The sequence below is a fragment of the Engystomops pustulosus genome, chromosome 1 (assembly GCF_040894005.1).
Source record: "Engystomops pustulosus chromosome 1, aEngPut4.maternal, whole genome shotgun sequence".
In the NCBI taxonomy this organism is placed as follows: domain Eukaryota; kingdom Metazoa; phylum Chordata; class Amphibia; order Anura; family Leptodactylidae; genus Engystomops; species Engystomops pustulosus.
The window spans coordinates 289,520,344-289,592,432 of NC_092411.1; the positions used below are offsets into that span (position 1 = coordinate 289,520,344).

Below are 72,089 nucleotides of genomic sequence, written 5' to 3' on the forward strand. Positions count from 1 at the left end.
GGATCAAGATATGCTGATGGCTCAGGAAAGTTCCACACCGGTTTTGCTGTCACCTCTGAAACTGTCCTTAAAACAGAAGCATTATTCCCACACTTTTCAGCACAAGAGGCTGAACTAATAGCTTTAGAAGCGGCCTGTATGATGGCAAAAGGAAAAACTGCTAACATAAGGACTGATTCCAGATACGCTTTTGGCATCGGCCATGACTTTGGGATGATCTGGAGAAACAGGATTTATTACAGCTCAAGGAACACCTGTGAAGCATGCAAAACGCATGTCGGCACTGGAACTGCCCACCAAGGTAGTGGTGATTAAGGTGAAGGCACATGGTAAACTCAACAATAGCGATGCCAGAGGAAACCATCTGGCGGACCAGGCAGGTTCAGCACAGCAAGATGCATGTCCCACGATGGTGGTCACAAGAGCCCGAGCAAATAAACTTGTAAAGACAAAAAATCAAGATATAGAGGAGACCACAGAAGACCCTTGGAAGCCAGGGATAAGTAACAGGCTAATGGAAGAACAACTCGGTGCTCCAGCTGAGGAGAAGAAGCAATGGAAATAACAAGGTGCTAAAAAGGACCAATGGATCTGGAAGATAAGAAATCGGTTATGCAGTCATAACATGGGCACATGGGGCCACCCACAGAGGAAACAAGCTTATGCATTCATCCAAAGAATTTACCATGCACCAGGGATTAAGTCTGCCATTACTACATCCAATCAGGCCTGCGCAGTGTGTGCCACCTGCAACCCTGCCCCCACGGTGAAGGTACCCATGCAACACCTTGCAAAGCCAGAATATCTATTTCAAAGGATCCAAGTGGATCATATCCAGTTGCCCAAAGCAGGAAAATATGAATATGTACTCTGCATGGCCTGAAGCATATCGAGTGGCCAAGCTGACATCAATAACCACAGCAAAGAAATTGATCACAGAAACAGTTTGTAGGTTCGGAATACCACAAGTCATAGAGTCTGACCAGGGCCCTGCCTTTTCTTCCCAGATATTCAAAGAACTGTGGAACATGTTGGGAGTACATTTAGGCCTAAATACGCCATATCACCCACAAAGTTCAGGAAAAGTGGAGAGGATGAATGGTACACTCAAGAACAAATTGCTCAAAATGACTCGGGACAGTTCCCTTCCCTGGCCAGAATTACTCCCTATTGTTCTCCTGGTCCTCCTGGTGATAAGTAAACAAGAACTGTCTGAAAGTAACAATAAAACTGTACAGTATGTAATTGAATTATCCAGGGAATTAACTAATCTGCATGCTGCAGTTGCTTCTCTTCCAGAGTATTCAGTGGATACGGTTCACAGTTTCAAGCCGGGTGACCGAGTATATGTGAAAAAGCACATCAGGAAAGGCTGCCTCCAACCCAGATTTGTAGGGCCTCACACGCTGGTCCTAGTTACACCTACAGCTGTGAAACTTGAAGGGAAATCTACTTTGATACACGCTTCACACTGCAAAGGGAAACAGGATGAAGCTCTATATCATTTTCTGTTTAAATTGCCTAATAATTACAGATAATTGTCAAATTACAACTTTTTGCGACATCATAGATTGTCAAGGGACGGAGGGGAGCAGAAATTACCAAGAGTACCGGGCCAGGGGCAGTGGACGATTTTATGTCTGTGTGACCCGTCCTGGAAATGAGAATTGCGGCTCATGGTCAGCTGCAGGGTGGAACACTGGGAAAGAATAGGGATACCAGTCTCAGGAAGGGCGGGACAGAAAAAACAAACAAGGCAGATCCCTCCTTGACAGGATGACCTTGGATGTAGGGTATATGATAGAGGCAGGATGTAAGCAACCGGGCAATTGTTATCCCTTATACCTAAGCATTAAAAACCCCTCACCGGGAGAAATAGGGATATATGTGCTGGAATGCTATAGTGGAAGCCTGAATGGGAAAACTCAAGCCCCAGTGAGCACAATGGCGGGGGCAGGAGGGAAACTACAAAAAGTAGTAAACAAGGTGATCCCGGTCCCTGGGTTAAGGTGGGAAGAAGTCTTTACCGTGGAAACTCAGGCTGTCCCAAAGAAGAATTTGTGGTTAGAATGGGTCAGATATACCCTAAAGGCCCATAATATGTCAGTCGGGTGTATAGCCTGTGCAGGAGCAAACCCTCACCTGACCACCCAACCCTATGCTATCCCACACCAAGATAAATTAATCTGTCTGATGAAGCTACTACATGGCAAAAATATCTCTGATTGTTTGGAATACATTCCCTTAATTCATATCAAATCAAAGGTAAAACCACCAGGTGAAATCTTTGTTGAGCAAGGTACCCACACCTGCATTTCCTCCAATGTTACTGATGGGAAAACCCTTTTGGGTGTGTTTGGAAAGGGGTTCTGTCAAGTAAATGTCTCAATGGACCCAGTTCTCTTATCCAACCACACCTCCTTACTTTATGATGTCTTTTGACTCTGTGGGAATGGTAAGTTGTGAAACCGCCTTCCCCTGTCCTGGAAGGGTCAATGTGCTTTGACTAAATTAGTTATGCCCTTCTTATTGTTACCCTGGGATCCAAACCATAAAGATGGACCAGTAAAAAGGAAAAGGTCACTAGGTGTTATTTATTATAAACAATATTCCTGATGTGTACATAGATAGTATTGGTGTCCCAAGGGGGGTCCCAGATCGATGCAAGGCCCAGGATCAGATTGCAGCAGGATTTGCCTCCATTCGTCCCCCGGTCCAGATTAACAAGAATCTAGATTGGATAAATTACATTTATTATAATGAGCAGAGGTTTGTGAACTATAGTAGGGATGCTGTCACCGGTATTGTAGAAGAACTTGGTCCTAACACTAGGATGATCCTACAGAATAGAATGGCTCTGGATATGATACTCGCAGAGAAAGGAGGGATGTGTCGAATGATATGGGACGACTGTTGTACTTACATCCCTCAGAATTCAGGTGTGGACGGCAAAACAATAATGGCAATAAAAAAGATCACTAACTTAGCAGCAGAGATGAAGGAAAACTCAGGGGTAGACACCTGCTGGGAGGGATGGTTTACCAACTGGGCAGGCGGATGGAAGGCTCTCTTTCAACAGATAGGTATTGTGCTGATCGGGATGTTTATTTTGGCTTTGTTTCTCCTGTGGTGCTGATCGGGATGTTTATTTTGGCTTTGTTTCTCCTGTGTTGCTGTATACCCCTGTATAAAGCGTTAGCCAAAAAGATTGCTGATGGGAAGGCTAATGGAGTTTTTCCCAATGTGGAGAAGCAATCTCTGTTATATGTCAATGCGGAAACAATCTAGAAATCTGCCCGATTTACCTGACGTTCCGGCTCCGGAGCATCCAGATCCTCTCTCGATAACTGACTTACCCCTTATTCTGGTCTCAGAATATCCAGACCCTCCCCCAATAATGGAAGATTTAGTGTAAGGGAAAGAAAAAGGACTCCATTCCACTCTCCCATCGCATGGACAGCCTAAAGGAAAAATGAATCTCAACGAAGTGTAGGGAAAAGCTCAGTATTTAGGGGGGATTGTGAGGGTCGAGATAATGATTATATGTGTATAATGATTACATGTTTTGTGATTGTATACATGTAAATTCTGCGATACACATATATAAACCAATTTTAACCAGATATATAGCTTTGTCAGTGAAACTAAAGTCTTATGATCAAAAGCAGATGTTTCTTAACCCCTTAAGGACGCAGCCATTTTACAGCTTAAGGCTCAGTCCCATTTTTTGGATTCTGACATGCGTCGTTTTATATGGTTATAACTTTTGAACACTGTTACTTATCAAAACGATTCTGAGATCGTTTTTTCCCCACATGTTGTACTTCATTTTAGTGGTAAATTTTGGCTGATAAGTTTTGCGTTTATTTACAAAAAAAAGAAAATATGATGAATTTTCTGAAAAATTTGCCATTTTTGAAATTTGAAATCATTGCGTTTTCAGGCAGATAGATGTACCACCTAAATAAATTGCTGAATAACATTTCCCATACATTACATTTTCACCATTTTTGAAATGACTGGATAATTTATTTTGATGTCACGCGGCTTACAAATCGAATAGCGATTTTCCGGATTTTCAGAATTGACTATTTTGGGGATAAATACAGTTTTGAATGAAAATTTACATATTTAGCATCAAAACCCCCCATACAACCAACCCAATTTCAAATCTGCACCCCTCAAGCTATCAGAAACAGATTTTACGAAGATTGTTAACCTCTTGAGATCTTCATAGTAATTACATCGAAATGGAGGCGAAATTTAGAGTAGTCAAATTGTGCCGGTTATACGTTCATTTAGCCCTAAAATTTACACATTTCCAAAAGATAAAAATACAAAACCCACCATACAATTTGTTCTACAATTTCTCCCGAGTACAGAGACCCCCCACATGTGGCCGTGACTTGTTTTATGGGCGCACAGAGAGGCGCAGAAGGGAAGGAGCACCCTGCAGCTGCCAGGATTTTACTTTCCTCATTGGCCTCTTCTGAAGGCTGTAAAATTTTCGCTTTTGCGCTATTGGGGCCATGTGATGGCATTTTTTTGCGGGACGAGATGCTTTTTCCAATGTTACCATTTTGGGGTTGGTATCACCTATTGTTGAAAATTTAGGAACTTCTTTTTGAGAGCAGGAGTAGAAAAGCATCAATTTTCTACTGATTTTTTTACTTTTTTTTTTGTGGTGTTCACCGTATAGACTAATAATCATATTATCTTTATTCTATGGGTCGATACGATAACGGGGATACCAGACACGAATATATTTTCTTGCGTTTTACTAAATTTATAAAATAAAACCCTATTGTGGGGAAAAATCTATCATTTTTGTATTGCCATCTTCCAAGTGGCATAACTTTGTTGCGTTTTTGGCTATGGAGCTGGTTGATGGCTTGTTTTTTGTGGGACACGTTGTACTTTGCACCAGTATCATTCTAGAGTACATATGTTTTTTTGATCACTTTTTATAGCATTTTTTGTGGGATTGAATAGGTAAAAATCATAATTTTTGGAGGGTTTATAACAGTTTTCTTTTGCGGCGTTCATCGTGCGGGTTCAATAATTATTTATTTTTATTCTACGGGTTGGTACGGACGCAGTGATACTATATATGTGGGGTTTTGTGTTATGATTTAGACTTTTTTTTTGAGTTATAGGTCTCTTTATATGTTTTGGGGCTTTTGGGCATTTTTGGTGATTTATTACTTTATTTTTTTATTGAATAATTTTTTTTTTTACTTTCTCACTTTTTCCACCATGGGAAATGAACAAGCAATCATCTGATTGCTTGTTCATAATAATACCCTGCAATACTTATGTATTGCAGGGCATTATCAGTGTCAGCCTATGCACTTGCATAGGGTGGCACTCTGCCAGTAAGATGACGTCACAGACGCCATCTTACCGGCAGTTCCTGCAGGTAACACTGGGGTCCAGATTGGACCCCAGTGATACCGTAGCAATGATCGGTGCCCCCCGAAAATGATTCAGGGGGGGGGCGATCGTGGGGGAAAGACACCCCAGATGCATGTTAGATGCCGCGGTCGCGATGACCGCGGCATTTAATAATAATAATAATAATAATAATAATAATACTTTATTATCCCATAAGGGCATTTATGGTGTCACCTCAGCAATACATAAAATTGACAAGACAGCACATATATAAAAACTCACATAAAAAAGGAACACACATACAATAAGACAAAATAAAAGCACCAATACACATAAGTGAATAATTAGTTAAATAGATTATAAAAGTAATAAAATGGAACCCACATTTCCAATAATCTTAATTTCTAAAACATTCCTATGTTACCCCTAATTGCGATATTTGATAGCTCGAGAGCGGCCGGTATAAACGTTTTTTTAAATCTCTCCGACCTGCAGCGCAAGAGAATAAAACGGGAACTGAAACCACTGACCTGTGCCTGCAGCACGCCGTGCATTGGATGGTCTCTATTATTTCTAATTTTTTCCAATTTCCTTAGTATCCCGCACTGTACAAGTTTTTCCCATCGATCAAATTGCAAACCTACTATCGAGGAGGCTTTCTTAATTATTTTATTCATCTTTTGACAGTCCCTACTAGAAATGCAGTTGCCCCAAGCCACTAGGGCAAATGCAAATGCGCTCACCATAACTGTATTATAGAAACCGACCAACATAGTCCTCTGGATGTCAAATGCTCTTAGTCTACGTAAAAAGAATAGATTACTATTAGCACGTCTAGAGACCTTTTCAATATGCTCATGCCAGCTTAATTTATTGTCAATGATTACGCCCAAATATTTATAGCTACCAACCTGCTCCACTTCCATCCCTGCTATAATGAGCGGTTTGGGCATAACGCCCCTTTTCCTTGAAAAATCTATAACCAATTCTTTCGTCTTATTTACATTTAATACGAGACCATTTGAGCTGCACCATTCAGTAAGAGTATTCACTGACTCTCGATATTCACTGTCGTCCCCCTCTGTGATACAGCCCACCATTACTGAATCATCCGAGTATTTCTGTAGAAAACAGGCCGGATCATTTTTCCTAAAATCTGAGGTGTACAGAATAAACAGGAAGGGAGCTAACACAGTACCCTGAGGGGCCCCCGTACTGCACACCACCTCATCAGACCATATGTCACCCAACCTAACCCTCTGTGGTCTGCAGCGCAGATAAGTCATCAGCCATTTGATCATGGTCGGTTCTATCTGCATGACCTGAAGCTTAGATTCTAGCAATGCTGGGATGATCGTATTAAATGCGCTGCTAAAATCGAAAAAAGTCAAGCGTACTTCTGTTTTAGGGGATTCAAGATGAGCACATGCTCTGTGTAACAGGTTAATTAATGCATCATCAACTCCCAGCCCACGCCGATATGCAAATTGTAGTGGGTCTACAAAATCCTTCACTACACTAGACAAATGGCGCATAACCAGTCTTTCTAAGATTTTCATGACCACCGGGGTCAGCGCTATTGGTCTGTAATCGTTTAACGTTTTCGGTCGAGGAACTTTATTCACAGGAACTATAACCGAAGTTTTCCATAGTGTTGGCACTATTCCGCATTTTAAGCTCATATTAAATAAATGTGTAAAAACCTCCCCCAGCTCCCTACAGCACGATTTCAGAACCCTATTATCCAACATGTCTGGGCCTCCAGCTTTACTAGATTTTATCCGTCCCAATTCTAGTACCACGTCCTCAACTTTAATTGGTGACATCATCTCCTGTTTTCCTCCATCGTAGTATTCCCCCACCACATTTTCATTTACACCATCCCGTACAGTACTTCCTGGCACTATGGAATTACTCATATCATCAAAACGATTAAAGAAATTATTCAATTCGTTGGCCTTCTCTTTATCCCCTTCAGCCCCTTCAGTTCGTGTTGGTATGCCGGTGATTAGTTTTAGACCCTTCCAAACCTCCTTCGTTTTCTGTTCAGACAGCTTGTTTTCTAATCTCTTTTTATAAGCGGCTTTACACTCTCGGATTTTATGTTTAACATCCTTCAATAGGCTTCTATAGGAGTCCTCATCCCCAGCCAAGAATGCCCGCCTCTTCAACCCCAACAATTTCTTAAGTTCTCCGGTCATCCACGGTTTGTTATTTGCAAATATTTTGACCCTTTTTTCTGGCACTATACTGTCTACACAGAACCTGATATAGTCAGTGACCAAATTAACACCCAGGTTTACATCACCCTGAGCTTCACCACATAACAGCTCCCAGTCCGTACTTGCAAAACAACATTGCAATTCCTCCTCCACCGACCCTGACCATTTACGTACCACTATCTCCTTGGGAGGAAGTCTTTTTAGGACCGGGCGATATCGTGGTTTAACAAAAATCAAATTATGGTCAGAATTTCCCAAGGGTGACAGTGTTACAGATTTATAAGCATCAGTAATGTTAGCATAGAATAAATCAAGTATATGTTCTCCTCTAGTCGGCCTAGTCACATACTGTGTTAAATTTGACCATATACCCGCTTTCCTGACGTGGTTGAAGTCCCCAGTTATGATTAATAAAGTATCACTGTATCTACCTTGTAGTTCCCCAACCACATCCTGAATTACTGCCAACGCCGTATCGTAATTGGCCGATGGTGGAATATATATACCAACCAAGATTACGGCCGAGAACTCCCTCGGCAGATAAAAGGGCCTCATCACCAGTGCTAAGATCTCCACGTCACCACAGCAGTGTTTAATTCTCACTGTAATATGTTCGGCTAGACACCATCCCTGATTTACATAAATAATAATACCTCCACCTTTTTTCTTCCCGCTACTTATACAATCCCTGTCTCCCCTGACCTGGGAGAAACCTGGTACACTAATCAGGTTATCCGGGATCATATCATGCAGCCACGACTCAGTGAAACACATAATACAACACTTCAACATTTCATTATCATTCATGACCATAGAATGTAACTCGTCCATTTTGTTACTTAGAGATCTTACATTTCCAGTTAACACCGAAGGGACAAAAGGTCTCATCCCCCTCTTCTTCTGTTTACACTTAAAACCTGCCCTTGTTCCCCGAAACGGTCTCCTAATTTCTTTTGGTATATCTTTACAATTCATACTCCTCCTAGGTATAGATTTCTTAATCTCTAAGAGTACATGGCGCGTAAACCTAATTCTGCTATTCTCCTTAGAATGCATATATTCATTTTTCCTTTCCTCCCCATAATTATGAAACCCGGGGTTGAGATTCCCAGATCTTACGCCCATAATCAGTCCTCCACCAGATTTCCTACTTCCATTGGACATAAATCGGTGGCATTGAGCAACAATTGCAGCATCAGTTCGCACCCAGACCTCCTTATTCAGACCGCGGTATGGGGCCATCGGGGGGTAGAACAAGCACCTGCCCTGGACGGAGCCCGAGAGAACCCCCATCCTCTGATCGAGGTAGCCCAGACTCTCCACAGCCCTCAGAGATATCTCACCAGGTAGACCTCGGCAACAACGGGCTGGGTCCAGTAGCAGAGACCACAAACCGAGCAGGATACTTCCGCCCACCTCCAGTACAAAGTACAGAGGCAGAACAAAACTCCACACTCTGAGTGCCTGCAAGACCCCATATTCCCGGACGCCCCAGGACCCCATTACAGGGCTGACTGCACCAGCAATTGGTACCATCAAATCACCCCGGGAGATTTTCCTCCTCAATTCGTTTGGCCACAGTGGGAGACAATCTGAAACGCAGGGATCCTCTCCTCCCATCCCTAGGCATTGGCCCATCCTCCCCCCACCAGGTACCCCATACCTTGGATCCCGACGTTGGCGATCCCAGTTCATACTCCGGCCTCACCAGCCCCACGTACGATGTCTTCCCTCGAGACCAGTCCAGCACGGAGTACAGCAGGTCTTCGAAAGTAGTCCAACTCTTGGCGGTAGTCCAGGATAATAGGGTCCCGATGTTACAGGTAGCAGTCAAGAAAGTACAGACGGTGGGCACAGAGGGACCTCCAGCCACCCAAGTAGTGGCAGCAGACACAGTCAATCCCCGGTAATCCCAGCAATGGCAGCAGGGACGGAGGCCACCCGGCAATCCAAACAGGGCAACAGGAGATCCCCAACGATCCACATAAGGTACAGGACAGGACAGGACAGTTCACAGTCGACAGGAACGGCAGACAGGGGGAGGGGGGGCGGACAAACAAGTTTCCCCACTCCACAGTCGGGGACACGGGCCACAGCACCCGCAGCACACGGACCGCAGCCACAACCAGCCCCGGGCAGACCACACAGACCGGAACGGACACCAGAGAGCGGGCACCGCACGGCCGCAGCGCACGTGGAACAGGTCACACCGGGGAGCGAGGAGCGAGGACGGGGATGTCGGGAAGCCGGCGCCCGAGCAACAACAGCGCCCGGACCGCAGCGGCACCCGAAGGTGAACAGGAGCAGGAGCAGAGTGACGTGCAGCCGCTTCCGGCGCAGAATCGGGAAATCCAAATTTAATGGGTTAATCACCCGCGATCAGAGACAACTCCGATCGCGGGTGTTACACTGGGGTGCCGGCTATCAGTCACAGCCGGCACCCCGTGTTTCCCGATGCCGGTTCGGCTCAAATCTTGAGCTGAACCGGCATCGGCTCAGCGTCCGATATATCGGACGCTGAGCGCTAAGTCACTGAGCTCAGCGTCCGATATATCGGACGCTGAGCGTTAAGAGGTTAAGAATAACACCGACATCCGGACCAACGGTTGATTTCCTGTAGACGATAATGATTGGAAATTCCCCTGGCATAGCAACTGAGACATAGTTTAGAGGACCAATCAGCAGGGGGCGGAGGCCAGACATATATGCTTAGCTATCACCAATTGCAATGATTTTAATGTATGTAAACATGCCTCTTTGTATGAAAATAAAAAGTTGTGCATCAGGAAATAAAATTTAGTTCAGTTCTGTTTCTCCACATGACGAGATATGAGCATGAGCTAAGACTAAAACAGAACAGAACTTGTATCTGTCTTTTTCTTACTATGTGCACACATGCTTCACTAATTCGGGGTATCTGAGAGAAGAGGACATTGTCGATTACGACCCCGACAGTAATACCTAGATCATAAATTTGCTGCTGTCAGTGAATAGCATGCAGTATTACCTGGATCATAAAGGTGCTGCTGTCAGTAAATAGTGTGCAGTAATACCTAGATTATAATGGTCCTGTTTTCAATAGAAAGCCTGCACAAATATAAAGATCATAAAGGTGAATAGCATGCACTAGTACCTCAATCGTAAACCACTAATACCTTGATGATAAATGTGCTCTTGTCAGTGAAAATAACATGCTCTAATACCTACCGTACATACTTGATTATAAGCCGACCTGATTATAAGCGGAGACCCCTAATTTTACCACCAAAAAACTGTGGAAAACCTATTGACTCCAGTATAAGCTGAGGGTGGGAAATGCATTGGTCACAGCCTCCCAGTATATAGCCAGAAAGCCCCCAGTAGTATATAGCCAGCCTGCTCCCAGTAGTATATAGCCAGCCTGCCTTCTGTAGTATACAGCCAGCCCCCTCTAGTATACAGCCAGCCTTCCACCTTTAGTATACAGCCATCCTGCCCCCTGTAGTATACAGTCAGCCCCATGTAGTATACAGCCAGTCTGCCCCCTGTAGTATACAGCCAGCCTGTCCCCTGTAGTATACAACCAGCCAGCCCCCTGTAGTATACAACCAGCCAGCCCCCTGTAGTATACAGCCAGCCCCCTGTAGTATACAGCCAGCCAGCCCCCTGTAGTATACAGCCAGCCAGCCCCATGTAGTATACAGCCAGCCTGCCCCATGTAGTATACAGCCAGCCTGCCCCCTGTAGTATATAGCCAGCCCCCTGGACTAGCCAGCCAGCTCCCAGTAGTATATAGCCAGCCTGCCTTCTGTAGTGTACAGCCAGCCCCCTGTAGTATACAGCCAGCCTTCCACCTGTAGTATACATTCATCCTGCCCCCTGTAGTATACAGCCAGCCCCATGTAGTATACAGCCAGTCTGCCCCCTGTAGTATACAGCCAGCCTGCCCCCTGTAGTATACAGCCAGCCAGCCCCCTGTAGTATACAGCCAGCCCCCTGTAGTATACAGCCAGCCAGCCCCCTGTAGTATACAGCCAGCCAGCCCCCTGTAGTATACAGCCAGCCAGCCCCATGTAGTATACAGCCAGCCAGCCCCATGTAGTATACAGCCAGCCAGCCCCATGTAGTATACAGTCAGTCTGCCCCATGTAGTATACAGCCAGCCCAGCCTGCCCCCTGTAGTATACAGCACCACATTCAGCCCCCTGTAGTATACAGCCAGCCCCATGTAGTATACAGCCAGTCTGCCCCCTGTAGTATACAGCCAGCCTGCCCCCTGTAGTATACAGCCAGCCAGCCCCCTGTAGTATACAGCCAGCCCCCTGTAGTATACAGCCAGCCAGCCCCCTGTAGTATACAGCCAGCCAGCCCCCTGTAGTATACAGCCAGCCAGCCCCATGTAGTATACAGCCAGCCAGCCCCCTGTAGTATACAGCCAGCCAGCCCCCTGTAGTATACAGCCAGCCAGCCCCATGTAGTATACAGCCAGCCTGCCCCATGTAGTATACAGCCAGCCAGCCCCCTGTAGTATATAGCCAGCCCCCTGTACTAGCCAGCCAGCTCCCAGTAGTATATAGCCAGCCTGCCTTCTGTAGTGTACAGCCAGCCCCCTGTAGTATACAGCCAGCCTTCCACCTGTAGTATACATTCATCCTGCCCCCTGTAGTATACAGCCAGCCCCATGTAGTATACAGCCAGTCTGCCCCCTGTAGTATACAGCCAGCCTGCCCCCTGTAGTATACAGCCAGCCAGCCCCCTGTAGTATACAGCCAGCCCCCTGTAGTATACAGCCAGCCAGCCCCCTGTAGTATACAGCCAGCCAGCCCCCTGTAGTATACAGCCAGCCAGCCTCATGTAGTATACAGCCAGCCAGCCCCATGTAGTATACAGCCAGCCAGCCCCATGTAGTATACAGCCAGCCAGCCCCATGTAGTATACAGTCAGTCTGCCCCCTGTAGTATACAGCCAGCCCAGCCAGCCCCCTGTAGTATATAGCCAGCCCCTGTACTAGGCAGCCAGCCCCCTGTAGTATACAGCCAGCCCAGCCTGCCCCCTGTAGTATAAAGCCAGCCCAGCCTCCTCCTGTAGTATACATCCAGCCAGCACTTAAAAAAATAAAAACTTATATACTCACCCTCCGGCAACCCTGATGGTCAGCGCCTCTTCTTTCTACCCCATGGCTCCTCTTCTGTCTTCTGTAACAGCCGGCTGGACCTGGCCATTTTATCTCTCGGCAGGACATACCATGACGTGGCCACTGCTGACGTCATAGTAAGCACCGGCTGGGCTGTTACAGAATACAGAAGAGGAGCCGCGGGGAAAACAGAAGAGAAGCCACTCTGACATCGGGAGCCGCGCTGAACATCGGGGCTGCCGGAGGGTGAGTATATAAAAGTTTATTATTTTATTAAACAAAGGTGGTTTTTCAGCATATTTTTGTGCTGAAAAACTTGGCTTATACACTAGTATATACCGTAGATAAAAAAGGTATCTGCTGTCAGTGAATAGCACACACTATTCCCTTGATCATACAGGTCAGTGAACAGCAATCCTGCCCCTGTGGATATGCTGTTTTACATCCTTAGTGTTTTTATGAATGTTAGAATATACTGACCGCACTACAGATTAAGCTGAGCACTGCTCACCAGTGAGCTAGACAAACTTTCTCTTAGCACAAAGTGCTAGTCTTAATAATTCCCCCCGATGATCTGTACTGACATGTTGAGTTCAGTTCAGTGGTTTTAGGTTTTATTCAGTAAAACCTTAACACATATGGAGCACGTTTTTTAAATAAACGTACTTACTACTGGGTGAGAGGCTTTACTCCCCTTATTTCAACAGATTGTTGAGGTGAAATTCTATTTTTAATTCCATTGTAATTAGCATAATTTAAAAAGTTGTTTTTAGAAGGAAGGAGACCATCCATAAACACATATAAGAAGATTACTACAGACACGGTGCCTGGATCTATGCCTATCATGTTTCATTTCGAGGGTAGTTTTTCTTTAAATATGATTGGCTAAACATTCCTAGCCTGGCCTCCCCTTTTCCTTCCTTGCTCCACCTACATTTTTCCAAAATGAAAAGTTGAGCACGAATGGGCAAAAAGTAGAAATTTTCTTTGGCAAGTGACATATGTGGTGGCTTATTATCATGCTTTGCGCAAGATAAAACGGGGATGATAAATCAGCCCCCATATTCCTTAATAGCCATTACAGTTTGTCATTAAAAATGTCATAAAATGAAACTAAAAAACAGATTTAAAAAATGACAGGGTTATGCAGTACAGTACAGTTTATATTCATAGACTGGAGGCATCTGGTTAGTATAAGATTAGAGCAACTTAATTACAGATTCTCTTAAATGAATTCTGCTTAAGGATATATAATGTCTGAGATGCAGCATAGTCAAACACTGATGGAGATGATTTCTGTATATCTGGGAGTCTGTACAACGTACTGTGTACACGAGGACACGTGTTCTGTTCTTCATGAGAATAAAAATGTTCAAAATAAGCAGTTATCTGGCAACAATGGGTGTGATCATCCTGAGCCGGACACGGTCTACGATGTCTTCACCTGCCTGTAGCCTGAACTTGAAAGCCGCCATTGAAGACTTTAAGTATTATAAACATGGAGACATTATAATTGGAGGAATATTTACTGTACATTTCCTTATGGATGAATTTACAACAAAGACACATAAAAAAATGATGTGTTCTGGGTAAGTCATCAAAGGGTAAATTATTAGCACTATTTACTCATCCGCAGGTTTGATCTCACACTAATACTCACTACAATGTCTACTGTGCCACAGCCAACAACTGTGTAACAATAAAATGGATACAAAAAATTCTTGTATATGCGAAAACTTGTTAGAAAAAGCTAGCACCAATAGATAATAATCTAATTAGATATAAAATTATTGTCTTTAAGAATTTTCAGAAATTTTTTTCGAATATATTTAACACAGAGTAAGAGTTGTATAACCACATAAAATATAGTATGCATGAAATTTGATTTTAGTATACAATATGCAATATGGCACATATATCTATACAACAAGGCTTAAAGGGAAGCTGTCATCAAAAATTGACCCAATAATCCACTACCTGTATGTTGCTTAACAGCCGAACACCTTCCAGATCATGTCTCTCTTATGACACAGTGTGGTATCATCAATCAAAAAATCAAATTTGAAGTGAGATGTAAAATGGTTGTATAAAGTCAATGAGGTGGAGATTTTAAAACTGAAGTCAGGCTCTCTCTTCCTCATAATGTCCCGTTCACTGTAATTGAAGGCCCTGCATACAGAGACATCAGTAACCAGATCTCCCGAAGTCTGATGCACAATGTCAATCACAGAGGAGGAGGCATTTAGAGTTGACTTCAGTGTTAAACTCTCCACCTCCTTGACTCTCTACAATTCCTAAACTTAGTCCAGTTGTCCTCATCTGGCCAATCACCCTGACGTAAGGATGTTAAATGACTTTCATCATATGTGGCCAGATTTGTCAGATTTGTCATACAGCAGACCCAGAATTGAGAATAATAAATCTGGAAAAAATCTGCAACTGGAGTTTGTGGAACCATAGAAAACTCTTATTCCTGAGTATCCCCAAGAATAAGGGAAATAATCATGCACACCCTTTGGGCGCAATTACCCAATGAGGGGGGCCTTAAACAGAACTACAACTTACAGCTTTATCTAAGGTTAAATCACCACTTATAAACTCTTGTAACTTGGCTTTGGGTTCTAACACTGACTAACCTGAAATGAATGGGGGCACTGCTCTTGCTGGTGCATGTGCATCTAGGTTCCGAACCATCTGAACCAGAATCTGGCTAACCGCAGTTTCCATGGACTCCATACCCGAGTATGTTTACGGCTGGATTTTATTTCATGATTGTAATGGCAGAACACAAACAAGGACAGTGAGCCATGATACTGAGTCCCCCAATCTGTCCCTACCTATTGGGTCCCCCATAAACGGAGGCCAATAGCTGGGCAACGTTCCCTCCCTGGGTAAGATGTGAACATGTAACAATACAGACAAACAAACACAATAAGGCGAGGTAAACAATCCGAGTCGGCAGCAGCGGGAAATAACAATAACCAAATCACAATCCAAATAGAGAAGTCGAGACACAGGCAAGAAATCAATCAGAAACCATAGGATACAAGATAAGCCAGAGAACACAGCAAGGAGTCAAGGCTAAACAGGACACTTACAAAGAAACTTAGCCCTGCCACAGGTGGAAGGAGCAAGCAATTACAGGTCCACAGTGTTAACACTTGCAAGACAGAATCAGTGAGGGGTGTGGCAGGCATCAGGTCAGACAGCCATAGAGCCTAGCTCAGAATGCAGGATGATGACAGACTCAGTGGGGCAGATTTACTTACCTGGTCCATTCGCGATCCAGCGTCGCGTTCTCTGCGGTGGATCCGGGTCCGAACGGGATTCATTAGGGCAGTTCCTCCGACGTCCACCAGTTGGCGGTGCTGCACTGAAAAGCATCGGAATGCACTCAAGTTCACCGGCCTATTCCTAGTGAAGGTAAGTGCAAGCTCCGCGACACATTTTTTTTTAAAATGCGGCGGTTTTTTCGAATCTGTCAGGTTTTCGTTCGGCCACGCCCCCAGCGCCAATGCACCACAATCCGATCGCATGCGCCAAAATCCCGGGGCAATTCAGGGAGAATCGGAAATCGCAAATCGGAAATTCGGGTAACACGTCGGGAAAACGTGAATCGGGCCCTTAGTAAATGACCCCCAGTGTCTCCTAATCCTACCAGCATGGAAAGAGGAGACAGCAGGCGTAGACGTAACAAGTATACAGAAAGCTAGAAAGCAATCCATATTCTGAGTAGGTGGTCTGAAACAAACAACAGAACAACACAGAGGGACAAACAAAAAAAAACAGACATTCAAGCGAAGCCAAACAAGCCAGGTCAAATCCGAGATGGTGGCGAGGTACTAAATCAAGTGGCAAGAGATTAGTTTAATAACCATATGTAATAGATTTAGGAGGAGGAAGAGGGGCAGATGCAGGATCCTTGCTTTGTGTTGAGTACATCCAGTTTTGTGCAATTCCCTCCTAATGCAAATAGGACTTAAAAAAATACTTCTCTTTTATTAAGCTTATTTTGCCTTATGTTTTTTGTACTTTCAGACCATCTTTATTATATTATAAATACTTTTTAAACTTCCAATTTGCTATTGAAGAAGTGAATAAAAATCACAACATTTTCCCCAACGTGACTTTGGGATTTCATGTTTATGATGCTTGTTCCAGTGCTAACAAAGCAGTAAAAAGTGTCCTACAAATATTATCAGGATCGGGAGCTACTTTTCCTAATTATCACTGTACAGGAGATGAAAACATTGCTGGTTTTATTGGAGATATTTTATCTGTAACTACTGTTCCCATTACTCAAATTCTGACTGTGTATGGATACACTCAGGTAGGTAACATACTGTATATCTACACTCCGGTCACCCATAAAAATTGCGTCTTCTACGTGCACTGCAGCTTTCAATGGGAAGGTTTTCAGACTTGCTGTGTATATTTAAGGTTGTATGGACATAGTATTTGGCACAGCACTAAACCCCTAAATTGTGTGGAAATAAATATTCAACCCATTTTAAGTTGGTTTAGAGATTTATTTATTACAGAAAATTATAGAAATGTAACTTATAGCAAAACAAGAACAAAAATAAAACAAAATAAATAATAAATAATAAAAGCAAAAACCAAGAGGTGTAAAATGATATCCTGGCCCTTTAAGAGCCGTAAATACACCACCAACTATGACCTCAAATGGTTCATCTTAATTATCAAAAGCTAAAAGGTTGGGATAAGCATAAAACTAGTGGATATTAGATAGAGGACACGGGATCACGTGCTGGATAGATCTTATAGACAGGTGGTCAGAAGAAAAGTGAAATGTCGTCATTCACCATTGGATCCTTCCCTGTAACTTCTTCCTTCCCTGTTTGTAAGCCAAGTGTGATGACATCTGGTGAGAGCCATAATCTCTTCTTTTGTATATGCCGAGATTCCACGGAAAGGCCACAGTGTGAAGTCACCTCTGCTGTTCCACCGGCAATCATATATAATACAAAGACTCCCGTCCGCTACACTGTGCTCAGTCCGTGGGATCTGATTAGTAGCATGTGGGTCAGTTTCCAAAAACATATTTATGTGCAGCCAGCCTAAGGGTGTTTGTTAGATACCATCTATATATTTTTGTTAACATTTGTGTTTACAAATGCAATGTTAGTACCATGTTGCGCATCTGTTAATAAAGCACTAATGTGCATATTATGTTAACATAATGTTAACACTCATAGGGGGCATGTATCATTATTTCTCATTTTGTCGAATTTCTCAAGTTGTCTGATTTTTGCGACTTTTGTTGTATTTGCAACTTTTTTGTGACTTTTCACTGCAGGTTTTTAAGTGCACCTTGGTCTGCACCTTGTGTCTTATGTATCTTTGTTTTCCAGATGTTCCGTGCGACTTTTCACTTAGGCCGCGGTCACACGTACCGCTAGGCTTCCTTTCATAACGTGACGCTAGCGCACAGGGGGAGGTCCTCGGCCCGAACGCACATGCATTTCCAGAGAAACGCATGCGATCAGCTTAACAATCGCATGCGTTTCCCTGGAAACGCATGTGCGTTCGGGCCGAGGACCTCCACCTGTGCGCTAGCGTCGCTTTATGACGGACGCCTAGCAGTACGTGTGACCGCGGCCTCATGTATCACTTTTTTTGCTTATTTTTGTGACTTTTTAGGTGCAAATCTGCAGCTGGTCCAGGGCAGGTGCAAAGGAAGAATTTTTTTCATGGGCCCTATTTTACATGAAAATTGGAATTATTTCACATGCTTTAAATGTTCAAAATTTTGCACAGTAACCTGTTTTTTGAAAATTATGAATTTTTAAAAAAATGTATTGGTTACTTCTACGGGTGAGGTCACATGTAGTGTTTTAATTGCGCTTTAATTGCATTTTGAAACCTATTAAACAGCTGAGGAGAGGTGATTTGCCTTATTACATTACTGTTAACATTTTTTGTTTACAAAATGCAATATAAACACAATGTTAACACATGTGTTGACATTAAGTTTACTATGCTGTGTAACCCCAGTTGCAAGTCTGAAGATTTATAGTAAGAGATCAAGTGTCAAAGTTCTGCTGCCAGGTAGAATCCACAACTATTATTTAGAGCCCTCTCTACATCATTTGTTCTTGTTACGACTACAGATTAGAGATGAGCGAGTATACTCGTCCGAGCTTGATGCTCGTTCGAGTATTAAGGTACTCGAAACGGCTCGTTGCTCGGACGAGTATTTCCCCTGCTCGAGATCGAGCATTTAATTAAAAAAACACAGTGAAGAACAATGAAGAATAGAATAAAAACAGTGAACACCGTGAACACAGGATCATTTAAGTGAAAAACACAGTAAAGAACACAGTGCAGAATAGATTACAGATGTTCGGCACATCTGCTTACTTGTCGGGAGATACGCGCGGAGCGGTGCGTACAAAATAGTATGTGAAGAACAATATATATGTGTGTAAAGAACACATTGCAGATGTTTACATACATCTGCAATGTCTTCTTCACACATATATATTGTTCTTCACATGCTATTTTGTACGCACCGTTCCGCGCGTATCTCCCGACAAGTAAGCAGATGTGCCGAACATCTGTAATCTATTCTGCACTGTGTTCTGCACTGTGTTTTTCACTTAAATGATCCTGTGTTCACGGTGTTCACTGTTTTTATTCTATTCTTCACTGTTCGGCACATCTGCTAACTTGTCGGAAGATACGCGCGGAACGGTGCGAACAAAATAGTATGTGAAGAACAATATATATGTGTGAAGAACACATTGAAGAACACGGTGAGCAGGACAGAGACACCGGGGAGCAGCACAGAGACACCGGGGAGCAGCACAGAGACACCGGGGAGCGGCACGGAGACATCGGGCAGTGGCACGGAGACATCGGGCAGCGGCACGGAGCGGCACGGAGACATAGGGGCACGGAGACATAGGGGCACGGAGACATAGGGGCACGGAGACATCGGGGCACGGAGACATTGGGGCACGGAGACATCGGGCAGCGGCACGGAGCGGCACGGAGACATAGGGGCACGGAGACATAGGGGCACGGAGACATCGGGGCACGGAGACATCGGGGCATGGAGACATCGGGGCACGGAGACATAGGGGCACGGAGACATCGGGGCACGGAGACATCGGGGCACGGAGACATCGGGGCACGGAGACATTGGGGCACGGAGACATCGGGGCACGGAGCGGCACGGAGACATAGGGGCACGGAGACATAGGGGCACGGAGACATAGGGGCACGGAGACATCGGGGCACGGAGACATCGGGGCACGGAGACATAGGGGCACGGAGACATTGGGGCACGGAGGCATAGGGGCATGGAGACATCGGGGGAAGGAAGCATTGGGGCACGGAGGCATCGGGGCACGGAGACATAGGGGCACGGAGACATAGGGGCACGGAGACATCGGGGCACGGAGACATAGGGGCACGGAGACATCGGGGCACGGAGACATCGGGGCACGGAGACATCGGGGCACGGAGACATCGGGGCACGGAGACATCGGGGCACGGAGACATAGGGGCACGGAGACATTGGGGCACGGAGGCATAGGGGCATGGAGACATCGGGGGAAGGAAGCATTGGGGCACGGAGGCATCGGGGCACGGAGACATAGGGGCACGGAGACATAGGGGCACGGAGACATCGGGGCACGGAGACATAGGGGCACGGAGACATAGGGGCACGGAGACATCGGGGCACGGAGACATAGGGGCACGGAGAAATCGGGGCACGGAGACATCGGGGCACGGAGACATTGGGGCACGGAGGCATAGGGGCATGGAGACATCGGGGAAGGAAGCATTGGGGCACGGAGGCATCGGGGCACGGAGACATAGGGGCACGGAGACATAGGGGCACGGAGACATAGGGGCACGGAGGCATAGGGGCACGGAGACATAGGGGCACGGAGACATAGGGGCACGGAGACATAGGGGCACGGAGACATCGGGGCACGGAGCGGCACGGAGACATAGGGGCACGGAGACATAGGGGCACGGAGACATAGGGGCACGGAGACATCGGGGCACGGAGACATCGGGGAGACTTCAGTGGAAGAAGAGCAGCGGATCCCGGGACATCGTATCTCCCGACAAGTAAGCAGATGTGCCGAACATCTGCAATCTATTCTTCACTGTGTTCTTCACTGTGTTTTTCACTTAAATGATCCTGTGTTCACTGTGTTCACTGTTTTTATTCTATTCTTCACTGTTCTTCACATCTGCTAACTTGTCGGGAGATAATATACGCGCGGAACAGTGAAGAATAGATTGCAGATGTTTGCATACATCTGCTAACTTATCAGAAGACATTCTTTTTCAATTAATTAACACATTTTATTCCCGAACCATGGTCCCTTTGAAAAATGCTCGGGTCTCCCATTGACTTCAATGGGGCTCGTTATTCGAGACGAGCACTCGAGCATCAGGAAAAGTTCGTCTCGAATAACGAGCACTCGAGCATTTTAGTGCTCGCTCATCTCTACTACAGATGTTTTGTGAAGTGCTCAGAGGTTTGTTAATTCGGCACATCACTGATAGGACGCAGGAGGAATTGAAACGTAACCTTTATCAGGAAACTCTACAGAATTTTAGATTAGATTTAGGGCTCTTTAACATTGGCGCTGTTTTTCACGTCCGTGCTTCAGTGATTCCCACAGTTGCCACACAAAGCCATTAATTTCTATGGGTGTTTTCACATTGACTTGTAGTTTCACTGATCCGTTGTCCATGGAAAAATGTACGAAATATGAAATATAAAATATTTTTTTCACAAATGTGGATCACAGAAGCCAATAAAAGTCAATGGGGCCGCAAAAAAAAACTGATGAAACATGTTAAACCTTCAGTTTGCGGACACGGAGACAAAACGGATGCATCATGGAGACAAAATGGAAGAAAAACACAGACACTACAGAGACAAAATGCAATGGATGCCCAACTGAAGCGGAGCACCAACGCCAATGTGAAAGAGCCCTGATAGATGGACCTAGATCTTTAATTAACCTCATGATTCCTTCTCTTTAGATCAGTTATGGAGCTTCCGATCCTCTGCTCAGTGACCGGGTTTTGTATCCGTATCACTTCCATGCCACACAAGATGACCATGTCTATGCTTCTGCCGTTTTAGCAATACTGAAGTATTTTTCATGGAAATGGGTTGGAATAATCAGCAGTGCCGGTGACAGTGGAGACAAAGAGAGTCAGATCCTCTCCTCATTTCTTACAAGTAATGGTGTTTGTATAGAATTTACAGCCAGAATATTTCCTCTGACAGCGCGCAACTTTCACGTCGCAAAAATGAAATCCATGAATAAAAAAGTCCAGGAGACCATCTCCCGCTCCTCCACGAGCATCATCATTGTTTGTGGGACATTTTCTTTCTTTATGATAAAAATGTTTCAGTTGCCTGATCATGTGGTGAACATGAAGACTTTCCTCCTGCCTCCTCATTGGTTCATAAATAGTGAAATATTACACTATTGCTTTACAGCATTAAACTGCTCCCTGGGCTTTCAGTTTGCCACGAGTGAAGTCAATCCATACAACCAAGAGGCAATGACACAATTTTTCATCAATGTTCATCCATTTAATTATCCCGATGATAAATGGCTTGAAGAATTTTGGATCTTAAATTTTAGGTGCTTGTCACCCAATGATGACAAAAACCAATTATTTGAAAACTTACTGAATATTAAATTGCGCAATTGTTCAGGGAAAGAAAATTTTACAAATTTTAACCCTATTCTAAACCCTGAGGGTTGTTCTATTACTTATGATGCAATCATTACTCTGGTGTATGCTCTGCACGCTATGTTTTCAGCTCTTGGAAGAGAGGCGGTTCTGAAGGATCCGAAAAATCCTAAATTTAGACATAAGGTACAACTTAAAACATTGAAATGTAATATGTATAACATTCCATGGGATTGTCAGGCCTGCCGAAAGAGTGTCCTCCCCAATTCCGAACTTTCTAAAGGAAAAGTCTTTTCTGCTCTGCTAAATCCACTGAATCTGCACCTAAACAGGAATAAAATTGTGTCTCCAGCCTTAGACAATGTAAACATAAAGTCTGTGGGGGAGATTTATCAGTGGTATTACACCAGTTTTCTGGCATAGAAGCACCAAAATAATTGCAATTTCTTACTACATATGGCTTTGAGGATATGTGAACGGGGTCTGAAGGGGGCTCGGCTAGTAGTATTCAAGTATATGGTAGGATCAATCAGACAACCTAGGGTTAAAGTTCCCTAGGGGATCTGGAAAGTAGTACAAAAAAATGTTAAAAGTAAAAAAATTATAAATAAAAAAAAATTTAATTCAAATGCAATATGTTACGCAGAAAACAATCTCTCATGCAACTCTTTACATAGAAAATTTTAAAAAGTTACAGATTTTCGAATGTGGGAAGTAAAAAAGGAAAACCCCAAAAATAAAAAAAACAGCCTGGTCGTTAAGGGGTTAACATTTGTAAACTTTTAATTAAGTCTCTTTGTCTTAAAAACAAAATAAAACAGTGCACACAATTTTTAAAGTAGCACACTAAAAAAATTATTAAGTTATTGCCCTTAAACCACCATGTCTCAAAATTTGCTCAAAGTTCCCGGTCATTAAAGCCTTTGCAGGACTCATCATTCAGGGGTTAAATAGATAAAATAGATTACAAAATGTATTTTTAATTGTTATATGGTGGATTGTTTTTGAAGCTTGCGTTGCAATGTTTGGCACACCCCTGCCCAATCAAAGCCATGGCCAGCTGCTAGAGGTGTCGATGTGCTGGATTGGCTGTTTGGCCAGTAATCTGGCAATGTATCCAAATCACGCAGTAGAACCCTGAACCCGTGCACACATCTCTACTCACGACCATCCTACATGTGTAAAGTCGCCATCTCCAAACTTTTATTCCTATTTTTTCTTAGCAAGGGCAAAGCACATTGCAGAATTGCTGTGCAATTTACTCCGGGGTAATTCCGAAGCCATTCGACAAGCTTCAGAAACGGGATGGGTTTTTATGCATTTTTTTGGCAACAATGCAGGAAGGCTGTGCTCTGCCATCGCATTGAGAGAGGTTGTATTTTGCTCCATAATCATTATGAATGAAATGACCTGCTGTGGATGGTAAATCTGCTGCAGGTTATATCTCCGCCAGGTGTGTTTGGAGAAGTTTTGCATACAGAAAACATGCATGTAATTAGCTTCAGAGTATTATACAGCGCTCTCCAAAGTGAGTCGTGGAGTTAATCTGCATGTGTGGGCATGGGCTGAATAGCTGCGGTGATGCACTAGGAGGCGAGACTTCAGGGTCTGGTGTAGCCTTAGCCCCCGACGCTTGGCCTTGCTAATCGACACACTAGTAGCCTATGAAGTTAATTTACATAAACAATAACGTTTTTATTTAATTAGTTAGGGAGAAAAGATTACGGAAAGACAGTTTAGGGCTTAGAAGGAACATTGAATCTTTCCTTTAACTTTTATGGATTTTAATAAGTGTCCATTCTCATAGATGGAAACTTAATGTAAACTTTTTTTATCATCAGCTGAACCGATATTTGAAAGAATTGGAATACGGTGATTCGGAGCTAGAGAAGACGCGATATTATGATGAACGAGGGGCGTTAAAAACTATTTTTAATATATATAACTGGATTTCAATGTATAATAATAATTTTTCTGTATATAAATATGTCGGCTCCTATACACCGTGGGCACAACCAGATGAGAAGCTTTTTATTGAAACAACTAAGATACAGTGGAAAAGCAAGAAGGTACGAGAAAGCGGAGCTGAGGATTTTACCTTCTATTAATAGATCTCTCAACTGTTTCCTAATGAAATGAAGGTAAAACTCACATGTCGACAACAGGGAGAGGGATAGAGTGAAACAAAGGCTGCTCTCTCTCAGAGATTGAGTAAGGCTTTGTCAGTGTTTCACCCAATCTCAAAGACAGTGGTCAGGAGGGTCTGCTAGGACTATAAGATCCAGGGTTTTTTTTTAGCAAGACCTTTTCTTATACCCACACGTGTTTCATAACATTTGTTAACAGTGTCCTATGATATTGTAGAATTCACTTTTTTTCTAAATAAAATTCTTTTAAAATCTGCTGGGTGGTTTGGAGAGGGGGAGAAGGGGGGGGGGCATGGGACCTGGGCTACCGCCCACTACTGGTAGTGACAATATATTTACAGGGCAGAATGGAAGTCTCACTCTGTGGTCAACCGCTGGCAGCAGAAGAAAGAAAAACGTTTGGTGCAGCATCTTGATCACTTCTGGACAAGGCCAGTTTTGGGCCCATTCTGCACTTGCAAGTGTGATGCAATGAACTCGCATCACACTCACAAAGTGTGCTGCCCGGATCTCCCGGCTGCAGCATGTCAGTTCAGTCCGGTTTGCAGCGTTCGGGCCGGGAGATTTGAGGAGCAGCGAGTTCAACGCATCACACTTGCAAGTGCAGAATGGGCCTTAGTCTCGAGAGCACATTGATTTGGTACTTTCTCCCTTCGGTTCTAAGTGCAATAACTTTTACATTTTTTGGTGGGGCTTGTTTTTCACAAGATTAGTTGTGCTGTTTTATAATATCTATCTGTCTATAAGTTGGGGACTAGGAATGAGCAGGTCCGAATCTTCAGGGTCTGTGCCAAACAATGTGGGTTGGGGTTGGGCACAATCCCCTGTAGGTAACATCCACAATCAGTGCTGGCACCAAACGTGGTTGTCAACTGTTTTAAGTCCATAGTATTTTTCAAAGGATGGTCGCTCTCTGATGACGTCATAAAAGCGACAATCATAAGGAAAATTGCAGGGTAAAACCTGTGATTGATGCTGGCAAGAAGTCCTGGTTCAACATTTGAGGTTCAACCCCTTCAGGTAGCACTCATGGTCAGCAATGACACCGATCATGGATGTTAACTGTTTAAATGATTCCTAGGATCATTGGTCCCTGATGACTTTACAGGAGTGAAGATCCTAGGGTTAATGGTGGTGCACACGCCGGCAGCATTTTATAGGTAACACCTGCAGTTGGTGCCGTACCAATCATGAGTGTTAGCAATGGGGATGTGCACTTGGTTTCAGGTACCCAAGCTCGATAAACTAAAACCTTAAAGACTAAGTTGTAAAAGTTCTTTCTCATAATTTTTTAGGTAAGAAAAAAAATCAGCTATTTTATTTGTTAGTTTTAAATTTGGATTGTTAATCATATAGCATAAACAGCTATGGGTACATATAATTATGATGGTAACTAATTTGTAGACATTTCCAATGTCATATCCTAGAAACACTTTTTTAATTACTTATTGCATAAAATTAGTTTGTGGGTTTTTTAGTTTTTGACTAATCATCTTCGGAGGCAAGCAGACCAATGGATATGTTATTTATATGATATTCTTTTTTTAACAATTCTAGTTGAAAACTAGCAATCCTTGCAATGGAGACAGCCGGACTACAGAGCTGTGTGTCACGCGTCACAGCAATGCATTGGTGCCCCCTAATTGAATCACTAGGTCAAATGCATTTAGTTTAAACTGCAATAACCCCTTAGATGCTGTGGCTTGTACTTCCTCAGTTTCTAAAAGATTCATTGCCACAAATTAATTTAAAATTAACCATACCCATTGCAGCAGGAACTCGGCTTTTACTGCCAGGTCTCTGCTCTGCAAATACTCAACTAGAAATTTTGGAAATGTAAATGCCCAAACGCCAAATAACAGAGCCCCAACACCAGGGCAGGGGAAACAGGATCTTTCTGGTACTGAAAAGTGTTATTGGAAAGGATTATATTACTCAATTTTAATTTATCAATACTTATGCATTTTGTCCTGTCACAGTGAGAACACAATAGCTCCTGTTCTGCAACATTTCTACCTTTCTTAAAGGGGTTGGCCACTTTACCTCATGCTTTTTGTAAAGTGTGTGTAAGTGTTGGGGGCAGTATATTAGGTTATATACCAATATAAATTTAGTAATAGTTTTACTCTTTCTTGATATGTAAAGCGTCTTTTACCGCATCAGCCAGAAATTCCTGTCCATAAAATGGCTGCAGATTGAAGGTTATGTGATCTCTATCAGTCCATGAGCAATCGCCCTGCCAGGACCTTATGATAGTATGATAGTAAAAGACAGAAGGCTAAATGGGGTATTCCCACCTGGGCATTTAATTTAATTAATTTGCCATATGTAAACATTTCTTCAATTGGATGTTTTTATGTGAAGATAATTTCTCATAAATGTAGCCATGTTGTCCCTTAGAAACAAGATGGCTTCCTTGGATATGACTGCCATTTTGGCAGCAGTGGCCAGACATACACTATTGAGTCCTGTCTAATCAACTGGCATAAGCGTTCATTACCACAGGATGGCTGTAGGATCTGCAGTATTTCCCGGACTTTTCATATACAAAAAACCTTTGTGCTATCTCTCCAGCAGAGGTGGCCGTATCCAAGGACACAGTCTTGTTTCTAAGGGACCATATCACTACATTTATGAGAAATTATCCTCACAGAGGTAATTTATTTTTAATAACATCTAATTAAAGAAATGTATATATATGGCAGATTAATGAAACTGAATGTGAATGAGATGTATATTGGTAAATTACCTAATATCCTGCCCCCCCCCCACACTTACAAACATTACAAAAACTTGAGGTAAAGTGGCCAATCCCCTTAAACAAGGAACTTGTATGAAATTATTATTGTGCAGGAATTAAACAAAAAAGATTATATTTTAAACAGACACCAAGATCTCAGTGTTCAGAAAATTGTCCACGTGGAAACAGAAAAATGAAGGATAGCAAGAAGCCGATCTGTTGTTATGACTGTGTACTTTGTCCAGAAGGAGAAATATCCAACATGACTGGTAAACTTAACTTTTATTTAAAACTCCAAAAATATTACCAACTTCTAAAAATGAAGTCTTTAAATGATTCTATTATTTAAAAATCTGGAGGATATATTTCTTATAGGGGTTTGCCCATAAAAGAAAGTTCTCATTATTAACCCATTACTTTATATTTTTACTATAATTTATTGCTGTTTTAACTCAGTGATGGTCAGTGAAAGATTCCAGAGTGTGGACAAGAAGACACGTGATTCATGATCCATCTGTGCTATGAGATGTTGTGTGCTGACAATGTGCTTAGATTATCATTGTACAGGGTTTAGCTACACTTTCATTTAGTTTATAAAGATTCACTAGTATTTGAAACATAGAAAAAGAGAGATGAAACAGATCAGAAATGAGATGGAAGTAAGACACAATAACACAGACAGCTCTGCTGCCTCATCTAATAAAAAATCAGTCAGCTCTGCTATGTCACCCCCTTCCCTGGGATACAGAACTTATCTTGTTTATCAGGCATTCCCCGGTTTGTAGACTAACATAATGTTTCTCATCTGACCCAAATAAATTAACTTTGCTTTCATCATTAAAATTAACTTGCCCACACAACATGCTCCTCAGCAAAAGTATTAAGTTTTGTCAGACCGTATGATAAGACTTGACATGGACATTCTCCACATTATCTTGTCCTCTTTTGGTGATTGAGGGCAATCACCCTTCTTGGGGGACTTATTGTGCTGTTATAAAAATAAAAAATTCTAGAAATCAGGGTGATCTCAGGGCTTATGTATAAGGCCAAATATATAAATTAACCAAGTGAAACCTTTCATAGTAATCATTGTAATTTCATTGTAATTCAGATTCATTTAATTTTTAATAAAGATTTTCAAGTTAAAATATAAGTTTCTTTTCAGATAGTGAAGAATGTATCAAGTGTTTACCTAACGAATGGTCAGGGGGTCAAAGGGATCAGTGTTTTCCAAAGCTTGAAGAATTCCTTGCCTTTTCCGATGGACTCTCCTTAGCTCTGTCTTCCATCGCTATTATTTTTTGGACAATATCTGTTCTGATATTTGGAATTTACGTATCACATAAAAACACTCCAGTTGTGAAAGCGAATAACAAGAACCTGAGCTTTATCCTTCTCATTTCACTCTCCATGTGCTTTCTGTGCGTGTTCTTGTTTATTGGTCGTCCTGTCGATAGAACCTGCAAGTTAAGACAAATCGTATTTGGCGTCATCTTTTCAGTTTGTTTATCTTCTGTGTTTGCCAAAACAATCATGGTCTACATGGCTTTTAAGATATCTAGACCCGGGAGTCCATGGAAAAAACTTATTGCAATTAAAGTGTCCAACTCTATAGTTGTGTTGGCCTCAACCATTGAGGTTATTATAAGCGTCGTGTGGTTGTACTTCTCACCTCCATATCTGGAGCAGGACACCCAATCCTATCAAAGGAAAGTCGTCATTCAGTGTAATGAAGGATCTCAAGTTGGTTTCTTTGCTCTTCTAGGATATCTATTTCTCCTGGCATCTATTAGTTTTATTGTGGCATATTTAGCTAGAACATTACCCGATCGTTTTAATGAGGCCAAGTACATCACCTTCAGCATGCTGGTGTTCTGCAGTGTCTGGATCACAATGGTTCCTACGTATCTAAGCACCAAAGGAAAAAATATGGTGGCCGTAGAAATTTTCTCCATTTTGGCTTCAAGTGCCGGACTTTTAAGCTTTATATTTTTTCCTAAATGTTACATTATTCTTATCAAACCGCAAATGAAACAAAAAATTTATATACATAGAGCAACAAACTAATAAACTACCATGTACAGTAGATTCTGGGGAAATATAAAGCATTATAGAAATGTAACAGAAAATAAACATTTGAAAGAGAAGTACCATGTACTGAGCTTCTATTAGGGGTTTGCCCATGAAATACAATTCTCAAATTGCAATCACAATAAAGATCATTTTTAACCCCTTACTTTCCAATTTTACAGTTTTATTTCTGTTTTAGCTCCTATCACTAAGTGATGGTGAGTGTAAGATTACAGAGTGTGGGTGGGGCCTCTCTGAGGGTGGGGGCTAAAGGCAGAGAGCAGGGAGAAGCTCAGCTCCGCAGTGTCAGGTCAGATGTCTGCTGACCCAAAACTCAGAAGATCGGGGCAATAAAAATTGTGTACACCAGGACTGATAGACACAAGTTGGGATTATATCTGTGAAATGCTGGATTTTTGTTAATAACAGTGAATTAGAGAATGTGATATTTTGCTATCCTAAGTACATTTTAGAAACTTGTCTTTGTGAGAAAAACCCTTTAAAGACTATTAGGATATCAAGAATGGGGCAGACTTTCTAATTATGTGGCTTATGCATAGTATTAATTTGTATCAGACATAGAAGACAGTTGTTATTCATGACTTAGGGACAGTGAAACTGCCGCTGTGGTAAATAATACCCACCTTCTTATTCACCTTAATCCTTGCTTTATTGATTTTCTTAACCGAGCGCGCTTGCCTCCATTTGGAGCATGGAACAATGTCAGACCACACAATTAATATGCCAGGGAAAGTAGTCCAGAAACGCAGTAAATCTAACTTAATGTCACGCAACAAGGCCCACGATGACCTGATCCCCATATCATTACCCCCAGCATGGATAACTAATATATTAGGTGGCCTGTCAAGCCCAACCCGAAAATGAATCTCTGGTAATAAACGGGACCACAACAATCCTCTATTCCCTATCCACCGCACCTGCACATCAGACGCTGCAAAGCCAAGCTGCCTCCCCGCTGGCCGTACGTCTGCTCTTAAAGCTCCCCAATGCACAAAGGAATGACCGACTATCCACAGTAAACACGGATCAGAACCTGAAAGACAATAAACAAAACATAATGAACTGGTGTAACACTGTTCCCCCTTTTAACCCACCAGGTGTGGGCGAACATAAAGGCGAAACCTTTCCGATTACCATCTTGCCAAACGCTTAATCAGCTCTTTACTCAAACCCCACCTAGAAGCCTCCGTGGTTGCCCCTATCCGGAAAGAATGGGAACTGTAGGCCCTCGGCTCCAAACCTAACCTGCCCAAGGCCTTACGAAAAATTGTGCTAAACTGGAACCGAGACAAGAATGACCCATCAGCATGCACTAACAAAGGCCCTGACACCTCCGGCCTTCTCTTCAAAAATTCTACCACGTTATCCACCGGACAAAGCGCAGAGCCATACAGAGAAGACAGCCGCACGGCTGCCCCCCTTCCAGCCTGATCCGTTTTAGATCTAGGCAAAAAACAAATAATCACTCCATCTTCCACACTAACATTAGTTATCAACAACCCACCCAGCGTTTTCCGACTAGGCGCTACCAGCTCCGAAATACGAAAAGCTCCAAAGAAAGCCAAAATAAACCCTACCAAATCCCCTAGCAAAGCAAATGTAACTGGTTTCCTAGCATCCCTGACCACTCTTATTATGCAGTAAAGAAGCAAGCTACCGGCACCACCCAATTCACACTCGTGTGTCACAATAGTGACTCCTTCGGGTCCAAGAGCCGGGATTGTGAACCGGATAACATGTGTCGCGCCTGTTGCCGTGGTGCACGCTACAAGTAGCAGTAGGCAATCGTAAGGCAAAGTAGAGAAAAAATTGTGCGGCACTCACCGGTACTTGTAACAGGTAACGCTTTATTCTGAGGGAACAATCATAGATCTACATTTGTAGTCTATGTAATCATCTGTCCCTGCGAATACTACTATATTGGAAAGACTATTAGGAACCTATTTACTAGATTCCGAGAACACTACCATTCAATTAGCACAGGAAAAGGGTGCCCTCGCCTGATCAATCATATTAGAGAAAAACATGGGAGTAATCCTGAAGTGCTTAAATTTGCAGGCTTAGAAAAAGTAGAAGTAGATTCTCGGGGAGGGGATCGCCCTAAAAATCTGTTGAGACAAGAGGCTAAACTCATCTTAAAATATGACGCTTTGGGTCCTATGGGGCTGAATGACAGAAATGATTTAAGTGTATTCCTCTAGACTCATAGATAGCCATGATGCAACCCTCGCACTAGGATGTAGTCTGTAGACATTGCGTCTACATTACCTGCGCCTTGCGAGGACAACTTGCGTTATTATAAATGTAAAAAAGTAATATTGCGCTACTAACATCGTCCGTTTACACCCTATGTCCCCCTACTTGTTGAGTGATAATAACCATACTGATTGATCAAATAATTATAATACAACGCACAGTCTTTCAATAAACCTTGAAACTCATAAGAAACTCCCACACACTAAGAAAACCCGGCTGCTACTATATTCACCAAGTGGTAGTGAATAGGTATTACATTTGAATATTGTCAAATGCTGTTTTTAAAAAGTCGTTTGTTGTGTTAATACCTTTGTTTGTATACTGTTCCCTAGGCAACGCGATCCGGAGACAGGTATATCAGCTGTCCACGGAAGTCTCGCGTTGCCCGAGGTTTGAGAAAGCGCACACTGCGCGAAACGGCCCGTCATCCTGGCGTGGCGTGCATCCTCCCTGCTATGATTGTTCCCTCAGAATAAAGCGTTACCTGTTACAAGTACCGGTGAGTGCCGCACAATTTTTTCTCTACTTTGCCTCCCTGACCACTCTCACTCTCTTAAAGCACTTCATAGCCTGACGTACCACAAAAGACTTCGTATAATCATCTAACCCTCTAAACTTAAACCAAAACGCTACCGCTGACATCCTTTTAGCTATTGCTGAAGCCGAGCTGCCACCATCAAACGAATCACCTATCCAGAAAAGTAAAGCTGATTTCCATTCTAACCTACTCCGGACCTGGCCTAAGGCACTTACCAAGCCTTCCCATTCACTCCAAATGCCGTTGTACGCAGCCCACGTAGTATCACTCACCGAACACCGTACCAAATCCAAGCCCACACTCAAACCAGATTCCACAAGCGCCCTGGGCAGGTGTGCCCCCGTTCCTCGGCATCCGGCACTAATTCTCGAAAACGTTCCCACTGAAAACGAGACAAAGCGTCGGCCACATTATTATTCACGCCTGGCACGTGGACCGAAACAAAATGAGAATTTAGCTCTAACCCCCTCAACACTAACTGCCTCAGAAGCTTCACCACCGGTGGAGAATTAGCGGTTTGGCTATTAATTGCTTGAACAACCCCAAGATTATCACAGTGAAAACGCACTTTCCTATCCCTTAGCCTCTCTCCTCATATTTCAGTCGCAGCAACGATTGGAAATAATTCAAGCAACGCTAAATTAGACACAAAGCCCTTCTCTATCCACAAGTCCGGCCAACCTTCAGCACACCATTCGCCCTGAAAATAAATGCCAAACCCGCAACGACCCGCTGCGTCTGTATACAACTCCAACTCGCCGTTGGACACTGGCCTCTCCTGAAACACAGATCTCCCATTATACTTGCCCAAAAACTCGTCCCAAACTCTCAAATCTGCCCGCAAATCCGCCGACAATGTGACAAAATGGTCTGGGTGCCGCACACCAGACGTGGCTATCGACAACCTTCTGCAGAAAACCCTCCCCATGGGCATAACCCTACAAGCAAAATTCAAATGACCTATCAACGATTGCAAATCCCGCAGTCTTATTTTACGCGAGCGGCACCCAACCCGGACCTCCCTCTGAATCTCCTGCAACTTTTCCACGGGCAATCTAGATTCCATTCTAACGTAATCTATGACAATCCCCAAGAACTTGAGCTCAGTGCAGGGGCCCTCAGTCTTATCCGGAACCAAAGGGATGCCAAAGCTCTTGGCCACTCGCTCCATGTTTTGCAGCAACAGTGAACACACCCACGACGATGGCGGGCCAATCAACAAAAAATCATCTAAATAATGCAGCACTGACTGCACTTTTGCCTCCCTCCTAACTACCCACTCAATGAAACAGCTAAACTTCTCAAAATAAGCACATGAAACGGAACACCCCATAGGAAGGCACAAATCCACAAAATACTGATCCCCCCACTTGCAGCCCAAAAACTTAAAACTATCCGGGTGCACCGGCAAGAGTTGAAAGGCGAACTCTATGTCCGTTTTCGCCATCAGGTCCATACCGTCTAACCCAACCCAGGGCTGCATTAAAAGAGGTATAAGAAACAGTATACAGCTCCTCAGCTATCCCATCATTCACTGAACCACCATAGAGGTGAGACAGATGATGAATGAGCCGAAACTTATTCGGCTCCTTCTTGGGGACAACTCCCAATGGTGACACCCATAACTCCTCTAACGGGGGAGAACTAAAGGGGCCTGCCATCCGGCCCAACTCAACTTCCTTACTCAATTTGGCCCCAACTACCTCCGGATGATACCTAGCTGAAGCCAAATTAAGCGGTTCCCCTTTTGCCCTTGCAGACATACAAGGGATGGGAAATCCGGAACTAAAACCTTCAGTTAGAAACCCCGCTACCTCCCTGTCTGGGTACGCTTCTAGATACTGACGCATGCTTTCCACCCTCACCTGAGTCGCCCCTCTTCGCTTCAACTTCCCCAATCTTTCCTTTTCCCTTCCTGAAACATCTGGACAAACCATGCGCCCCCCCGCAACCGGAACATTCATGTCTGAAGCGACAGTCATTGCCGAATTTGCAATGACCCTCGTTGAATTGCCAACAACAACCCTTCCCTGTGATTGCCGGACGGGTTGAGGGCGCTCCGAACCGCCCAACTGACTCCCGAAAGGACTGTCCAGACCGTGGGGCTGATATCAGTCCCATCCAAAGATTGATATCCTTCTGCTCCCAACCGAGCCATGGGCGGTTGGCCTTCCGTTAACGAAATTGTTCGTCATAACGTAACGTAACCAAGCTGTACCACTGTACACCTTGTAGGCTTCCCCAATTACATCCATGTAACAAAAAAGAGCCGAACAATGTTCGGGCTGCTTTTCCCCAATAACTGATGCTAAGATTGCAAAGGCCTGGAACCAATTGAAAAACGTACGAGGTATCAAGCGATACCTCCGCCGTTCTTCCTCCTCCTTCTTGCTCTCATCTGGCCTACCCCTCTCTAAATTAAATTTATCCAAGCAGGCTGGCGGGCCGTTCTTGAAGCTTCTCCTCGACGATCGCGGGGGGCCGGGGTACTGACCGCCGTCCCACTCCGCGATCCCGGTCCGGTCCCAGTTCAGATTCCTCGCCAGCCGATTCTCTGCCCTGGCAGGGCGCTTCAGAGAGGAGGCGGGAGGGTCCCTGCTGGGGCTCCAACAGCGTCGCCGGGACCGGGACGTCAGCTCCGGGCTCAAACGGGATGGAGGGCGAGCCCGATTGCTCCTCCGTGGTCTGGGGGTCTCCTCCGCTGGAGACAAGGTAGACCCCCCCGGAATATCCAGCTGCTGTTCCAGCCATGCGGTGCCCCTCAAAGCCACTGCCTGCACCACCTTCTCCATCAGTCCAGGATCCATTCTGCCAGACATCTGAAAATCTTTCTGGTCAAAGTTCTCCAGGCAAATGGTGAGTACTTTATTCAGGTTATGAATCTTAAATCATATGTCCCACCTCCCTGCACATACTCACCTGCTCTAACATAAACAATCCCCCTCCCATCTAAACTCTGTGTGACCTACACAACAACTCCGCTTACTTCACTACCCTTGTCATGTGCTGATTGCATTACACTGCGTTCCTTTCCATCGCATACTTTCTTGATGCCTTATTTTGGGGGTATTGAACCTCAATACAATTTTTGGAACTCATTTTGGTGCAATATTGGCATAATTAGGTGTTTTTGACCATCTCTATTCTATATTATACCCTATTATACTAATACTATACTACTTTATAGATGTGCAAAGTATTCCAAACTCAACATTGGACTTGTACATTGCATTTCTGCTATTTCTTAAGATAAATTTTTTAGTAAGTTAAAGCTAAATCCAGCATGAAGGAGACACACATCCAGGCACATGACTGACCAGTGGGTGGAGCTTGTCCTGATTAGCGGACAGGCAGCTTCTATGAGCCAATCAGTATGGACAACAGATGGGAGGAGCCTCCAAAAACACATAGCAGACCATTTGCTCCGCTGCTTGTGAGCTGCTCAGACCTGTGTCTCTGGAGAAGAGTGACGCAGCGACATCTCATCTCTCTGCAAACTGCACTTTATTATTAAAGGTCAACGACAGAGGTAGGGAGAGATTTAGGGCTAGTAAGGAGAAGGGTTGGGCAATGTTGGTACTAGGTAGAGTATTTTATTAGGAACAGTTGGAGTCAAGGATAAGATCTGCTTTGCTGAGAAGTGAAGATTTCCAGTGTTCTGTCCCAATGGGACAGTGCCAAGCCCAGTGCCAGGCCCAGTGCCAGGCAGGTAAGAGGAAATCCTTGACATTTACATGCCAAAAAATGGTTTATTGCATCAATAGTAACCAGGTAGTCACAGAGCTCTCCCCGCTGTACATCACATTTCTCTTGTTTTGTTACTAGGTGTTGCCAGTTAGTAGTAACCGGTGCCTTCTAATGTAAATGTAGTGATGAGGCCTGGAAAGGCTCTAGTAACAGGGACATTTTTAGCAAATTTCTAAACATGGATGGAGTGTCAACACCAGACCGGCACTAAATGACTGATTCTCCTCACACCAATACTATATAAATGCATTAATAATAGTATTGGTGTGAGGAGAATCAGTCATTTAGTGCCGGTCTGGTCTTGACACTCCACCGTACTACATCGTTTAGCGCCCCAGTATAGCTCTTTCTTTTTTGCACAATTTTTCTTTATTTTATTTTACTTTTTTAGGACGGGAACGCAGGAGCCTGCAACAGAATTCATTGATCAAAATAAACATATTTCAAGAATATATGGAATGAATGATTTGTGTCTCAGATTCTGTATACTCACTACTATTGAGTCTGTAGGAAGTGGCCTTCTTGTGCTATTCTCCTTCCGTAACCCCGGGTACAGACTGTCTCCTGTATTACTACCTTGGTAGCCACCACAGGCTAGTCGCACCTGTGGAACGACCTAGTGGTATCCCGTCGCAGCAAGACCATCCCACTTTGAGGCGGGTTCTAGTGAAAACCGGGTGTCACTTAGATTCTGGTCCCAGGTCGGCTAGTACCATTTCCCGTGGTGGCCCAGAGGGTCCACAGACTCCCAGCCCTGATGGCTAAGAAGGTAATGTGCACTGGGGAAGGCTGGGGGCATAATTTTTTTTCAGTAAGAGGTCTCTAAATTCCCAGCCAATTTAGTAGTCCTATCAATAGTAACTGCTTCTTTAAATACTATTGATGGCAAGAGCGCCGTACAGGACTTCTGCTTTGATGATGTTATTCTAGACACATGCAAGTAGGGGGGTTATGGAGAGAGGCATTAGCTTAATACCTGGGGCAAAATCAACACTAAATATAACCCTGGTTACAGCATCTTTATGTATGATATTGATATCCCTTTAAATTTTTTTCCTTTTCTATTATTCTGAATATTCACGGATCTTCTAATCAAGGCCATAGAAAATAAGTTTGTTACAAACCTGATGTCTTCTTTCTCGGTTAACTTCTTTTTGCTCCCCGGTGATTGTGACTATTTGGACATTGTATTCTAGAAGAGATGTGTATTATTTTAGCAGTAGAAGACATTGTAACTGGTTATATAAACCTCTCCCTGCCTCCAGCCAGCAGCAGAGCTGAGTGATCCCTCACGTCCCTGTGCTGCTGCGTGTGATACACCTGCTCAGATACCAGCACATGTATCACTGTCTGACCATGTTACTATTGTTATTACTTCTATGTGAGATTTTCTGCAGATCTGAGATTCAGGACAATGCAGCTCAATGTGATCTTGTCATGAAGAATTATACATTTGAGTACAAATATTCTCAGGAAGGAGACATCATTATAGGGGGGATCTTCACTGTTCATTGCTGGGTCTCATGGTGGTACCTGAATGGGAATCCTATGTACAACCAGATGTGTACAGGGTAAGTAAGAATCGAGAGCTGAAAGATAAGACTGATTACATTTTCTATGGAAAGTTATTGTTTTATGGAACTTGAGACACTTGTGACTGGGATCTGGTCTGCAGGTGACTTAGTCACTTCTCTCCAGGCTATGAGGCTTTATATATAAATGGTAGGATGTGTTAGGACAAGTATAACATTTCAACTAAATTATCATCTGATTGTGTTCACTGGGTCATAGAAGACATTAACAATCTGTTGAAGAGAAGATTTCATGGTTTATTTTCTTAATAATGTGAAGGGTAGATGAAGATAATCTCAGAATTTTCCAAGTGGAGATGCAGAAAACCACTTTTTGGGAGAAGCAGTTCAACAATGAAGCAGTAAAACAATGAAGTTATGGCTTAAAAATTGTGACCCTAATAGTAGACAAAGTAATTTGGGATTGTTAGAAAATCTTCCTGAATGTAAAGATGAGATAACAACATTGGTCGCCCACTCCTTCTACTCCTTCACCTTTCCATCACTTCTTATCTACCAGTTGTAAGGATCAGGGCCATAAACATGAGGAAACATCAAACATCTGGTGTCTAGTAGAGATGAACAATGTGTCCGTTGTTTCTTAGATCCAGTTTCTGCTTTGCTTGGAACAAATATTCTAATATGAAAGCTACTACTGGCTGTTATTCATCCCCGAGCATAGAAAGGGGGATGGGAAGGGAAAATTAAAACATTTGTAAAAAATGAACAATGCACGCCCTAGGGCAGTGATGGCGAACCTTTTAGAGACTGGGTGCCCAAACTACAACCAAAACACACTTACTTATTGCAAAGTGCCAACACAGCGATTTAAGTAGTAATTTATTGCTACCTGCTCTTCCACAACTTTCAATCATATTGGCCTCTTGAGGACAACAAAACAGTTGAAAGAAGAAGGCCAATTTTTGACTAATGTTATAGCATCTCCCCCTGTACAGGAAGAAATGTGGGGCATAGAGGAGCTCTAAAGATAATCCTCCCTTTCCCACGTGTTCTACCTCTTCCTGCAGTTCCAAGCAATCAAGAATGTGTTGCTTTAAAATAGAACTTAGAGCAGCATCTCTTGAGTCGACTGGGACTGCAGGATGATTAATTGAGTTCTATGTTGATGGCTTGGGTGCCCAAAAAGAGGGCTCCGAGTGCCACCTCTGGCACCCGTGCCATAGGTTCGCCATCACTGCCCTAGGGATTGGGGACGTGTTTGCTAGCCAGCTGGAATGGGAGCAGGAATGTGGAGAGGTGAATAAGCTGGTAAAGGGGTGCTGCCACAGAGAGGGGCAAGGGTGTGCCTGCGATTTTGGATGTGGATCGCAGGGGCAATCATGACAGGTACTTTCAGATTAGCGCTGTTTTTCACAAGTGTTTCTGTGATTTTTCATGGATGCCTCACTCAGCCATTCATTTCTATGGGTGTTTTCACATTGACTTGTATTTTCCCTGATCTGTTGTCTGTTGAAAAATTTATGAAACATGTCCTATGTTTTTCTTGTATGCGGAGCACGGAAGGCAATAGAAATCTGTGGGTTTGCAAAACAAACGCATGCAACATCCATTGCATTTCATTTTTCACTCTTCACTTTAAAAATCTGTGAGGGCTTGTTTTCTGCGTAACAAATTGCACTTCATAGTGATTGTATTTAATATTCTATGCCGTGTACTGGGAGGCGGGAAAAAAATTCCAAGTGCAGTGAATTTGGTATAAAAACGCTTTTGCACCATTCTCTTGTGGGCTTGGACCTTACGGCTTTCACTTTGCGCCCCAAATGACATGTCTACTATTCTTTGGGTCAGTGAGATCACGGGGAAACCAAATTTGTACAGGTTTTATAATGTTATCATACATTTACAATGAAAACCTCCTGTATAAAAAAATTCTTAATTTTGCCATTTTATGGCGCTAGCAACTTTTTGACACTTCAGTGTACAGAGATCTTTGGGGTGTCATTTTCTGCGAGATGAGATAAAGTTTTTAATGATACCATTTTGAGAACTGTATGGCCTTTGCCATTTTCGACTTTGGGCGTTTTTTTTCCGTTACCGGCAGTAATAATGATTATTATATTTTGAAAGATTAGGCTTTTTGGGTCGCAGAAATAACAAACATGTTTTTAAATAGATTTTTTACTATTTTTCAGAACTTTTAGTGTACTTTAACCCTAGGTTGTCTGATTGATCCTACGATATACTTCCATACTACAGTATAGCAGTATATGGGGATATTATTGATCATGCATTACAATATGCCACACGTACATTGTAATGAGTAATCAGATGCTATAGGGTATTAAAAAGACCTGAGGCTGTCTTAGCAACAGATGGTCACTCCCTAATGACGTAACAGGGAGCGGGAAAGCTAAGATGACGCTGGTGTTACTGGGGGGGTATTTGCTGCAATATGCAGCAAACATTCAATGTGTATGGAGAGGGCTCAGCCTGTGAGTCCTCTCCGAACACCCGTAGCTGACGTTTGACACATAGATACATTAAATGTTGTTAAAGGGTTGACAATTGAAAGACTTTAAAGGGCATCTACCACCAGGATGAAGGTTAATTTGCATACATTCTTTCATTCTGGTGGCACATGCCCTTTAACTCAGCAGGTGAATGACATCTGTTGTACAAGTTCCACTACAAAAACAAATTTACACATTCAGGTTATTTAGATGATGCACTCATCTCTGATGTCTAGTTACACAATTTTCTAACATTGCTTCTCAGGGCTCATCCCCGGGAATATACACATCTCAGGGCTTTTCTCATTGCCATAGAAGAAATTAACCAGCGCACTGATATTCTGCCCAATATCACTCTGGGATATCATATATATGACTCGTGTGGAAATGTGAATAAAGTAATAAAAGATGTTCTGCAGATACTGTCCGGACACACAGTAACGGCTCCAAACTATTCATGTAAGGAGAAGGACGATGTGGTGGGATTCATTGGAGACTTACACTCAGCCACTACTCTCCCCATGGCCCAGCTGTTAGGATTCTATGGATATACCCAGGTATGGACAGAAATAGACTACTGTATTTTTCTAGGTTTTTTTATAAGGTGCACCTGACAAAAACGGATGAATGACCATCAGGTGGCAGACCAGTGCACAGTTCAAGAGACCTGTTGTCTGTAAGTATGGTTCATATATAAGGCGCACTAGACTATAAAGCGTACCTTTGATTTCTGAGAAAATCAAAGGATTCTTTGTGCGCCTTATAGTGCGAAAAGTACGGTAAATATTAATGTATGAATATGTATCTAAAATGTTGGCTCAAAGCTTGAATTGTGAGATACAGATTTGTCTACCACAATACTTTAACTTGTCACAGTCATAGTGAGGAGCTTACCACGTCAATAAGTAGTACAACTATAGAGATCCACAGAGAGTGACTGCAACATGGAAGTAAAAAAAGCCTCATCCACATTGTACGCCTCAGGAAGCTCAAGTCAACATCTGTAATACAAATTGACCATTGAAAGCATAGAACCTGTGTGCTGTGCCATTGTCTACTGGGGTGGATCAATGATAAAAGAAAATCATAACAGACTGGCCAAAATCACAAAAAGGCCCTGGTAATACTCAGTTGAATTGATATTGTTTGTCATGTGAGAGGCCTTATCAATTTTACATTATTTGCAGGAAACCTATTCATCAAATACTACTCCAACAATGGAGTACGAGAAGTGAGGTATCAGCAGTCCATGTCCTTCATTATTGTTCTATTCCAATCCATAGCTATGTACATTGCAACTCAGGGATCAATAAAGTTTATTGTTTTGTATTGCATGATGGATGTATTTGACACATGTTGTGATATTGAATTTATTTAGTATTCAGTGTTTATGCTGCTCTGGCCATTTGTAAGGTTTATGCCCCTATTGGTGACTTTAAGCTAATGCCTCTGCCCATTTACTTTCGAAAATGCTTGTGAGTGTACGAATATTGTTATGGTTTCTATATTTAAAGAAGCAAACTTACTGCATATATATGGTAGCAGAAGCAAATGTATTACAAAGATACATTAATAGATGCAAACTTAATGTGCAAATACAGAGACAGAAGCAGGTTAACTACATAGATACCATAACAGAACAAAGTATTGACAAGGTGGAATCAAGTACTCTGTACATAACAAGAGAACCAATTTTACTATATAGATGCAATAACAGATCCACATGAGATACAAAATCAGAAATTCAGGATTTGGTCACCTTTAACCCCTTAACGACTTGGCCTTTTTTAGTTTTTTCACTTCCATTTTTCACTCACCAACTTCAAAAATCTATAACTTTTTTATTTTTCCACGTAAAGAGCTGTGTTATGGCTTATTTTCTGCATAACAAATTGCAATTCATAGTGACGGTATTTAATATTCCATGGCGTGTACTGGGAAGCGGGAAAAAAATTCCAAATGCAGTGAAAATGGTGAAAAACCACATTTGAGACGTTTTCTTGTGGGCTTGGATTTTACAGCTTTCACTCTGCGTCCAAAATGACATGTTTACTTTATTCTTTGGGTCGGTACGATCACGTGGATACCAAATTTGTATAGGTTTTATAATGTTTTCATACATTTAAAAAAATTAAAACCTCCTGTACAAAATATTTTTATTTTGCCATCTTCTGGGGCCAATAACTTTTTCATACTTTGGTGTACGGAGCTGTGGATAGTGTCATTTTTGGCGAATTTTGATGGCGTTTTCATTGCTATAATTTTTAGGGCTGTGCGACCTTTTGATCACTTTTTATGATTTTTTTTATATTAATCATTTTCGACTTTGGACGCTATTTTCCGTTACGGGGTTACATGCAGTGAAAAAACTTTATTATATTTTGATAGATCAGGCATTTTCACACGCGGCGATACCTAATGTGTTTATGACTTTTACTGTTTATTTATATTTATATCAGTTCTAGGGAAAGGGGGTGATTTGAATTTTTAGGTTTTTTTTATAATTTTTTTTTTTACCTTTTTTTTAATTTTTACTTTTACTATTTTTCAGACTCCCTAGGGTACTCTAACCCTAGATAGTCTGATTCATCCTATCATATACTGCTATACTACTGTATGGCAGTATATGTGGATTTTACTCCCCATGCATTACAATGTGCAATTAGCACATTGTAATGCATGGGTTGAAACGAAGTAGCCTCAGGTGTTCGGGTGTTCGCCATCTCTTTGAAGCCGCCGGCAGCATTGCTAGCACCGATCGCGGGTGTTACCAGTAAGCCTTTGCTGCAATATGCAGCAAAGACTTACCGGCTATGGAGAGGGCTCGGCCCGCGAGCCCTCTCCATGCACCGGGACCCGGCACGCGCTGTACTAGTACGGCGCGCGTCGGGAAGGGGTTAAGGAAGCCTCCTGAAGTGTTGTTGCCCGTTGGTCTGAGGTTCCTTGCCTATTCAGTCAGTATTTTTTTCATGTCCGGTTTTACATATTAATTTTTGAGATGGGCAAATTGATTTTCGGAATTGGAATTCGGTTAGAATTTCAGGAAAACTTCCTGAAATCTGAAGATCCGAATCCGAAGTTTACGGTGATTCATGGGAATAAAGTTTTTTTTTTCTCCTTTATTACCAAAATGTTACAAGGGGCAGAGAACTCTGGGAAGGAAAAAGGAACACCCTTGATATCATGTGCAGACCTGTAAGCCAATCAGCGACCGGTAGGCTTATGTGATGTCACACAGACTATCAAATCTCGGCACTTCACACTGCATGTGCTGCCTGTAGCTTCCAGCTGCTTCTACTGTACTGTGCTGTAGTGATCCCCCAAAAAGGGTGTTCGTTTTGGGGGATCTGTATACCCCAAATAGCAGTTCTTTTTTGTTGCTGAAGTGAATAGGAAGAAATCTGTGTGAAATCCACATACTTTCTGTAGTGATTTCTGTTCCAATCCCAGGGTATCGGTTTTGGGGGATCTGTATACCCGAAATAGAAGTTCATTTTTGTTTCTGAAGGGAATAGGAAGAAATCTGTGTGAAATCCACATACTTGTTGCAGTGATTTCTGCACCAATCGCAGGGTGTCCATTTTAGGGGATCTGGGTGGCCCAAATAGCAGTTCTTTTTGTTTCTGAGGTGAATAGGAAGAAATCTGTGTGAAATCCACCCACTTTCTGTAGTGATTTCTGTTCCAATCCAAGGGTGTCCGTTTTGGGGGATCTGTATACCCCAAATAGCAGTTCTTTTTTGTTGCTGACGTAAATAGGAAGAAAACTGTGTGAAATCCACATACTTTCTGTAGTGATTTCCCCCGTTTTGGGGAATCTGTATACCCCAAATAGCAGTTCTTTTTTGTTTCTTTGAGGACAGTCAGCATCTTTGCTAGGAACTGGAATTGTCCGCAACCTACACAATCTGTCATTGTAAGTATAAAAGGGGAAATTGCATCAAGCACCAATCCACGCTAATGGTTAGATACTATACATACACACAATCTGTCATTGTGCCACTCTGTGGATTCCCATGTTGCTGCCACCTCGACACTCTGTCATTATGCCACTCTGTGGGCTCTTGCTGCTGCTGCCACCACCTCCATACTCTATCATTGTGCCACTCTGTGGCTTACCAGGTTGCCGCCACTTCCATGCTCTGTCATTGTGCCATCTGTGAGCTCCTGCTGCTGCTTCTGCTGATGCCACCTCCATACTCTATCATTGTCCCACTCTGTGCCTTACCAGGTTGCAGCCAACTCCACACTCTATCATTGTGCCACTATGTGGGCCCTTGCTGCTGTTGACGCCACCTCCACACTATATCATTGTGCCACTTTCTGGCTTACCAGGTTGTCGTCAACTCCACACTCTGTCATTGTGCGACTCTGTGGCTTTCCAGGTTGCTGCCATCTCTACAGGATGTCATTGTGATACTCTCTGACCTCCTGCTGCTGCTGCCACCATCTCCCCACTCTATCATCGGGACACTCTGTGGCTTTCCATGTTGCTGCCACCATGTTTCTGCCATCTGTGGGCTCCTGCTGCTGCTTCTACTGACGCCACCTCCACACTCTATCATTGTTCCACTCTGTGGCTTACCAGGTTGCCGCCACCTCCACATTCTATCATTGTGCCACTCTGTGGGCTCCTGCTGCTGCCACCAACTCCACACTCTATCATTGTGCCACTCTATGGCTTTCCATGTTGCTGCCACCTGTGGGCTTCTGCTGCTGCTTCTGCTGATGCCACCTCCACACTCTATAATTTTGCCACTCTTTGGAATACCATGTTGCCGCCACCTCCACACTCTGTCATTGTGCCACTCTGTGCCCCCCCCCATATTGCTGCCAGCTCCAGAATTTGTAATTGTGCCACTCTCTGACCTCATGTTCTTCTGCTGCCTTCTTTGCCGTTCTTTTTAGGAAAACTGTAATGTATGATCCATGTGGCGTCTCTAATTTTCAAATTCAAATTTAAATTGAAAATTTCAACTTTATTTATTTCAAACTTCGTCATTGTGCCACAATGTAGTCTCCCATGTTTCTGCCAGCTAAAGAATTTATCATTGTGCCACTCTCTGACCTCATGATGCTGCTGGTGCCATCTTTGCAGTTCTTTTTTGGCAAAGACATGATATTTTCAGGGAAGCTGTAATGTATGATGCATGTGGTGTCTTTAATCTTCAAATTAAAATTTAAATTGAAAATTTCAACTTCAAATTAATTTCAAACTTCTTCATTGTGCCACAATGTAGCCTCCCCTGTTACTGCCAGCTCCAGAATTTGTCATTGTGCCCTCTCTGTCTTCATACTGCTGCTGCAGCTGCCAACTCCACACTCTGTCTTTGTGTCACTCTGTAGCCGACCATGTTGCCGCCACCTCCACACTCTGTCATTGTGCCACTCTGTGGCCCCCCCATAATGCTGCCAGCTCCAGAACTTGTAATTGTGCCACTCTCTGACCTCATGTTCTTCTGCTGCCTTCTTTGCCGTTCTTTTTTGGCAAAGACATAATAAAATAAACCTGTTGCACTATGGCGTCTCATTTCTTCAATGAGAACGGAGTCGGGATCACTCTGAGACTAGCGGAACCAACAATAAGAAGGTGCAGGTTTCCAGTCAGAAGACCAGACTTGTGCATCCGGAACTAGCTGCCGTCCAAGGATTTTACCTGCAACTGCAGCTGGCGAAGTGCCGACCCGGGAAGACGAGCGGACGCCTATCCAACTCCTAATATAATACGACTGAAAAAGAACAACTCACCACATATGGGGTATCAGTTTACCTGCAAGCAGTGGTTTTACCTTGTCACTCTGGCTGTCTTTGTTTTCTTGTTTGCCATGGGAATCTGTATCTACAGTCATGGCCAAAAGTTTTGAGAATGACACAAATATTCTATGTTCACATGATCTGTTGCCCTCTGGTTTGTCAGATGTTTATCACATACAGAAATACAAGTGCAATCATATTATGGGGAACAAAAGCTTTTATAGACAGTTACAATGAGTTACTGCAGAACATCAGTATTTGCAGTGTTGCCCCTTCTTCTACAGGACCTCTGCAATTCGCCCTGGCAGCTCTCAATCAACTTCTGGACCAAATCCTGACTGATAGCCGTCCATTCCTGCACAATCACTGGTGCATTTTGTCACAAGTTTTTGTTTTTTGTTTGTCCATCGTCTCTTGATGATGGACCACAAGTTCTCAATGGGATTAAGATCTGAGGAGTTTCTAGGCCAGCGACCAAAAATCTCTATGTTTTGTTCCCTGAGCCATTTAGTTCTCACTTTTGCTTTATGGCAAGGTGCTCCATCATGCTGGAAAAGGTATCAACTGCTCTTGGACGGTCGGGAGAAGTTGCACTTGGAGGACATTATGGTCCAATTCTTTATTCATGGATGTGTTTTTAGGCAAGACTGTGAGAGAGCCGATTCCCTTGGCTGAGAAGCAACCCGACATATGAATGGTTGCAGGATGCTTTACAGTTGGCATGAGACAAGACTGGTGGGATCGATCACCTTGTCTTCTTCCAACAAGATGTTTTCCAGATGTTCCAAACATCAGAGAAAATGACTTTCCCCCAGTCCTCAGCAGTCCACTCCCTCTACCTTTTGCAGACTATTCATCTGTCCCTGATGTTTTTTCTGGAAACAAGTGACTTCTTTGCTGTCCTCCTTAACACCAGGCCTTGCTCCAAGAGTCTCCACAGTCTCACAGTGCGTGCAGATGCCTCACACCTGCTGCTGCCATTCCTGAGCAAGCTCTGCACTGCTGGTAGCCCCATCCCAAGCTGAAACACTTTTAAGCGACGGTTCTGGCACTTGCTGGTTCTTTTTGGACCTTGAGTGATGTCATAAGCATGTGACTTTATCACATGCTTCAGGTTATCCAATTATGTACCCGGAATGGTATGTATGTTTACACTCTGAGTGCTATTGGCATCATTATCCATTGCTGATGTCACAACCAGGAAGTCCCGTCCCGAGAGAGTTTAAAGATAGCCTAATAAATCTGTTAGCCCCATATCTCAGAATAGGAAAAAGCCAGCATCAAGAAGCTATCATTGGAATTGTTTTCAAAGGTTCTCTCCAGCTATGCTTAATCTATGTTTTTAACAAGGAGAGATGAGGTTATGGAGATATTTATTTGAATGAAAAAAAAAACATATATATACACATCTTTTAATTTGTAAAAAAAAAACAAACACTAACAGTGGGGCAGATGCTGGCTGGTATTAGTGGGTTAGGAAAGCCAAAAAATCTTGGGTTTTTCCACCCCAGTAATATCAGGAAGCAGCTGCATTATTGTTTGTTTGATATTTGGATACCCAACAGCCACAAAGGGTTAACTGGGCTTTTAAATCTTAAATCTTTTAGCACTCAATGGGGGCGATATATTAGGCTTCCAGACTTCTGGGGTAGTTGGTGCAAGAAAATGCTTTCTTGCACGTTTATCAAAACCTGCTTCAACACTTATCTGACTTGTATGACTAAGGGGAAGAGGCTGTGGAAAGGGGAGTGATCTCCTAAAAAGGGGCACGGACAGGTAGAAAATTGCCCATGTGCCAAATATTTTTAGACTTTGCACCACATTGTGGTACCTAGTTTAAAAATGACTTTATGAAGGTGTAAAGTAGAACACAACAGTTTTAAACTCAAAGTAATAAATGGGGCACAGCAAAAAAATTTGTGTTGTATGTCTACATTAACGTGGTGGCGGTTTGGGGCTTAAATTCTCCTAAAGGGTTTCCTTTCACAACATGGTTTTATATAATAAAGTGATCATTGTTTTTTTTTCTTTAGATCAGTTATGGAGCCAGAGATCCTCAGCTGAGTGATAGGAGGGTTTTCCCAAACTTCTTCCGCACGGTTCCTGATGACAAGATACAAATTTCAGCCATTGTGAAGCTCTTAGAGAGACTCCGGTGGGATTGGGTCGGGATTATCACATCAGATGATGACAGCGGGCGGCAGGAGTTACAGCTGTTACTGAAAGAATTTACAGATCATCAGATTTGTGTGGAATTCCGCTTTCTTGTATCTTTATATAATTATAACTACATCCCTTCAGTTTTACAGACATCATCCACTGATGTTATTATTATATGTGGCACCTATAGTTTATATTATATCAGGTTTTTGTACAACGCAGAAGATGTTCTGAAAAACAAGACCTTTGTACTTCCAATCTCATGGTCACTTGCAGAGGAGCTTGTAGATGCCGTAGGAGGCAAAGCTCCGGCTAATTGTAGTTTAGTGTTTTGTATCCCCAGAAGCAAAATTACTGCCATAGAGTCTTTGAATATTTTACTAGTATCTGACCAACCCTCTGATGTGTTACTGGAAGATATCTGGATGACTGTATCTCAATGCTTTTTGGGTAATTCAATGAAAGATTCTCTTATTCCGTTATTCAGTAGAGGTCAGTACCGCCACTGTTCTGACGAGGAGAAGAATCGTAGTATAAAGTATTATATTACAGAAGATACAACTCCTTACCAGGTGTATGCGGCTGTCTATATCATGGCTCAGGCTTTGCATACAGTCCATAGTATCAGTCATAACAATGAGAAACAAAATACCTGGAAGATACCTGATTATAGAAGGAGAGTGAGTATTACGTTTACCATAAATTCCATTTCTATTCATACATTTAGTATTTATCTGGAATATAAAGATACTGAAAATAAACTGAATTTGTTCTTCTTTTCATGATACATTTGGGGGAGAAGGGTAAAGTTGAAATAATTTGGGTGAGTCTCGTTTCACTTTAACGTGTTGTTTGCTAATGAACGAGGAAGGCTGGGAATAGAGAGAAGGAAATAGACAGTAAAACAGAACCCATGAGAAGGTCACCACCTACTTACTCAAAACCACTTTAGTTGGTGGTCAGTAACTGGGTGACTATCTCTGCTTAAAATACAACAGTAAAAAAACTTTTGTCTAACTTTGCACTAAGCAAAACTAAGCAATTAATTTCTTATAATAAGCTATCTGCAGGTGTTCAGCAGTAGCTATCAGAGTTTTTACCTTGTCCTCCCAGCCTACTCTCCTTTTGTTTTGCTTACTGGTAGCCGTGGGAAACTGGACAGGAAGAGAGGAGGCTTGTTCCAAGGGGCAGTAGTAGAGGAGTGCAAGAAAATATGACCTTGAGTGATGTCAGAAGCATGTGACTCATCACATGCTCCAGTTCCTCCAATTACAAATAAGCTGTCCTGACTCAAGTGAAAGGCCTTAGTACTTTGACTGATGGCACAAGCATGAGACTGATGTCACAGGCACGCTGTCCTTATTCACATGAATGCCCTAAATGCTCTGACCTCATTGCCCTTAGCTGTTGTCACAACCCGGAATTGACGCCCACTTCAGTAATAGCTGAATATGATTGTATAAGAAAGGAAGACAAATATATGAGGCTATATCTCAGGATAGGAAAAAAGCCAAAAGCTTGATTTAGGTATTGTTGGAAATGTTAAAAAAATATTCCCTTCAGCTCTGCTAAAACAGAAGAGGACAAGAAAAACAAATAAGAGGACCACAAAGTACCAAATCGATAGACAATAAGGAATACCAGAAAGACAAGCCAAGGGATCAGAAGATGTCAGATATAAGAAAAATAAATATAACCTTGGTCAAGTATGACCTATAAAAGGCAGTGAGGGTAAATTACCAGAACCTTTTACGTGATGTCATAACCCAGGATTCTGTTTATCTTAGCTGGTTATCAATAAATGAGCTAGAAAAGAGACTCCTGGGGATAGTGCATAATTAATGAAGACTGCTGGGAAGGAACAGACTAGTGCTCACACTAGTAAGGAGAAAACAATATTAATGGGGCCCTGCTCTGCCTCATCTTTTTGACCATGGATGATGCCAGCACAAGTATTACAACTGTGTGATGATTTCTGCACATCTTTTTGTTAGTCCTTGTAAAAATATTTTTACTTTTATGTTTATAATGTACATTTTCAAGATTTTGGTTTAAAAAGCTAACCATGATCACTTTGTAACTCATTTTTATTCTGGTACACTTTCCCTAAGGGCGTGTTGCACAGTTATGTTGTGACCGAATTAGCACTGGAATGCACCTTTAGTGCACAGTTTTGTGTGGTGGCTCCCAAACTGGTGCACACACTCTTAAATACATGTGCAAGCTGCACCTGAAAACAGGCAGAAACTTTAATAAACCTGGGGGAGAACTGGGGGTTAACAGAGTTATTGGAGGTTAAGGTTTTAACGTTTTAAACATCTTCACATCTTGAGATCTGTAAACTGAGTAAAGCACAGATGGGCTTGTGGAGTTGTTATTAAAGATACTTATTACAATCTGCAGCCCGTGTGATACTAATGCTCTATAGGTTGGAATTTCCCATGGTCGCTATTACTTCTATTACTATGGTCTCTTACAGCTGACTCGCTACATAAAGGAAGAAAGTGACTTTTCAGAAAATGGAGATTGGAGGACACCACTAGATATAATGAATTGGGTGGTGGGTACTCATGATAGGGGTGACTTAGTATCTAGAATATCTGTCGGAAGATTTGATGCATCACTTCCCGAAGAGAAGAAGCTCCATATCACTCCACAGCTAATAACATGGAAGCACGGGCAAGTAGGTTACTAAGCTTTTTCATACCTACCAACCTTAATTTTAACAAAATAGGTACAGAAGATCAGATGTGCCTAGCGCACAGTGGAATTTCTTTTTGCCCTAAGCCTTTTTCTCCATTCCTGACTCCACCCTCACAAAGTATAATACTCACATAATTGATCTCCATCTTCCCCTTACAGTATGTCCGCCCAGCTCCCTGTCACATTGTGACCCCTTCTCCCCCTCACTTTGCAGCCCCTGATATTGTGTTCCTAGCTCTGCCTTATATTAAAGTCCCCTCTTATTGTCCCCCAGAAGCTGCCCTTTTATTGTGTCCTCCTGCAATTCCCTCTCTTATTTTGCAGTCTCAACAGCTGCTTCCCCTCTGATTATTCCCCTCTAGCAGCACCCCTTCTCATGGTGCACATCAAGAAGTTCCCCCACTTGTTTTGCTCCCCATCAGCTCCCCCTCTTATATTGCCCAACCTAGAAACTTCCCTGCATATTATGCCAATACTCAGCAGATTATCCCCCATGCTGCTCCCCCTGACATATCTCTCCCACTGTTCCCCCTGAAATTATATTGTGTCCCTCTCTATTCCTTCTTTCCTTGATTCTGCTTTATGAAAATATTAAACACAGATACTTACCTCTCCCCACTCCCCAACAGCAGCTCCTCTCCTCTGCTGCTGCATGTAGCACTGAAGCCAGCAGGCAGATGACATCATCACATTGTGCCTGCTGTCTCGACTACAAACAGGAGCAGAGGATAGTGAAGGGAGCTGTCTGCTCTCTCAATTACAACTGTAATCTACCCACCCAACAGGTGTCCTGCTGGAACTGTCCTGCTGGAACTGGGAATTTGGTAGGTATGCTCTCTCCAAAATGACTTCTAGAAGCTCGAATTAACATTATCATCAAAGTTATTACATCGAATTTTCAAAACTGTCCTAAGACAGAAAAAAAGCCTTATTGGTCATTTTATTTAAATTATTAAATAATCACACTCAACTGTTTTAAAATTTCACATTTTGGACTGCTATTTTTTGTATGTAAATATCACAGGATGAGGAGCTACTCAATCATATTGTCTGGAATAGTGGATCTCTGCAGCGACCCTACTCATTAACAGCCACAACAAAGATTTCGCCGGCAAAACATGTCAGGGGGGCTCGTGTATGGTTTTTAGAGAAGAATATAGTTGTGGCTGTTAATGAGTAGGGTCGCTGCAGAGATCCACTATTCCAGACAATACGATTGAGTAGCTCCTCATCCTGTGATATTTATATACAAAAAATAGCAACCCAACATGTGAAATTTTAAAACAGTTGAGTGTGATTATTTAATAATTTAATAAAAGTTAAGTTTTAGGCCTGACCAATAAGGCTTTTTTTCTGTCGTAGGACAGTTTTGAAAATTCGGTATATGTTGCCTTGGCAGTCCTAAAGGGCTATCCTTAGAGGAAAACAAACTTATTACATATAACATTTTAATTTATGCCATAACTTTACCCTGAAGCCTTTGTAGTCTGCAATGCCTTGTGTAAAGGTAGAGTTCACGATTTATTGTAATGGGACTACGTTGTGTATATGTGATCTATTTCCTTGCAAATACTATATTTTCCTTAGGAGGCCATATGCTTACAGAAGAATGTAGTGTGTCACATGGAAACTATTCATTTGATACACATTCCTGATCATTTACCACTAGGTTCCCAAAGGACGATGTGGTGAGAGATGTCTACCAGGAACCCGAAAAGCTCTGAGGAAAGGATATCACATCTGCTGCTATGACTGTATCCGGTGCTCAGGAGGAGAATTCACAAATCATACGGGTAGATTATTTCATTCAATATTTTAGAAAGTAAATTTCATGTTCGATCAAGTTTGTTGACCTTTAAACCCCCAAACATTCCATATTTCCATATTCTAACAACCACGTAATGTATTTCATTTATTTTAACCAACATGAATACACCTTTTGCAGTCATCAGTGAGGATCCGTCTTTGGGTACCCCAACCTACCACAAGTACGAGACCCCTACAATGGGACAATGGAAATCTCGTTCTCAATTTTGGGTGGAGTAACAGGGCACATGCTTATAAATACATGGGAAAATACCTTTAAAGGAAATCTACCACTAGGTTTGGTCTTGATTAACCATTAATGCTGCTGGTTATTACAGTAATATGTTTATTTACTAGCTTTTTGCATGCAATTTTGGGTGGAAATATAATTTTTAATTGTTTAACCTTAGCCACTGACAAACTATGCTGAATTTTACCTACACCTTTTTTTGTTCACATTAATTTTCATTAATAGATAGCGATAATTGCAAGAGATGTCCTGAAGATGAATGGCCGAATGATGGAAGAAACTCGTGTATCGCTAGAAATTTAGAATTTTTGTCATGTCAGACTGATGTTCTTGCTTTATTCTTCTCCATCATCTCCATCTTACTTTCTCTTATAACTGTATTTATGTTGGGAATATTCACTTTATTCTGGAAATCTCCCATTGTCCGAGCCAATAACCGGACCCTCAGCTTCATCCTCCTGAGCTCTCTCATGTGCAGCTTACTCTGTGTGTTTCTATTCATCGGTCGCCCAGTGGATATGACCTGCATGCTGCGACAAACCTTCTTTGGGACCTTCTTCACAGTCGTTGTGTCTTCAGTCCTGGCCAAGACCATCATAGTCTGCATCGCCTTCAAGGCCACCAGACCGAATAGCCCATGGAGAAAGTGTGTGGGGGTGAAGCTTCCTTACTCAGTAGTGTTGGGCTGTTCATCTATTCAGGTTGTGAATGCAGTTATCTGGTTGTCAGTGTCTCCTCCATATCAGGAGTATAACCGGGATTATCCTGGGAAGACCATCATCCAGTGTAATGAAGGTTCTGTCCTGTCCTTTTACCTCATGTTGGGTTATTTGGGGTTTCTGGCAGCTGTGAGCTTTGTTCTGGCTTTCATGGTGAGGACATTACCTGATATCTATAATGAGGCCAAGTACATCACCTTCAGCATGCTGCTGTTCTGTAGTGTCTGGATCTGTGCCATCCCGGCCTATCTGAGCAGCAGAGGGAAATACATGGTCATTGTAGAGATATTTGCCATATTGTCCTCAGGGGGAGGAATATTGAGCTGCATGTTTCTGCCTAAATGTTTCAATATCCTGGTAAATCTAAGATTAAAGAGTAAAGGACACAGGCTACAGAAACACTTCACCTAAATCCTTGTCTATAGAAATATGCAAACCCTTTCTATTATCGGAAAACATTAATTTGCAGGTTTGCTTAATATACTAATGATAACTGATATATAGTATAGGACATTTACCATCAGGACTTGTATTCCTTAGGACAGTTGTAGTTAAAGAAGTACTGAGGAACATCTTTCCTCAGAAACTTCTTAGTAGGGCATGTCTACCATCAGTGGAACTGATGCTAGATGTCCTTTAATGGAACCTTCCCAGTGGTTGTTGTTGCCCAGATTGGCCATAGTATGTGCAGGAAGTAATGACCCGGATGAATGATAGGAAACTCATCTTACTGTGTCTACAATTTTTTTTCCTGACACAGAACTTTTCCAAGATGGGCTGCCCTGGGTTCCCCGAGGCCTGCCACTAACCACCAACTTCTTCCTCCAGTAACTTCCAACACTGCATCTCCAGCTCCTTCTGTTACTAGATATTTGCTACTTCCAGATGCACTACTGACTTTGGAATCATCAGGGAGCAGCCCATCCTCCATCAGTGCACCAGAACCTGCCAACCTGGCTCTAGACGCTGATATACCACCTGACCCTACTCCATCAAATTTTAGTATTCTGCAACCTCATACTTGAAGCAATCCATCTTACTCCTGCTCTCCGGCTTATGCAGCGTCAGGTCCTGAGGACTTTGCACAAGCCCCGCTAACGGTTTCTACCATGAAAGCCCTTCTAGTGGACTTAAGATCCAACATCACTGCTGACATCCAACATTGTGCAGGGACTAAAGGCAGAAGTTGTTTCTATTGGAGAGAGCTCATCCCATTTCCAAAACAAAATGACTGACAGCTCACATGAAAGCAGCTCACAATGACTTGGTAGATGTAGATAACAATTTGGAGGAAGAAATTGCCACTCGCAAAACAAAACTAACAGATATGAAAGACCGTAACAGGAAAAACAACTTCCACCTCATAGGTATCCCGGAGGCTGTTAAACCAGAGGGCTTGGTGGAATTCACAGATTACTTCCCACACCGATATCATCATTGAGAACACTTTAATTTATTTGCTGGGTTCCTTTGGTGCATTGGGACCAAGGATTTCCCTGACCATGGCATTTTGCCTGTGCAAAGTATCAAATAGATTGTGGGTTTTAATCGTTAATTTTTTACACCTTGTCTTTCCCTATTCTCTGAGCCCACAGGAGCCTAACCCCAAATTTCCCCATCCTTCTCATTTATCTTTTATCATATACAGGTTCATCAAGTAGGTTAATTTATGGTCCTGGACATCATAGAATCTTCTTATTGTATAGAAAAACCCAGTTTGTATATGTGTAGTGCTTGTAGGACTCGTTGTATTAATCCAGCAGTGGTAGGGTCTGAAAATTGTAGGCAGATTTCTCTTCAGAGATTAATATCTGTAGACTTTTCCTGGTGTCTGACGAGACTAAAATTGAGCTGTTTTTCCATTATGACCCTTGTTAAGTTTGGAGGAAAAAGGGCGTATCTTGAGAAAATCCTAATTGTGACACCTGGGGGCAGCATCATGCTGTTGGTGGACTGGTTCACATCACATAATAGATGCATCAAGAGGAAAAAACAGTGCCCAACTTTTTTCAAAACCAGTGCAGTCTGTACTATGTGCAGTTACCTGTGAAGTGTATAGTGTGCCCCAGATTAATCCAAACTGTGGCACATTCATTACGAATCAGGTGCCCCTGCACTTCTCGGGAAGTGGCCACTTTTTTTTTGTGCACTTTTTACATGCTGTAGAATTCTTCCCCACATCAGTAATAAATGTGATGCACGATCCGACTAAGCAGTCACACTCTCGTTTAGGTGCACATTTTTCTGTCTTGTTGGACACGCAACGTTTTTTTCGAATCCTTTGGGTTTTTGCATATGGCCACGCCCCGATTTCCATCACATGCACGCCGGCGCCGATGCACCACAATCCGATTGCTTGCGCCAAAAACCCGGTTCAATTCAGGGAAAATCGTAGCAAAACAGAAAAATTTGGGTAACCTGCCGGAAAACCGCGATTCGGGCCCTTAGTAAATGACCCCCAATGGCTTTTATAACTCTGGCCAATGTAGTGATGCGACAGTGGGAGGACATGGAAATTTTCGGTAGGTTTTCATTTCAGAGATTTTCTGTTATGACACATTTGTATCTATTAAAGAAAAATGACAATATAAGTAAAAAGTTTTAGAGGATTATTGTCACATTACAAAAGTCTGCTACTAAACCAATATATGTAGAATATACTACATCTACTGCATTTATACTGATATTGATATGTTCATTATTTGAAGCAGAAACACAAGTTAAATGGGTTCTCCTCCCACGAAGACAAGTTTCTTATGTGTACTAAGGATAACAAAATAACACATTCTCTAATTCAATGTTATTAACAAAAATACAGCATTTCACACGTCTCGATATCAGTCCCCAATTTCAGTTGCTCCTAGATACGACCCGGTAACTTATGACTTTAGAAGAAGAAAAACAAAAAATGACAACCAAAGAGGATGGTGATAACATTTAAGGAAGTGTGTTAGGTTTCAGATGAGTATTGACAGGTTCTCACCCGGTAGCCACTTGTATGTTTGCAACAGAATGAATCCACTCAATGGACAGATCCCTTCTAACCAGTGGGTAAAATTCTTGCTGGTTACTTTAGCAACTCCCAAGCTTTCCAGTATCCGGTAACCAAAGGAACCATAGGTAGAAATATACAAGATAAGAAAAAGGTGGGGCTTAATGGGTGCACTTGTAATCTAGTTTTGTGCAGTGTCCTCATCAACGACCAATGCAATTTATTAGAGAGATATAAAATCAAATATCCAACCATCCTGAGCAGAGAGAAGCTGTAAACTACAAGTAGATAACTGATCGAGGGGAAGGGGGAGGCAGGCCCATATCTGTGAGAACAGAGATGAAGCAGAGCTGACAGTGTAAAAGTTTGTCAGCCTCTGTCTGTCATGCCTCTGTGTAATAGGCATCTCATCATGTCTGATCTGTTACATCTTTCTATGTTTCAATGTGTTCAATGTCAGTAGCCAGATGAAAGTGTATATACAACTGTATCCTGATAATGTAACCACATTGTCACCCCACAGAACTAGATAAAACATAATGGGGCTCATTTACCAAGGGTCCAAAACGCGCAATTCTGTCAGGTATACCAGCGATTTGCGCTGAATTCTGCCGGGATTCTGGCGCACATGATCGGATTTCGTCGCAATCGCGCCGGGTTGCATGCAACGGAAATTGGGGGCGTGGCCGTCGGAAAATCCGACAGGTTCAGAAAAAAAAGTGTCACTTGACATGCACTTACCTGCACCAAGAAATAGAAGGTGAACTCCGGTGAACTCCAGCGGACCTCGGCGCAGCAGCGACACCTAGTGGATATCGGCGCACGGACCTTAGTGAATGCCGGCCGGACTTGAATCAGCGTCGGAGAACCTGCCGCTGGATCGTGAATGGACCGGGTAAGTAAATCTGCCCAATGTGTCTGCTTAGAGAGTCCCCCCCGAACCCCTGGGATTTTGCAGCAGCCTAGGGAGTGATAGGAGCTAAAACAGCAATAAAACTGAGTAACATTGTAAAGTAACAGTTTAAATTGATCTTTATTGTGTAAAAATCACCAGAGGATTAAGATTTGAGAATTGTTGTTCATGGGAAAACCTTTTAAAACTAATTATATTCTAAAACAAATAAAGATATACAATATAATTTTACTGAATATTTATTATTCGTATTTATATGGTAAGGGATTCTTTCCACTCAAATGATACATTCGGCACTGGGATTCCACTGTTTGCCCATCCATGACTGAATGGGTCTGGGAGATGGACTTTAAAGGTTCCAAGCAGTTTAGGGACCTGTTTAGGGGAATGGATGTCAGGTTCGCTAGGGAGATTGCTGGGACTTCTGGTTCTTCTGGTGGTACCAGCAGCGTTCTCCGAACCCCGGCGCGTATCCGCGCAAACTCCACCTCTCGTCCTGGGCAGCGGCTGCTAAGATCTCGCGCTGTCTAGGAGTGGCTGGGACTTTGAACCTCTGCTTGGTGCTTGGTTGTTTCTGCACCATGAGGGGTTAATTCCCAGATGCTGTCCAGCACCTATCAGGTTCTGGAGGTGGAGTTCTGGCTGCATAAATTGCAGCTTCACTAGTCACCAGTGCCAGTGTTTGAAAATCCCTTTCTCCACCTGGTTGCTGCTAGTTTGTATTGCTCTGTATCTGTATCTATATTGTTGCTAACTCGGCTAGTTTTGGACTTTGACTCTTGCTTACTGATTCTGCTTTTGACGTACCCTCTAGTTGTGACTCCGGCTTGTTTACTATTCTTTTATGTTTTATGTTTGTCAGTCTGTTTGTGTTCCCCTTCCCACACTTACCCAGAATATTTCGAGTCTTCAAGTAGTCGCCCCACGGTTTAGCGTGGGGGGGCTATAGGAAGGGACAGAGGTTGGGGCAAGCTCAGGGCACACTATCCCCTGTCTTTTGTGTACCAATCCTAACAGAAACACTGGCCACACATAGGTCTGCATCCTGTATCCGACCTGCTACATTCTCTCCTTCCATGGAGCCTTTGTCAGCTGTGGTCGCTCAGGTCCAGACCCTAACTCAGCTTGTTCAGGATCTAGCTTCCCGTCTCCAAATTCAGGAATCTATGCAGGTTCCACGGCAGACATCACCGCAGGATCCACTGCCACCCACGCCTGAACCTAAGGTTCCTCTCCCTGACGTGTTTTTTGGTGACCGTAAGAAATTTTTTTCATTTCGGGAGGGCTGTAAACTTTACTTTTCTTTACGCCCTCGTTCATCGGGCACAGAGATTCAAAGGGTGGGCGTGGTAATTTCCCTGTTGCGTGGGGATCCGCAAAATTGGGCTTTTTCTCTCCCACCTGACTCTCCATCCCGTTCTTCTCTTGACGCTTTTTTTTCTGCTTTAGGCCAGATTTATGACGAACCTGACCGGCGAGCACTTGCAGTTTCCCACCTTAGATCTCTGTGTCAGGGAAAACGGACAGCAGAAGATTATTGTGCCCAGTTCAGACAGTATGTGACTGACTCTCAATGGAATGACTGCGCCCTAAAAGACCAATTTATGTCCGGACTGTCAGACAGAGTACAGGACTTAGTCTTAGCTTATGCCGAGCCTCAGACATTAGATGATGCTATGACTCTGGTCATCCGAGTTGATCGTCGCCTAAGATCCAGGCGATCACCTCGGGTGTCCTCGGACTGTCAGCCAGCGGCCAGTCCGTCTCCAGGTAGTCCAGAATTGGAATCCATGGAGCTGGATAGCATCTCTCCTGCACAGCGGAAGCAACATCGAATAAGACGCCATCTTTGTTTCTACTGTGGAAGTCCTGATCATCAGATCAACACCTGTTCCAAGAGGCAGCAGCAGGAAAACTTCCGCTCCTAAGCAGTAGTCGGGGGGACTGCTTAGGAGCTCAGGTACTCCCTATTGTGTCTAGAATGTATTTACCTTGTACGGTTAAGTTTCAGTCTGTTTCCTGCACTGGTCGCGCCTTTTTGGATTCAGGTGCTGCGACTAATTTAATCGATTATAAGTTTGTCTCTCAGTTTTGCATGTCATTGATTCCATTGTCCACTCCTATCCAGATGTCGGGTGCGGATTTGACCCCTCTACAGGCAGGGTTGATCAAATTCCGAACCCCGCAGATAAAGCTTATGGTAGGAGCTATGCATGAAGAATGGTGTTCTTTTCTAGTTATGGAAAACCTGTCTGAAAATGTCATTCTTGGTCTACCCTGGCTCCGGATCCATAATCCGGTAATTAATTGGGAAACTCTGGAGCTGGTTCATTGGGGTCCTCTCTGTAAGGAGCACCTGACCAGAGTTTCACTATGTACAGTAGTGACGGAAGATCAGGGTCTTCCAGGTTTTCTCTCGGACTACTCAGATGTGTTTTCAAAACCCTTGTCCCAAGTCCTTCCTCCTCACAGGGAGTTTGATTGTAAAATTGACCTTCTTCCTGATGCTAGATTGCCAAAGGGTCGTATATATAACTTGTCGGTACCAGAACGGGAGGCACTGAAGAGTTATATTGATGAGAGTTTGGCAATCGGACATATTCGTCCCTCTGAGTCGCCCACTGGGGCCGGGTTCTTTTTTGTTGAGAAAAAAGATGGTGGTTTACGGCCGTGTATTGACTATCGAGAATTAAATAAGATAACGGTAAAAAACTCAGGTCCCCTCCCCTTGATCCCGGATCTCTTAAATCAGGTTTCTGGGGCCCAAGTTTTCTCTAAATTAGATCTCAGAGGGGCTTATAACCTGATTCGGGTCCGAGAAGGGGATGAGTGGAAAACCGCATTTAATACACCTTTGGGGCACTTTGAATACCTGGTTATGCCCTTTGGTTTGAGTAATGCCCCAGCGGTTTTTCAAGGCTTTATGAACTCCATTTTTCATGATTACATCGGTGTGTTTATGGTGGTGTATCTAGACGATATTTTGATTTTTTCTCCTGATATGGTTTCTCACCAGCAACATCTCCGCCAAGTACTTACCAGGTTGCGCAAAAACCACCTCTTCGCTAAGCTGGAAAAGTGTGTTTTTTGCGTCCAGAAGGTTTCCTTCTTAGGTTATGTTGTGACTCCCTCTGATGTACAGATGGATCCGAGTAAGGTTCAGGCGCTCACGGACTGGGTTCGGCCTACCAATCTTAAGGCCCTACAACGATTTTTAGGTTTCGCTAACTATTATCGGAACTTTATAAAGAACTTTTCTGTGATCGCCAAACCCCTCACGGATCTAACCCGTAAGGGTGCTGATCCAAACAACTGGTCCCCTGCCGCTTGCTCAGCGTTTGAAACTTTAAAAGCGGCATTCTCGTCAGCCCCAGTTTTGGTTCAACCTGACCTCTCTCTACCGTTTGTTGTGGAGGTTGATGCCTCCGAGGTAGGAGTAGGTGCAGTGTTGTCTCAGGGGTCCTCCACTCTCACCAGACTTAGGCCCTGTGCATATTTCTCTAGAAAGTTTTCCTCTTGTGAGAGGAATTATGATATTGGTAATCGAGAGCTCCTTGCCATTAAGTGGGCATTTGAAGTCTGGCGACACTTTTTGGAAGGAGCTCTTCATCCGATAACTGTGCTCACAGATCATAAGAACTTAGTATATTTGGATACTGCTAAGCGTTTGAACTCACGTCAGGCTAGGTGGGCCTTGTTTTTCTCTCGCTTTAATTTTGTGGTCACCTACCGACCTGGGTCAAAAAATGTGAAGGCTGATGCCTTGTCCCGTAGCTTCGGGACTCCTGAGCTTCCAGCGACTACGGACAGTAATATTTTGTCTCCAGGTGTTGTGTTGGCAGCTGTCTCCTCCCACCTCTCCTCTCAAATTTTAGCAGGACAAAAATCTGCACCCAAAGACCTTCCGGAAGGCAAATTATTTGTTCCTCTTTCTTGTCGTTTGAGAGTGTTGGAGGAGACGCATTGCTCAGTGTTGGCAGGTCATCCGGGAATGCGGAGTACCTTGGATCTCTTAAAGAGAAGTTACTGGTGGCCTCACATGACTAATGATGTGCACGCATTTGTCCAAGCCTGTCAGGTCTGTGCGCGAGGAAAGACTCCCAGGAGACGTCCTGAGGGGCCTCTTCTTCCGCTTCCAGTTCCCACCAGGCCATGGTCTAAAGTGTCAATGGATTTTGTCACTGATCTGCCAGCATCTCAAGGCTATACAGTGATTTGGGTGGTAGTGGACCGTTTCTCCAAGATGGGACACTTTGTTCCATTAAAAAAGTTACCTTCAGCTGAAGAATTGGCTGATTTGTTTATACAGAACATTGTACGCCTCCATGGTATACCAGATGATATTGTGTCTGATAGGGGCGTACAATTTGTTTCCAAATTTTGGCGAGCATTTTGTTCTAGACTGGAAGTTAATCTGTCGTTCTCCTCAGCGTTTCATCCTGAGTCTAATGGTCAGTCCGAGAGAATGAATCAGGAGATGATTCAATATCTGCGACTCTTTGTCTCGGACAGTCAGGACCAGTGGGTGAAATTCCTTCCGTTGGCAGAATTTGCTATTAATAACCACTGTAGTTCGTCCACACAGGTATCTCCGTTTTTCTGCAATTATGGTTTTCATCCACGTTTCTCTTTTTCATCTGTGCCTGTCTCTAATATTCCTCGAGCGGAAGCCATTACATCCAAGTTGCGCTCGCTCTGGTCACAAGTTCGGGAGAATATTCAGAGGGCACAAAATTCTATGGTCCAACAAACTGAAAGAAGGCGCACTAAATCTGATACGTTTGTGGTGGGGGATAAAGTGTGGTTATCAACAAAAAACCTTAAATTGAAGGTCCCCTCTTTGAAGTTTGCGCCCAGGTTTGTGGGTCCGTTTGTTGTTACTCATATTGTTAACCCGGTTTCCTTCAAGATTACACTTCCAGCAGGGTGGCGGGTCCATAACACCTTCCATAAGAGTCTTCTGAAGCGCTATGTTGAGCCTGTTTTGCCTCTTTCTGACCCTCCTTCTCCATCTATTGTGGAGGGGAATCTGGAATTTGAGGTGGAAAAGGTGGTCAATTCCAGATGGGTAGGTAACTCCCTGCAGTACCTGGTCCATTGGAAAGGTTTTGGTCCTGAGGATAGGTCTTGGGTTCCGGCTAGAGATGTTCATGCTCCACGGTTACTCAGGTTATTTCATCAGACCTACCCTCAGAAGCCATCTTTAAGATCTAGGGGTCCGAAGGCCCCCCGTCAGGGGGGGGGTACTGTCAGGTTCGCTAGGGAGATTGCTGGGACTTCTGGTTCTTCTGGTGGTACCAGCAGCGTTCTCCGAACCCCGGCGCGTATCCGCGCAAACTCCACCTCTCGTCCTGGGCAGCGGCTGCTAAGATCTCGCGCTGTCTAGGAGTGGCTGGGACTTTGAACCTCTGCTTGGTGCTTGGTTGTTTCTGCACCATGAGGGGTTAATTCCCAGATGCTGTCCAGCACCTATCAGGTTCTGGAGGTGGAGTTCTGGCTGCATAAATTGCAGCTTCACTAGTCACCAGTGCCAGTGTTTGAAAATCCCTTTCTCCACCTGGTTGCTGCTAGTTTGTATTGCTCTGTATCTGTATCTATATTGTTGCTAACTCGGCTAGTTTTGGACTTTGACTCTTGCTTACTGATTCTGCTTTTGACGTACCCTCTAGTTGTGACTCCGGCTTGTTTACTATTCTTTTATGTTTTATGTTTGTCAGTCTGTTTGTGTTCCCCTTCCCACACTTACCCAGAATATTTCGAGTCTTCAAGTAGTCGCCCCACGGTTTAGCGTGGGGGGGCTATAGGAAGGGACAGAGGTTGGGGCAAGCTCAGGGCACACTATCCCCTGTCTTTTGTGTACCAATCCTAACAATGGAGGCTTCCATGCTTGTTCCTTTTTTTTTCTTTAATTGGATATTCTTCCTTATCCCTTTGTCTTTCCCCCTTTTTTTGTCCTCTCTGTTGTTCTTTTCATCTGTCCCTGCTAACAATTACATATTACTTGGACAGGAGGCATTAGCATGAATTTTGAGATGACTTGGTGTCTGCTTTGAAGTGGGTTCCTGTCACTCCTCTATCTACCTGCAGTTTCTTGCACTCATGAAATGCATCTGGAGGGCAAGTTATATGCTGCAGGATAAGGTAATGTACCCATTGCTACCTGCTCTTCCTGGTATTTGTGCGCTGATACACATTCAACAGGTCAGTGTAGACGTCAGACCTCCGTGACAGGGGGGCACTTCCAAGCTATGGGTTCAAATTGAGTCTGCTACCTTTCATAATATGCCCCCCAAGGACTGGTTGTGGAAGGCTAGGATGGACAAGTCCCTATGTCCTAGTAATCTCCCTACACTTAGGGCATCCATATCCTTGGGGCAAGGTTTGTTACAATCTGTTACTCCCCCTCAGATATAGAGATGTTCCTCTTAATTTCGTCCAATAATAAATAATAATATGGATAATAATAATAATAACACATTATCCCTGACCCAGACTTTTCTTCTTGGATACGTAAGGGTTTACTCACTATAGATGATCTTCATCAAGGATCAGTTATACTTCCCTTTAGTGAAATCACTTCCAAATGTAATATTTCAACTCATCCTCCAACTCCCTTACAATCCTCTTTCTACAACCCTCTTAAAAAGCGTAAAAGGTATTTCAGTGATCTATGGCGCTCTCATACAGTCCAACACAGAAGGACCCATTTGCTTTGTCTCTAGATGGGAAAAGGAACTACAAAGCCAATTCTCACCTCAACAATGGCAAGAAGTGTCCCTCATGAGCTCTAAATCATCATGCATCAACCACTTAGAGATATCCATTGTGCAGGTGGTATGTGACCCCATTTCATCTTTCCAAAATGTATCCCTCCACTTAAAGGGAACCTACCACCATCTACTATAAAGGTAGATCGGGTGGTAGGTGGATCAATGGGACGTGAGGATAGCCCTTTTAAGGGCTAATCCTCACGTCCCCACACTTTTTTGTTAACTTTTATTAAACTCGTATGCAAATATACTTATGCGGCTACGGGGGCGTGGATTAGCCGCATCTGAGGAGAGCAGGCCCGCATCTGCGCGGTCACTGCTCCGAAACAGGCGCGGGCCAACTCTTCTGCGCATGCGCAGGCGGCAGGATCGCCGGACGAGGCTCGCAGCTACGCGGAGCTGCGCGCCGAAGATGGTGAGTAGGAGGGGAAAAGAGGCTACCGGGACGTGGAGGAGCTATCCTGACGTCCCATTGATCCACCTACCACCCGATCTACCTTTATAGGTAGATTTGTGGTGGAAGGTTCCCTTTAAGCCACATGCTGGAGATGTAGTAAAGAGAACAGCACTCTTTTACATGTGTGGTGGAATTGTAGGAATATTGTTGGCTTCTGGCATTCCATCTGTCTTTTCCTAAAAAAATCCTCCTGTTTCCTTCTCCATGGGGCCTGCAGGTGGATCTCCTATACCTAGATTTTGATTATCTAAGCAAAGGAGATAAATTGTTGATATTCCACATCTTGATAGTTACCAGAGTACACATAGCTAAAAAAAAATGTAAATCTAGCACCTCCCCCCATTACTTAGGGACATTATGCTGGGTATGTAATTCAACACAACTATGGAAAAACTTATTTCAACCAGAACAGGCTCATTACCTACATACAATCGCACATGGGCCAAATGGCATGCATTCTACGCCTCTAGTGCTCCTAGGTAGATCAGACCTTAAACTTCACAAACCTCACTTAACTCACTCTCTTACATACTTTGGTGCTACACATATGTTATATATTGAATCATACCCCAGGACAGACTCCTCAACAGCGGCATAGCCAAGGGGTGGAAGCGTACAGGGAACATGTTACTGTTATGGTTATTGTTAACTGTTAATATTGTGGTTATTGCTACTGTTACCCCCTCTTCTGATATGTACACTCTTCTCCTACCCTTCCCATCCCTCCCCTCCTCATGTCCCCTTTTTCCCTATCTTTTCTTTCCCTTCCCTTCCATTTGAGATTTGTATTACTGTGTTGTTATTTGCTGTCAAGGGTGGTCCCTCGACCAACATCGCGGGTCGCGGACTCACCCGTGCTGCTCTGCCCCCGCCAGCGTGCCGCCAGCGCATCTCACCCGTCCTGGCTCCTGACTCACTCCCCTCCAGTGGCTTATGTAGAATTGGGCAATATGGCCAGCGCCAATTAATGGCGCACTGGCCCTTTAAATTTGGAGAAGGTGCCGCGCGCCCTACCAGTCGGGGACGCGCGGCACCTTCTCCAAATTTAAAGGGCCAGCGCGCCATTAATTGGCGCTGGCCATATTGCCCAATTCTACATAAGCCTGCCTCTTCCTGCAAGCCTTGCCGGATCTTTGTGACTCATAGCCTAAGCTTCCATGTGAGTATTCCTGCGTTCCTGTGTGTTCCTGCGTTCCCGTGTATTCCTGTGTGTTCCTGCATTCCCATGTATTCCTGTGTGTTCCTGCATTCCCGTGAATTCCTTTGTGTTCCTGCATTCCCGTGTATTCCTGTGTGTTCCCGTTCCTGAGTCCTGTGTTGCCGTTCCCACCTGCCTGGACCTCCCGTTGCTGACCCCGGACTTGGACATGATGTTGCATCTCTGCCGCCTGCCCTGACCCTGTGCCTGGACCTGACTAAGAGATTGTCATCCGCTAAGGTACCTCGAACTCGGCTGCCACCGCGGGCTGGTCGCACCTGTGGAACGACCTGGTGGTATCCTGCCGCAGCAAGTCCAACCCGCTTTGCGGCGGGTTCTGGTGAAAACCAGATGCCACTTGGGCTCCGGTCCCAGCTGTCGGCTAGTTCCATCTCCTGTGGTGGTCCAGAGGATTCACTGCTCCTGACAGTAAGATCCAGCCATGGATCCCACCGAGGTTCTGCCTCCCAGTCAGTCAGACCTCGCTACCATAGTGATCCACCAGTCCCGGCAGATTGCCGCACAGCGGAATCAACTAGAGCAAGTCACCGCCATGCTGCAACAGCTGCTAGCTACCCAGCATCAGCAACAGTCTCCTGAGGCGGCCGCTGCGACCCCTGCTATCCCCGCTTATCTTCCTGCTGCTGAACCTAGGCTACGTCTCTCTTTGCCCGGCAAGTATGATGGGGATACCAAGATATGCTGGGGCTTCATAACTCAGTGCTCCCTGCACATAGAACTCATGCCGTCGCAATTTACCACAGAGCGGTCCAAGGTGGCATTTGTCCTCAGCCTCTTTTCGGGGAAGGCCCTGGCCTGGGCTACTCCTCTTTGGGACAGGGATGACCCGGTTATCGCTACCCTCTCGGCACTTCTGGCAGAGTTCCAGTCAGTCTTCGCAGAATCTGCATTATTGAACCCGCGCCAGGGCAACTCATCTGTGGGAGAGTACGCAGTTCAGTTCCGCACCCTGGCTTCTGAACTTGCCTGGAACGATACGGCCCTCATCACTACATTCAAGAAAGGACTCTCTGCGCAGGTCAAAGACGCGCTGGCAGCGCAGGACCTGCCGTCAACTCTGAGTGGTCTTATCACCCTGGCCACTCGAATTGATGTGCGGTTTAAGGAGCGCGCTGAGGAACTACGCTCCGAGTACCCCTAAGGCCGTGTTAGACGTCTTCTTCGCCCGGCACCTGTCTTCCAAAAGCCGCTCCAGCCCCCGGCTGAATCTTCTGCTGATGAACCTATGCAGGTGGACCGAGTCCGGCTTTCTCTACAAGAGCGTTCCAGGCGACGTCAGGAGAACCTGTGTATGTATTGTGCCAGCCCAGAGCACTTCGTCGGGACTTGTCCTGTCCGTCCCCAATGTCCGGGAAACGCTAGCACCTAGGCTTCTCAGGAGAAGCGTCCCTAGGTGTGAATAAAGCTTCTCCACGCTTGACTCTCCCCGTGCTCCTCAGCGTTGGCACTGTCACCCAGATCCAAGTTTCCAAGTTTCCAAGTTTCCTTCCTGGATTCAGGCTCTACAGCGAACTTTGTGGATGCTGCCCTGGTCTCCCAGCATCACTTCTCGGTGGTTCGTCTCGAAAAGCCATTGTCCATTGCCTCGGTCAGTGGCCAGATTCTCTCCGTGCCCATCCGCTTTCGCACGGAAACCCTGCTCCTGCAAGTTGGTGCATTACATAGAGAAAGACTTTCCTTTTTTGTGCTGCCCCAGTGCACTTCCACTCTCTTGCTGGGCCTCCCCTGGTTACAACATCATGCCCCTGTTCTGGACTGGTCTTCTGGGGAGATTCTCCGTTGGGGTCCGGATTGTTCATCACACTGTATGAAGGTTTTACATCCGCTCCCTGTTGGGACTTATACCTTGTCTCCTAAGCCTTTGGGGAGGCTTCCCACTCCGTACCAGGACTTCACCGATGTGTTCTCCAAGAAACAAACCTAGACCCTTCCTCCACATCATCCCTACGATTGCCCCATCGACCTTCTGCCTGGATCTTCTCCTTCTCGGGGTCGGGTGTACCCGCTCTCGGTACCTGAAACAGCCGACATGTCTGAGTATGTCAAGGAAAATCTGCAAAGAGGCTACATTCGCAAATCCTCCTCTCCGGCAGGCGCAGGCTTTTTTTTTGTCACCAAGAAAGATGGCTCACTACACCCCTGTATTGACTATCGCAGTCTTAACAAAGTCACCGTTAAGAATCGCTATCCTCTGCCGCAGATCACGCAGCTGTTTGATTGTCTACGGGGTGCAAGAGTCTTTACCAAGTTGGATCTTCGTGGGGCCTACAATCTTATCCACATCAGGAAGGCCGACGAGTGGAAGACTGCCTTTAACACCCGTGATAGGCATTTTGAATATTTAGTTATGCCTTTCGGACTCTGTAATGCGCCAGCCGTTTTCCAAGAGTTTGTCAACGATATCTTCAGGGACTTATTGTACAGCTGTGTTGTGGTTTACCTGGATGACATCCTCGTGTATTCTGCTCAGCCGCCTCAGGGCCAACCATCTCTACGCCAAACTGGAGAAGTGCCTGTTTCATAAAAAAAGCCTTCCATTCCTCGGCTACATTATTTCCGATAAAGGCTTGCAGATGGATCCTGATAAGTTATCTGCGGTTCTTCAGTGGCCACACCCAGTGGGACTGCAGACTATTCAAAGATTCCTGGGCTTTGCAAATTATTATAGACAATTCATACCTCACTTCTCGTCTCTGGTAGCTCCTATGGTGGCGCTAACGAAGAAAGGTGTCAATTCTCGTGTCTGGCCCCTAGCGGCTGAGGAGGCCTTCACGAGACTAAAGTCTGCTTTTTCTTCTGCATCTGTCCTTACCAGACCTGATACCGAGAAGCCATTCTTTGTGGAGGTTGATGCCTCCTTCGTAGGAGATGGAGCGGTCCTTACTCAGAAGGGGCCTAGGGGCCGAACTCTATCCTGCGTCTTCTTCTCCAAAACCTTCTCCCCTGCAGAGAGTAATAATTCTATTGGAGATCGTGAGCTTCTGGCCATCAAGCTTGCCTTGGAGGAATGGCGTCATCTGTTGGAGGGAGCCAGATTTCCAATCAGCATTTACACAGACCACAAGAACCTCCAGTACAACCTACAGTCGGCTCAGCGGTTGAACCCGCGTCAAGCCCGGTGGTCCCTCTTCCTTTCCCGTTTTGACATCCAAATCCAGCGATAACCAGGGATGACCCGGTTATCGCTACCCTCTCGGCATTTCTGGCAGAGTTCCAGTCAGTCTTCGCAGAGTCTGCATTATTGAACCCGCGCCAGGGCAACTCATCTGTGGGAGAGTACGCAGTTCAGTTCCGCACCCTGGCTTCTGAACTTGCCTGGAACGATACGGCCCTCATCACTACATTCAAGAAAGGACTCTCTGCGCAGGTCAAAGACGCGCTGGCAGCGCAGGACCTGCCGTCAACTCTGAGTGGTCTTATCACCCTGGCCACTCGAATTGACGTGCGGTTTAAGGAGCGCGCTGAGGAACTACGCTCCGAGTACCCCTAAGGCCGTGTTAGACGTCTTCTTCGCCCGGCACCTGTCTTCCAAAAGCCGCTCCAGCCCCCGGCTGAATCTTCTGCTGATGAACCTGTGCAGGTGGACCGAGTCCGGCTTTCTCTACAAGAGCGTTCCAGGCGACGTCAGGAGAACCTGTGTATGTATTGTGCCAGCCCAGAGCACTTCGTCGGGACTTGTCCTGTCCGTCCCCAATGTCCGTGCAGACTATTCAAAGATTCCTGGGCTTTGCAAATTATTATAGACAATTCATACCTCACTTCTCGTCTCTGGTAGCTCCTATGGTGGCGCTAACGAAGAAAGGTGTCAATTCTCGTGTCTGGCCCCTAGCGGCTGAGGAGGCCTTCATGAGACTAAAGTCTGCTTTTTCTTCTGCATCTGTCCTTACCAGACCTGATACCGAGAAGCCATTCTTTGTGGAGGTTGATGCCTCCTTCGTAGGAGATGGAGCGGTCCTTACTCAGAAGGGGCCTAGGGGCCGAACTCTATCCTGCGTCTTCTTCTCCAAAACCTTCTCCCCTGCAGAGAGTAATAATTCTATTGGAGATCGTGAGCTTCTGGCCATCAAGCTTGCCTTGGAGGAATGGCGTCATCTGTTGGAGGGAGCCAGATTTCCAATCAGCATTTACACAGAACACAAGAACCTCCAGTACAACCTACAGTCGGCTCAGCGGTTGAACCCGCGTCAAGCCCGGTGGTCCCTCTTCCTTTCCCGTTTTGACATCCAAATCCATTTTCGTCCTGCCGAGAAAAACATCAAGGCTGACGCCTTGTCCCCTGCTTCGGATGTTATGGGGGAGGACTATGCCCCGAGACACATCTTTCCTCCTGAGAGACTTGTGCTGGCAGCGCTGGCCATATTGCCCAATTCTACATAAGCCTGCCTCTTCCTGCAAGCCTTGCCGGATCTTTGTGCCTCATAGCCTAAGAGAAAGCTTCCAAGCAAGTATTCCTGCGTTCCTGTGTGTTCCTGCGTTCCCGTGTATTCCTGTGTGTTCCTGCGTTCCTGTGTATTCCTGTGTGTTCCCTCTCCTGAGTCGTGTGTTGTCGTTTTACCCGAGTTCCTCCGTGTTGCTGTGTTCCGTGTTCCTGTGTTCCCGTTCCCACCTGCCTGGACCTCCCGTTGCTGACCCCGGACTTGGACATGACGTTGCATCTCTGCTGCCTGCCCTGACCCTGTGCCTGGACCTGACTACGAGATTGTCATCCACTAAGGTACCTGGACCTTGGCTGCCACCGCGGGCTGGTCGCACCTGTGGAATGACCTGGTAGTATCCTGCCACAGCAAGTCCAAACCGCTTTGAGGCGGGGTCTGGTGAAAACCAAGCGCTACTTGGGCTCCGGAGCATACAGAACAATTTCCTCTCCCATACAAACTGAAGGGGGAGGGGATGACCCAGTTTAGGACCCAAGGGTTTGAATTATAGCCTAGGGTGGCTGGGGTATCAATTCACATATTAGAAAAAACTCTCATAGCCGCTCGGCCAGTGGCCAAAAATATCCCTTATGCCACCCGGGCAAAAAATAAAATATAACTTTTAATGGTTTGTAAATATAAAAACAACTGAACTAGAATATTAAAATACACAAGGGGCAGTGGCTCGGAGGTCGAGTATAGCAGGTCTGGGATGCCACTTGGGCTCCGGTCCCAGGTGTCGGCTAGTTCCATCTCCCGCGGTGGTCCAGAGGATCCACTGATCCTGACATTTGCCCAGGTGCAATCCAGTTACCCCGGGGAATCACTGGGATTATTAACTCCCTGTACTGTATAATTCTGTTTAAAAAACACAATAAAAAATGTATGTTAAAAAAAGTAAACTGGCTGAGAGATAACAGGATTACTCAAGAATAGTCCAGTTGTTCCAGGAGTTTGGAGAGAAAAGGGAGATTAGAGGAGATTAGAGATGGATTGGTAGTTGCACTGGGTGGGTCCAAGGAAGGCTTTTTCAGTAGTGGTGTTTTTCAGCATGTCTGAAAGAAAAGTGAAGAAAGAGAGATGACTGCTGGAGTGAGGGACTGTACAAGATTTGAGGAGATCAGTAGTGGATTATAATATAGGCAGTTTGGGTGGTAGCCTGAGGCCCTAGCCTTTTAGGGGATCCATGGCCACCCAAACCACCCACCATATTGAATACTGAGGAGGACCTACATCAATGAAATCCTCATACATCTGTTCCTATTCTCAATACACATGTATTTTGAAGGTCCTCCTAAAGTCCTAAAAATAACAGATTAAAAAACAGAAAGGATGCATCCTCCATTACCCCAAAAGCTTGATTCTAGTACCATATGTAGGAAGTGATTGCAGACTTGTAGATGCTATGATATTCATGCAGCCCAGGGCCTAGTGCAGTCTTAATCCACCACTGAAGTGGATGGGGTCGGTGATGCAGGAAGTGGGGAGAGAGAAGGAAAGGAGACTTGACTCTTCTTTCTCTTTAAATGGCTCAAAGAAAGAGAGTGAACAGGGTGAGCTACCTGAAATAGACTTGTATTGCGAGGTGAAAGGCAGATAATAAATTTGAAGTCTGGAAGTGCTGCTTAAGTGCACTTGATTGAGCACTTCCGGAACAATGCCAAAGTTTAAGGCATTTGCCAAAAGGTTGGGTTGTCTGTGTCAAAAGGTTTGGACTGAGGGTGGTGCCACTTTATCCAGGGCACTTTTAAGAACATGATTATAGTGGTTTGTAGCAAGCTTAGGACAGGAGAACAAGGAAATGTGGCACAGTGATGGAGATGAGATGGGGGTCTTAATAGGGATGTTAAAGTCTCCAATGGTGAGTGATGGAATATCATAGGATAAAAAATTAGAAAACCAGTAAGCAAAGTGCTCAAGGAATGTGGAGGGTGAGC

At 44.0% G+C, this 72,089-nt stretch overlaps 2 protein-coding genes across 2 annotated transcripts; both read left to right on the forward strand.

Annotated features, from left to right (window-relative positions):
• Window positions 1-8,702: 8,702 nt before the first annotated feature.
• LOC140128370 (vomeronasal type-2 receptor 26-like) lies at window positions 8,703-29,388 on the forward strand. Its single transcript, XM_072150070.1, has 5 exons — window positions 8,703-8,962; window positions 16,768-17,059; window positions 21,769-22,620; window positions 27,467-27,590; window positions 28,487-29,388. The coding sequence occupies exons 1-5, from the start codon at window positions 8,703-8,705 to the stop codon at window positions 29,386-29,388; spliced, it is 2,430 nt and encodes an 809-aa protein (XP_072006171.1).
• Window positions 29,389-35,872: 6,484 nt separating this feature from the next.
• On the forward strand, window positions 35,873-54,411 carry LOC140128439 (extracellular calcium-sensing receptor-like). Its single transcript, XM_072150166.1, has 7 exons — window positions 35,873-35,915; window positions 40,311-40,552; window positions 47,782-48,588; window positions 50,388-50,591; window positions 52,281-52,404; window positions 52,893-53,453; window positions 54,272-54,411. Exons 1-7 carry the CDS (start codon window positions 35,873-35,875, stop codon window positions 54,409-54,411), a joined length of 2,121 nt encoding a protein of 706 aa, XP_072006267.1.
• Window positions 54,412-72,089: the final 17,678 nt, after the last annotated feature.

Bases quoted from the DNA above. Each gene is read 5' to 3' on its own strand.
- LOC140128370 (XM_072150070.1), top strand. From the start codon at position 8,703: ATGAAACCCGGGGTTGAGATTCCCAGATCTTACGCCCATAATCAGTCC. The intron at 8,963-16,767 runs GTAGACCTCGGC...TTGTACTTTCAG, and splicing joins CCTCAGAGATATCTCACCAG to ACCATCTTTATTATATTATA. The intron at 27,591-28,486 runs GTAAACTTAACT...GTTTCTTTTCAG, and splicing joins AGAAATATCCAACATGACTG to ATAGTGAAGAATGTATCAAG.
- LOC140128439 (XM_072150166.1), top strand. From the start codon at position 35,873: ATGGGACAGTGCCAAGCCCAGTGCCAGGCCCAGTGCCAGGCAG. The intron at 48,589-50,387 runs GTGAGTATTACG...GGTCTCTTACAG, and splicing joins TACCTGATTATAGAAGGAGA to CTGACTCGCTACATAAAGGA. The intron at 50,592-52,280 runs GTAGGTTACTAA...ATTTACCACTAG, and splicing joins TAACATGGAAGCACGGGCAA to GTTCCCAAAGGACGATGTGG.